The sequence below is a fragment of the Helicoverpa zea genome, chromosome 7 (assembly GCF_022581195.2).
Source record: "Helicoverpa zea isolate HzStark_Cry1AcR chromosome 7, ilHelZeax1.1, whole genome shotgun sequence".
In the NCBI taxonomy this organism is placed as follows: domain Eukaryota; kingdom Metazoa; phylum Arthropoda; class Insecta; order Lepidoptera; family Noctuidae; genus Helicoverpa; species Helicoverpa zea.
Window position 1 is genome coordinate 2,397,034 of NC_061458.1, and position 72,089 is coordinate 2,469,122.

A 72,089-nucleotide genomic window follows, 5' to 3' on the forward strand; every position below is an offset into this window, starting at 1 on the left:
CGATATGTATGTACTAATATATTTTCATAGGTAGTGCGCAATCTAATGCAGATTAGGATGCATTTAAGGGTGCATTCAAACGAGCAAATGATTCCCTATTTATCGGATTCTTTTGGAGAGAACAACAAGAGAACGTCTAACGTCTGTTTACATTAAAACGATTTGATAAGGAAATAAAGCTTAAATGTCGTAACTCTGGTTCTTTGGTTGTTTGGCCTAAATGTGTACATAAGAAAGCCTCTTCTTCTCTTCTTCATAAAACAAAAAAAAAAAACAATTGAATTCACACAGTACTGTACATTCGATCAAGCATCTAATTTTGCTCAAAAGCCACAATTTCAACCACTACACCAGCAAGCTAATAATTATGATGTTATTACTATATCTACATATATACATATTATATACTAGTTACACATATATGGTTCTGGTTTCAGTAAATCGGTGACAGATGTCGCCATAGTTATTAGTGAGTCACTTAATATCCGCTGGCCGACGTCTGTGACCTACATAATATTGTCATATGCACTGGCTTCGCATTTGTGGCTTTGCAATAGCGAGATGCATAAGAAACTGAGAACTCTTTATTTTTCATTCGTAAATACTGATAGGTACTTTTCAATTGTCCTTTCACAATTTGGATAGGCTAATAAAATACCTTTTAACAATTGAATTGTATAATCAATTCAAAAATTGAAGATTATAGCTGCTTGGAAAGTAACTGAAAGGTTTATCATAGGGACGCTAAAATACTTTAGTTAACAAAATCGATATTGACTTGGATAAGTGAGCATCAAATAGAGGCAATCTTCAAATAGGGTCGTACTAAACATCTAAACATCCAAAAATACGGACACGAATAGGAACATTATTTCCCTCAATATCAGATAAGTACTTACTGGAAAAACAAATCCCATTCGTATGACAACTGGCTATTTCGCGCACAATCTAAACAGGCGATTGTATTAAAACAAATCGATTTATTATAAAAAGCTCGTTTGTGTAGTCGCTCTCTTTGATTAATTTATTTGTAACATGTTGCATTATTCATTTGGACATGTTCGTTAGAATATAAATTGTTTTGTCCAAACACTGTTTGGATATAAAGATGGATATCCATTGCTAGCTATACCACGCTATACTAAAGTTGTTGTTGCGAAAAATTGTTTAAGTTCTAAGCCACATAGTCTTGAAACTGTTATTTCTTAAAAACGTGAAACCAGCTGTGAATCGCGGTTCCAACTATGTCCAGAGAAAACTAGTTCTCGCATCCGGGTAAAAAGTAGCTTATGACCTTTTTCAGGCTCAGACTACCTGTGTATCAATTTCGGGTGTTGGTATGGAAGCACGACAGAGTTTGTTTCGCATTTACAATATTAGTAAGGATAAAGATGTAAGGTTCTGATACTAAAATTATAACCAATATTCGTAATGGTATGAATGGGTCTGTGGGCGGTGAGTTCGGGTGGCTCATCGTCCCTCTGTCTTTCTAGACGACAGACCCGTGTCGGCGGCGCGCGTTGTTCCACGCGCTCCTCAAAGAGATGTCAGCAACCCCAGCGGGGCCCAGCAGGGCCAAGGCCTGCCGGGGCTGCGGGTTGTTCGAAAGAGATACCGCGGCCCTGGTACATAAAAGGCCTATGACGGAACACGACGATTTTAGTCAGTAAGAGTCTGACACTCCTCACCGCTGCTAACCCACAGCGGGAGGGGTCATTTGATGATTTTACGTCGCTAAAAAAAAAAAAAAAAAAAAAAAAAAAAAAAAAAAAAAAAAAAAAAAAAAAAAAAAAAAAAAAAAAAAAAAAAAAATGGTATGAACGATTACTTATTTATATTATTTATCTACACGAATTGCAAGAAGTTATAATTTAAAAAAGGAGACTTACCTACTATCTTGTTATAGTTGAGCTTACACTGGCACACAAGACGAATATTGAAACTGAATTAAAATGTTATCCACGTCGCAACTAAGTAATTGTAAATGAGCTAATCATGATTTTGTAAAACGAAAGCTAAATTAATATGATTTACACGTGTTTATTAACTGGCCTTTGAAAATTTGTGACGCTTTAGAATATAGAGCCAATTAGGCTTTATTGCTTTTATGTAAATACTAAGTTTGATTTAGCAAAATATTAAGTTTTGAATGAAGTTTAATTTGCTCGTAGTCCTACTATTCAGTTTTTTTTGTATCGTAACTTGAATATAAATATTTTTCATACTTATTAATGCTTATTTTTCTTAGCTCAAGATAAATTGACAATTATGTATGTCATCCAACTCGGAATACCTTAGAATCTGATTATCAGTCTAATTTGAATAAACGATTTTGAGTTTTAAAGTCATATTGCCTAAAAAATCGTTGCTCCGGTTAAAAAGGAAAAATATAAAAAGGGCCGAGAAAATTCGTTCAAAAATGTGTTTAATTCAAAGTCATAATAAATTATTTTAAGGAAACCCGTAACGGTATGTCGCTTCAAGATTATCATTACAAGCATCCGCTTCCGTGTTCCTTACCCGACTTCAAAAAAGAGGGTTATTCAATGCTTTTTATGAGTAAATTGTTCAAGCTTCGTGGAGACCTTAAAACCGTAAATTAATAAATAAAAAAGAAAGAACACTTTTAATGGATTGTTTTTACTTGCAACCCATTGGTATTGTAGATGTCAGTTGGTAAACGGAACGCAGAAGGACCAGTTTACATCCTACTAATATCCTACTAAAATACATATAAATGTGAAAGTTTGTGAGAATGTATGGTATGTTTGTTATTCTTTCACGCAAAAACGACTGTACCGATTTGGTTGAAATTTGTTATGTAAATAGGTGATACCGTGGATTAACACATAGGCTACTTTTTATCAACACACCACGAGGGCGAAGCCGCGAGCGGAAGCTAGTAAATAATATTATCATAGACGAACTCTTTTAATAAGGGCCCATGATTCACTTGTCTTAATTTTAATTTGTAATCTTATCACTCAGGTTCTTGCAAATAGAATTGAAATACCGGTTTAAAAGACTAATTTTCTTATTCATAGTTTTTTGTTGCTTGTGCGTTTAATTTTATTTATTTTAGTATGTTACATAGTTTTCAGCGTGCTTATTCAAATAGTATGCAGTGTTCGTATAAATACCTACATTTTCTCAATCGATTTTTGTTAAGAACTAACCATATTAGAATAGTAAAAAATACTATTACCTAGCTGTTTCCTACCTAAAAGTAAATTGGTTTTTGTATGATTCGCGTTTGAGAGCTGAGTCATTCGCTTACCCTAAAAAACAATGAAATGAAATGAAATCGTTTATTTTGCAAGTTGGACATAAAATCACTTTTACACGTCATTTTAAGAACGTTGGGGTCGGTCAATTGCGCCTTAAACTTCTGATCTCATCTGTACAGTGATGTTCACCAACTCCGTCATTATTTCACAAAACATAATTGCTTTCACAATTCGGGTAAGAAAAACATGAAACATATCACTCAAGCCTTGTAACAACGAATATAATTAATGTATTAATGCTCAAAGGATGTTACGAAAAACAATTGTTGTTATTTCAACGGTGTAATGGAGGAATTGTGAAGTAATTTACGAACTGTTTTGTATTTTTACTTTATTGTTAATTAAACATTATGTGCTTAATCTTTTTCTGCTTATATGCATAGAAGCCTTATCAAATTTTCCCTGTCTTTCTCAATTTCTATATCCAAGAAAGGAACTAAGAAGACGTAGAACGACGTAGATTAGGATTCAGGTAAAGTTGGCTTTTTAGACCAAGTGATTAAGAACTAGAGTGAAACTAAAAGCACCGCTTCATAGCATTTAACATTCATTCCTATAATTTTCCCGATAATTTTTACATTATTCTCTCAAAAAGTATTTGACAAGGTGAAGATAGAATTAAGTTATCTAATAAACGAATAATCCTTTACCTATCGAATTCAGTCAAAATTGTATGTGGAAAGTTTTATCACCTATCCAAAGAGTTCCTTCAATAAATGGTGCTTAACCTTCTCAGTCGATCTGTAGCTACATAATATGCTCATGTGTTCTGTAGCTACATAATATGCTCATGTGTTCTGTAGCTACATAATATGCTCATGTGTTCTGTAGCTACATAATATGCTCATGTGTTCTGTAGCTACATAATATGCTCATGTGTTCTGTAGCTACATAATATGCTCATGTGTTCTGACCATTTCAAGAAAGGCCTTCCCTACTTCATAAAAGAACATAATAGTTGTCCCAACCTTCGATATACTCGTATATTTTCTCAACCCGTATCATCCATACATATTCTTATTTACATTTCTACTTTAGTTCGGTCTTACAGAGAGTAAGACCTATATAAAGGTCCCTAAAATAAAATATCAGTTCGGACTTGCTTGCGGTTCGACTAAGCTTCACACTGGACGAATGTTATTGAGTATGATTGGTTTATAGAGCGCGTACAGGTAGCTCTATTGTGATAAAAAAATATGTTAATAAATTTTAGAAATCTGTACCAATAACACTAGTTTTGGTATCTTTCATCTCATTAGCTAAATGCACTTAAAACTTTGAAAAAGAAAACATAAATGCTACCTATATAGGGATAGTTACAATATAGTACCTAAAGCTTTTCTTGTTGAAAGTATTTTTAACAAAATAATATACGTAAGTCGGTAAGCTACTGATGACGAATCGGAACATTGTAAAATACAATGTTTTATGCGATGGCAAATTGGAAAAGGTTTTTATTCCTTTAGATGACAAATGGGTACAGTGACAAACTGGGAATGACATTAAATTCTTATATTATCGTATATTTTTATGTTATAAACGCCAGTAATTAATATCACCGGTTGTTGCTAACCAGATTTTAACGCTTGCCTCTTCAATACTCCAACATGTAACTCGAAATAGATCTGCGAAGTTATTGCGTCCATATTTTCTTAGGATATGGTAATGTGTATGGATAAATGAAATTTTCATTTTGAATAACATATTGGAGTCCTTTCAGTATTATTGTCTGGTAGATAAGCTGGTACTCAGAGCACCTAGTTAATATATGTAGGAGTGTCTGGAGATATTATATTTTTGGGTGTTATATATTTTAATGTAGCAATGTCCTCCAGACGGAATTTTGGTCTTAGGAGCCAACGTAGTGTCGTTTTGAGATATAGAAAATTGTGACTACGTAAAACATCGAACATACGTACAAAGGAAATATTAAATAAAGTGTAAAATAGGGTTTTTATCTTAAATTGAAGGTGGAATTATACAATTATTTTGAAAAGCAATAATGATTTCTTGTGGCAAGAAGGTTCTCAGTAAAAAGCTTAGGTATCTTTTTTTTAACTTCAATAAGAAGACAAAGTTAGACCTCGGGGTTCTATCTAACTTTTTCTAAGCAATAAAGAAACGGACTGACGAACATAAATAACAAAAGTTGTATAATGTATAAGTTTGACATATCAATGTAAAAGTCATAAGGTAAACTTGACCCTAAAGTGGTGTAATCTATACTAATATAAAAAATAGGAAACATTTTTTGTTTGTGTGTTTGTACCCTAATGGCTCAAAAACAACTGAAGCGATTTGAAAAATTCTTTCACTGTTGGAAACACTCTTCCCGAGTAATGTAGGCTATATTTTATCCCGGTACGGATAGTAGTTCCCACAGGACGAGGGTGAAACCATGGGAAGATGGCTAGTACCTAATACCTACATAAACCTTCTTCTTTAATGCAATCAGAGTGGTCGAAACGATGGGGTTTCGCGAAGGTAAGATAGCTTATTAACATAAATGTAGCTAGAAGTGAATTTACTTATTTTAGCTGAAGTGTTTTTTTGTTTAAAGAAGGCATGCAAGGTGAGAATTGAAAATTTATATTTCAGCAATACTTAATACGTTAGCTACAAAACTACAGACTAACTTTAAACAAATATTGAATTTTACGTTCCTCTTGAATAAGGCTTTTAAAAGATTTTTATTCAGTTTTTCTGCAATTGTCTTTGCAATTTGAAAAAAGAAACAGATAAAACAGTAAAATATTAGTTTTAAGTAAAAAACTATCCCAGGTCGCTAGTTTTCATTATTGTTTCAAATCTTGCTCATAGTTTCAAAACGAATCCAATGGAATCTATGGAATCTCAAAAATCCGCCAGAACACCAATAACAGGCAAACCTAAAGCTTACAAAACGAAGGAATTTTAATAAACCCGACGTCGACAGTCGTCGCTCAGTCACCTAGTCTGACAGTGAATGGGCCGCTTTAATTCATTCCTCTAAAAAGGTGCGTACCATGGAGAACAAAATTACTTGCGGAGATGTTGTAATGGAAAATCTTCTAAGCGTCGTCAATATGCGGGAGTTCGGAGGACGAAGAACGTCAGTGGCTACTGTCTCCTCCCTTATGCGCCTTCTTAAAAACCCACCCATAAAGAAAACCAAATGACTAATCAAACAAGAATAATCTTCGAAAGATGTACCAAGATACGCAGATGCCTCGTTAGTTTACGTTATTTGATCTACAAGAAGGCTACCTGACCTACCTGCTTATGGTATCTTCGCTATGTTTCCTTCCTCTTTAGTGCGTAGGTACAAATTAAATATCGCACTTAGACTCATGTAAAATAGTACATTTGTGAGTTCGTAATGTAAACGAAGTTAGCTAAGTTATAGCTTTGGCCTTTCAAGTTACTTTTTTGGCTTCGTGCCTAAGTTACGTAAAGAGATTTCTGGAATATTCCTAAAGCAATAATGGAAATGGAATACCTGGTTTATTAAGACGATTTAAGATGTTTTCTTATAGAACACGTCGCCGCCGTACTCTGATTTTATTTGAATGTACTATCTGCCTGGCGTGCTTTCACGCAAAAACTCCTGAACCGATTTAAATGAAACTAATATACTGATAGTGTAGTGCCTAAGAAGGGACAAAGGCTACTTTTTATCAGTTTATAAGAAGTTGTACCTACCCACTGAAAGTAGTTGGAACCGAGCGCGGGGAACAGCTAATCCATCGAAAAAAAAATCTATCGAATTTTGGGTAACACAGGAGAACGGAAAGATCTCTCCACCCTCCGTGATTCAATTATACTTCCAACAAAACAACTGCCTATATTTTTAAGCCTAAACGTATTCCAGAACGCCAAAAAAAATAAACCAATCGAACAATCAAAATGAATATTCCTGTAACCTAACGAATCTATTCTGAATTTCAAATACGTTATTTCGCGATACAAAAACCAATATTTTAGAACACACATGTTATTTGTTGAATACCAAACGTTTGTACTGATTGATACATTAATTAAAATTCATTACACGAACAGGATCGTTTACAAACGTACGGACGAATGAATTGTGGGTACAATTTCATATTAGTCCCACATTATGTGGTCGACCGAGGATATTCAATAAAGGGATATGTTTATTTTGTTGTTGTGATGGATACGGGATTTAAAATAAACTAGCTTTGTGATGCGTTTGTTGCTATGCCGATTTAATCGCGAAAATGGACAAATTGATCAATGTTCTGTGAAATATTCCGTCACATGTTGGTGATGAAGGTGCTACTATTTTGGATGTAATTTCGATGGACTATTTAAGAGATAATATCTTAGATGCCTCTCACTAATGGGTATGAATGAAGAATGAAGAAACGTGACCTCAAAAAAATGTTAAATGTCTTTAGTAAATGTGATCAATGACCAAAATGACCATGTCTTCAGACCTTTTAACCACAGTATTTTTGTAATTTAGCTGATGTAACAGTACAGATGAATATCATTGCACATCGTCATCATCTTATCAGCCTAATTTTGTTCATTGCCGAAGGGACCTCCCGAAAAATCGTCAAACATCATAATTCATCCACGGCAGCCGCTTTCTTCAAAGCATCGGATGACCGTACAACAGTAATTACTACATTACGTCACTTAACAGCAGGCAACTATCCATGAAATCACATTCAGTGCCAAACATAGACGAAAATCCCAACAACTAATTACATAATCACAGATACCACACTACAAGAAATGAAAAGACAAAAAACAAAACAGCATCGTCCCGCCCGTCCCAAGGTAACAGTAAGAAAAATTAAATGATTCTTTAAACAGCCGCCGCGGTGAACGTCTGGGAACGTAATTAAATGGCTGTCCTATGGGAAATCGTCGGCGGTCACCGACGTCTAGCTCGCATCCTACCTTATGCTACCTGGGATTGGGGTTGTAAGATTGCGCTTGCTTTTTGTAAGGGTTAGAAATTGTGATTTTTTGGATTTAATAAATTCGTTTTGGTTTTTTAAGTTATTATGCCAATAAGTAACAGAAAGTATTTAAAAAGACACAAATGACTTTCATTACGAAAAAGGTATAGCTATACATTAAATCTTATTCTTCTCACAAGTAACATTGTTTCCAGCCATATCACTTTTCACACAACCCATCATTTCTTCTGGTTATTTAAGTATCATTCAGTTCCATTGTTAAGTATGTACATATGTAAATCAGATGAAATAATTATCTCTACCTGAAAACGTCTATCAATGTCTATAAAACAACAACAAGGCGAAATTATGTTAATCCATTGCTCAGCATTCTCTCATTTTAATTAAGTAAAATCGATTTTGACGAAGTAAAATTAAATTAATGATACGATATTTGTTCTGTACCTACAGAAATGTTGATTTAATTTATGATTAATTCCTTTCTTATTTCTTAATTAGAAATTCGGATATTTCCTTCTCGGTTTGTGTCAACAGTTTTTATTTATGCTTCAGTTTGTTTGCTGAGGAGATTAGTAATAATCCGAATTGTCGCTAAGAGAGTTATTTTTAGTTCAAGGAAAAATAAAGAACATAACTCGTAGCAGTTACTATTGAAAACATTCATTATAAACAGTACATCCAGCAGATAAAAAAATATATTACCGCATCTTATAAGTTCGTATTGCCCAGTTTCTAACGTTGAAACAAAAATAATATGATGACTTATAAATAAAATTTATTTATTATTTCTTTTCCTGTGTGATATATAAACAGGACGAGGGTATAAATAATGACTTTGTTGACACTATAACAAAAAGGCAACATTTTATAAAGCCTTACTTCCCAAAAGCCAACGCCCACTGGAGCTAAATTTCAGCACACTCCATAACCCAGTGTATAGAGCGCGAAGATTTGTGATGTGATCAAACAATAAATCAGTGTCGCCCACTGTCCCCAAGGAATGCTCATAAAGGCTTCATCTGTCACCCGCTGAGATATTAACGTTGATATACTTGCTAGTCTTAGGAAATTATACGCGAGTTGTGTAGAAAAAATATCGTCAAAAAGTACTTAAGAATGTAAGTCATTATTTATTATATACTAGCTTCCGCCAGCGGCTTCGCCCGCGTGGTGTGTTGATAAAAAGTAGCCTATGTGTTAATCCAGAGTATCACCTATCTACGTTCCGAATTTCAATCAAATCGGTCCAGCCGTTTTCGCGTGATTGAATAACAAACATACATCCATACATTCTCACAAACTTTCACATTTATAATATAAAAAAGTATGTAGGGGTCGGCTTTCAATCTAACCTCTGTACTAACTAAATGTTGGATCTAACTAAATGTTTTATATGGAACTAGCCGTTTTCCCGCGGTTTCACCCGCGTCCCGTGGTAACTACTGCCCGTACAATATAGCCTATGTTATGGTATGTGGAAGAATTTTTAAAAACTGTCCAGTAGTTTTTGAGTATATTCATTACAACCAATCAAACTAATAAAGTTTTCCTCTTTATAATATTAGTATAGATGACTATTTATCTGATCTTTTCTACCCAATGACTTTAGTAACAAGGTACCCTTCATATGATTGGTGGTCATTTGTTGTTTTCTTATTTACCGTAACGACATCAAAAGAGACAGAGGTACAGTTGAGAGCGGGTCATGAAGTTGGTGATTCATCCGCAGGCTGACTGCAGTGCGCATAGCTTTATTTTAGATCGATGCCTCGTATGTGCCATGACCTCTTAATTAATCATCACTTTTAATTAACTCACAAGAACCTCAACCACCCAGAACAGATATCAAGCATCAATCTCCAAAGGTTCAGAAACCTTTGACCTACCATTTACGACTCGTTAATCGTCTCGTTGTCTAATATCTTTAGTCTGGCCCATCAACTTCTAAAAACCGGCCAAGTGCGAGTCGGACTCGCGCACGTAGGGTTCCGTACCATCCAAATATATTTATGTATATCGAGAAAAAATAGCAAAAAATCACGTTTTTTGTATGGGAGCCCCCTGAAATATTTATTTTATTCTAGTTTTCAGTATTTGTTGTTATAGCGGCAACAGAAATACATCATCTGTGAAAATTTCAACTCTCTAATTATCACGGACGGACGGACAGACAGAGGAGCGAAAACAATAGAGTCCCGTTTTACCCTTTGGGTACGGAACCCTAAAAACGGTCGATCTTGCCACTTTTACGCAAACTTAGACCTTTTTACACTAGATTGAGTGCGGTTAAGATCCGAACTCTATAAATCAGATAGATTATAAAGTTCACAAATTACTTAGAATTTTTGATCTGGATTGAGATATTGGAATTTCATTATGTTGTTAGTTACGCCTTGTTTAAATGTCTGAGTTTTCCAATAGTTATAAGCTTTTATTCTTCAAGTTGTTAGAGGTTAGCTTCATTTTACAGACATTTTGTTGCTGGGGAGTTTGTGACGACATTTTTTTATGCAGAAAAAAAAACACATGAAAAGTGGTGAAGCTTTTGGAAAGATACATACGAAGAGGTGCAGGGCAAACGTTTTGGAACTTCCGTGAGTTGTGATACCTAAAATATGTTGAATCTTAAGTATATTCTTGTTTTAATTGATAAATTTATAGAGCAATCAAAGGGTTTACACACCTACAATTTGTACCAAAAACTATGTTTAAATAGTCGTCTAGGATTATAAATAGGCAACACTTTAAAAGCCCTTCACACAAAAATAAACACTAACTCTTAAAACTAAAATCGCCACTTAAAACACTATTAATAAAACAATCAAAATATAAACACCTTTAAACGCTAAACAACTATCAACTCTATTCAAAGCACTCGAAACAAAATATTCGACACTCAAGCATAAATTTAATCTGTTGTACTTAGATAATTTAACTAAGTGAACTGGGAAAACATACCGCGGCGTAATATGTTTTCCGTTTCCATTCCTCTCTGTCACTCATCATACTGATATTCCCTCCCTTTTTGTTTAAGTCGTGGACTAAGGTGTATTCAGTTAGTTAAATTATCTAAGTACAACATTTTGACATACGCCGAAACAAAATAAAAAGCGAAACAGCGCAGGAAGAAAAAGAAGACGTCATAGTTGTATCTTTCACTCTGCTAAAGTTATGAGAGCACTGCTCACACTCGTATATGACATTTGAACGTCAATTTGATGTGATCAAAAATGCAAGAGTAAGTCACGTGCTTTGTTGCATTACGTCTTTCACCACGAATATTTTTTGCACAGAGGTGCCCATAGCGGTTCCCGTTGGTTAAATGTTCCAAGGTTATACTCACTAAAGATTTAAAGGGGAATATTTTACTCGCTTAATGTTGGTATAGAATAAGCCTTTATAGCCGGTTGGAGTGGCATCGAGGGCTCTTCGTTGTGCTAATAGAAGTTGCTAATAAACTGTCCTAGATTCTTGTCTGCAAGCCGATCTCTTTGCGCTGTTCCTACTTTTTAGTTTATTTGTTTTATTCGCATTGAGTGCTATTTTAATTAAGAAAAAAACTGGGTTCATAGTAATAAGAAACTCAATGCTATTTGTGTCAATTTTGTTGAGAGTCCCACGGTGGGCGCCAACAGTATTGTACTTACGAGAATACCAATCTTATCCTCATTTACTACTTTGTTGCTACTATTGTTGAGTAAAATAAATTACAAATGTCAACAACACACTAAAGCACCGACACACAATTAACAATAATTTACACATAAGTGCAAATTAATACACCACCTCCGTGAAATGAGGCACAAAAGCATGAATGAGAGGAAGTACTCGTAACGCACTACCGACTTCTAATTTATAAGCCTTTATTATAACCGTGGAGAATAAAATAACTAGCAAAGGTGCCATACCGGAAAATCTCCTAAGACAGTAGCGCGCCAAAATGTGCTCGTATGCGCCTTCTTTGGACCGAACCATTTTTTGTAATACCAAAAATAGTTAACAGATATTTCAAAGAATCCGAACGCCTTGTTAGTTCATTCGTAACTGATCGTTTCGGTCATAGCTAACCTAGAAGAAGCCATAGGTGCCTGACCTACCTTTATAGCATCTCCGATCTTTCCTTACTCCATGATTATTACCAACAGGCCTTTGCTCAACCGAAAGGTAGTAATAAGCTGTTACGCGTCTCACTGTGTTGATTATCGCGGTTCATATAATTGAAACGGGTTATTAATTTGGCCTGCAGTGTATGGGCTGCGATTACGGCTGGCCCGCTGTATTGTGCTTCTGATGTAATACCTATTGACTTGATTTAAGTTGGTTTTCGAATGTACTCCAGTGGAGGACGTTTGAGTGATTTTGTGACCTCAGTATGAGTGTTGTCAACTTCTTTCAAACAAATTGGGCGTTCAATTGATTTTGAGAGATTATAAACAAATGTTAAGGTAGGAACAGAATGTTATATATTTATAGAGTAGTCTTAAACATGAGTCCAGATTAAAGATTAAATAATTGAAAAACTCGTTCAATTTTACCTCGTGAGAAAACTAGTTAAAAACTTAAAAACACACAAAGCACACAAATAAAATATGAGTGGAAACTACAGCAATAACAGAAAATAGTTCCGGAAAACATTTTCGAAACGCGAAAACGTAATTAAGCAACTTGTTTGAAGTTTAACGTCTTTCGTTTAAATGCGTTTTAATTGTTGGCCACCATCTTGTCTTCGTAAAATAGAACAATTCATATTTTTGTTGGGTTTTGTGTAAACTGGGCGTTGAAGGATATCTCTATTTAGAAGCATGGAATATTTTGAGACATGCAGTTGTAACCAGGTAATGGTTCAAGAGAAATAGGACAGAGACCAAGTAAGGGTTAAGCAAGGTAGGTGTGTCACAGTTATAGTTTAAAATCTATTTTTAATGTCCTAGATGTATAAAATTAAACGGGTAATTTTTATCTCGTCTTCATTCTGACATTTATTGTTATTGCTCTTATAAAAGGTCTGTAGGTCTTACATACAAAAGATGTAAGGATAATTTGTCTCTCTTTCTACACGATGTTTTCATTCACCGAATATTTATTACTGTGGTGATACGATAGCATGAATAGCGCAAAATTGTCACCACAATTAGACGAAATAACATTTCCAGCGTTAAAAAAACTAAGCAAAGCCGAGAGATGTGATGTTACAATTCCTTGAAATTAAGGTTACCTTATCGAATTTCTTAGAAAAAAGATTAACCTTTCAATATACGATTACTTCTTGGAATACACTTCCCAAATACATTTGATTTTCCAAGATTTATCTATGTTTTATTTAGCAGTACCACGGAGAAAAGAAAGATAGCAGAAATGCCATAGGGAAGGTGGGTCAAGCGCCTTCTTGTAGGTCAAGCAACAAACGGTTGGCGTGATCAGTTACTAAAACTAACTCGACTTACGAGTGGCTTGTCAAATCAAAACCAATCTGTCAAAGATTGGTCTTGACAAATCGGTGATTATATTTTGAAAATAATGGGCTAGTTTTATAGAAGGCGTGAAAGGGCGGGGCTAGTAATGTTCCTCGTTCCCCGAACACCCACATTTGAGGCGTTACTTTCTTAGGAGATTTTGCGTTATGACATCTCCGCTAGTCATTTTATTCTCTATTAACTGTAGCCATTACCAGGCGGACGATGAAACAAAATAATATCAAAACACATTACCGGGAGTCAAATGAAAGAATGAACGAATGCATGAGTGAATGGGGGCACATGTCATCCTTTGTGTACACATTGGACGCCAATCACCGCGACTATGATGGACATTCGATTAACTGGGAACTGGGGACAATGATGTTTTAGTTCTAATGTTGAGGGTATTATTTGTCTTGTTAGAAAGAGAAAAATCGAGCTTTTATTATCGTCGTGTTGTTTTAGCAGCTACAAGAATAAATACAGGAACGGTAAAAAATAACTGTCTAACTATCACGGTTACTCAAAACTTGCTTGATATGCCTAGCTTGATATTCCTATTTCCTACCAACAGAACAATGACGAAACCATTGATATTTTTTTGTCGCCGATTGTCGAAAATGTGCAATATAAACTTTGTTCATTAACAGCTCTTTCGAGCGTATACGCGCGACGAATCCGACCGGTAAAGATCTGTCGCTGACAAAAAACCACTAATGTGAAAGCGTTGTAAAAAAGTTGCAAAATTTAACTTTGTTGCATTCGGCAACTAAAGTCTTTTCGGTAAACAAGCACCTTCAAAAATATATAATCCGTAATTTGTATATGAAAAATTCGTGCGTTTTAAGCGCTTCTGTAATTTTGTATTAAATATTTAAGAGTATAATGTTAAATGCATTTTGTACAGCGGTTTATCTCGCTCATGAGGGTGTTGTAAGTAATTAAAAACAAATATTTCTGAAGTGTGATAGTAATTTAACATTATATAATACGAAAAATGCCTTAATGTGCTGTTTATTGAATTAAATAATTTTGCTCTTAAGAGTCATTGGGTACTAGCCTACCATTACCCATCATTTACAGAGTTTATTCAATCTCTTTCATGATGTTTTGTCTGTGTCAGTTTATCTTTTCCTGTATTTTTATTTATAACAGAAATTTAAATTAACTTCACCTTTTTTATACAGTCTAAATCTACAAAAGTCGTGTCTGTTACCCTAAAACTCGCTTTAATAATACTAATCATACTAATATTATTAATGTGAAAGTTTGTGAGAATATATGGATGTATGAATGTTATTCTTTCACGCAAAAACGGCTGAACCGTTTTGTTTGAAATTTAGCTTGTAGATACGTGATACCCTGGATTAACACATAGGCTACTTTTTACCAACAAACCACCGGGCGAAGCCGCGAACGGAAGCTGCTAGTATATTATAAAACAAAAAAAAATCACCAGCAAATTATTTACTAGTGAATTAGTGCAAGATTTTCAGTGCAATGATATCTAATCATTAGTGCTATATAAATAATTCTGCAGTTTTTAATTACGTATTTTATCATCATAATCATTCACGTGCTTTGTCACAATAATTAGCACTTTAATTCATCAACTATACACGTCAACGTAATTATATGTCAGTCACTATGAATCATCATAAGCTTGGCGTCTGTTAATTATAGGATTATACTGTAAACATTAATTATACATAGAAGCATGTTATTATCTGTTAGAAATGAATTCTCTAAATAACTTCATGCAAGAAGAAAGCTGCCACGTTACATCTTTTTCACACAAACTGCAAAAGCAGAAAATACAAAATATTGTGTATCTTAACATGCTGTTTTATTCCACATCAAACAGCAATTCCACACAACACAACAGCACATATTTCTTCCCGTATTTATTCGTCCAACTCTGTTGTACGTCGTTTCGCCAACTCGTCCGTCCGAGCGTCAAGACGCCGAGTTCGGCCGACCGTGCCAGCGTGGACGCGCGGACGTCCAACTCTAGCGCCGAGCACGAGGCGTAAAAACAACAATATGAATTATTTTCATCTGTAGTTGTGTCCATGAGAATAAATTCTCGGGACAGTCGTACCAGATAAAGGAAAGTGCGTCCTCGCTCTGTTTCAACACGGTCGAGCAGAAAAATCCGCAGTTCCATTTTGAATAGGGTGACTATGACTTTTGGAATTTTGAATATTTTTTTTTACAAAATTAGATTTACCTATATTTAGGTACATAGATATTTACAATACATATAAAAAACTATTCTAGTAAAAAAAAAAAAAACACTACAACTAAAACGCGTCAAAAAATTCACCCCATCGCTGTCAACTGGGAGCGTACCCAAGAGGCTGGCAACATTACCTCGTTTGATGGCCATGCTGATCCTTTGTCCTTTTTTTAAGCTTAACTTTATACCAGCTGATATGTTATTAAGATGATATTATATTATGTCTATTTGTTTCGAAGTTCACACCGATTCCATAACAAATTTGATTGTTAGATGAATGGCCAAGGGTTACAGTTAAAGCAGAGTTCTTTAAAAAAATCGAAATGACTGATTTTAGTGCCTGAAAATTTAATCAATTGATGGTTAATTCAATGCAAAAGAGTTTGGAAAAAGTGCGTCGAAAAATCCATGTTTCTTTTCATGCACGCCAGTGCTATGGAGTAGCATAATTTACTTTTGACTACAATACCTTTATAGGTAAGTCTCGTAGCAAAATGCACTATTAGCAATATGTTGTTTATGATGGTAAATTGTAAGTGAATTGAAAAATATACTAAGTAGAATGTTTTAATAAAGTTATTGTAAATTTAGTTTACTGTGCTAAGTGCAACAAAAGGAACGCTTTCACAAAGGAACGTTTTTAGACTCGAAGATATTTTACAAGCTGTTTAAAGTATGCTAACTAAATCCTAGACCTAACTAAAACCATGGTGACAATCGTCTCAGCAGATTTATTGCAGTCCAACAGAATTTGTAGGTCCCATCGAAATGATAAAGCGCTTCCCTACCGTTCGGGACTAAACAAAAGTTAATAGTTTAGCAAGTTTCTACCCTTTCCCTACCAATAGCGAATTGTTTTTGTCAGAGCTCCGAATATAAGGGCCGAATGCAAATTACTGGTTTGTTTTTGGTGACCATTTTGGAACGGCTCTTTTGAGCAATGCCATAAAGCAATGTTTAAAAAAGAACATTAATTGACACAACACAATGGGAAAGCAAAAAAGTACAAAAAACAAAAGAAGGTTGTACAAAGTAGGTTTAGTTTTGCAACTGGGCTTATGCCGCTGAACCTATGGTAAAAAAGAATTGCCTAATGTAACATACTCATTTCTTGCCTAATTGCTTGGCAAAATACTCTCATTTAAAAAGCTTATGTGCATTGAACAATCGACAATTATGACGAACTTACCGGATAAGATAGGATAATTGGAAGGATAATATAGAACTAATTAAAGAAAAAATCAAATTCATTTGTTTCTGCCAATATTAGTAGATCTTATATTATTCAACTACCATAAGACTTGCAAAATTAAAAAAAAAACCCTTATTAAAAACCCAACAGTTAATCTTCTGATTATGTAAGACAGTCAAAGAACGCCAACACCTTTTCAACTATTTCATAAAAATGCTTTAAAACCGAATCTACTAATTAAAAAATCAATCTAAGGCTTATGATGGGCTATGAAATAAAAATGAAAAGTCAAACGGAATGAATGGTTGGCCCGACAGCAGCAACTTTAATGAGTCTAGAAGGCTGACTTTATCTGGGAGCTTGTGCTACTGTTCTAGTCTTAAAGGTAGGAAGAATTGGATGTGGTATGGGAAATTTATGAGGGTTAATATTTTTGGACATAAAATTATAAAACGTAGCAAATTGACTGTTTGATATTGCTTAATTAATTTATTTATTTTAAACAACATGGTGGACTTACAGCTATATAAAAAACTTAACAAAATAAGAAAGTCATAGACGACGAGAAAATTGTTGAACGGATTTGCAAGTGGTTTACAACATTTGAAATTACTTATAAATCGTAAGGATTTTCAATACTTGGTCATTACCTATTTAAATTCTAGGCACCCAATGTTTGTATACGTAGGTTTATTTAGCATGCCACACACACACACACACACACACACGACATTTAGAGACACTTAGACACTTAGAGATTTTTTTCGCAGATAATTACAGTGCTTGCTTAAAAAAGGATTAGTGAGTACAGACAGTTTTACCACAAGCCGGAAAGGTCACAGGTATAACAAATTAAAATTTAGAATACCACAAATAACATAACACAAAAATACCACATCCTAAATCTGACATCAATGTACTCGCCCCCAATAGATTCCTTTGGGATTTGTCGGCTTGAAGTTTAATTAAAGATGCAACCTCCCAGAAAGAACTGGTTTAATTCAGTAATAGTTTCCACGACTGCCAGCCACTGATAACACTGGATTGAACTCAAATCTTGATTGGTATTGGTATTGTATTTATCTATAACCACTTAAAGGTAAAAAGGGATGAAGTAGTGTGTTATATAAAAATCACGATTAAAAATTATAAAACGTATTTTTATGCAACGCTAATTTTTCGAAACTGGTTTTCAATAGAGATGTCATTATTGATCATCTGAATGAGATAGGCAAATTCATGACGTATTTATTTTGAGGTGTGAGAGCTGCTAAACTGTAGATACTAGATAGTCTTGAATTGTATTCTTGCCTCAGAATAATTTCTGCTTTGATCTAGCCATGTGTTCTGAATACTTCAGTACACAAGCATTCGTGGAGACCCATGTGTACTATCTCTATTCCTTCATAATAATAGTTCGTTGGGACGGGATTCAAATCCAAAGTAGTCGCTTTTAAATCAAGTATCTACGAGTCAAGTCAAGGTTTTCTTCATAAATATTTCAATGGAACCGAAACGTCTGGATTCAGAAGAAGTCGTCTATCTCTATTTAGCCGGATTGTCGTTTGACGCATTTTTCTTTATAAAACTTCGTCTGAGTACAGTTTGAGTGATTTTTCATGTCGTCCACCGATTTCTTGATAAGTTCACTGCCTTGTCAAAGTGAAACAATATTGTTTTGTTTTTAGCCATTATTTGTTTGTTTATACTTACTTGTTTTTGTTTTATTCTGGCCAGTGATCACTTTTGGGATTTGCTGAGTGTTTCTTCGAGTGGGGCAAAAGTTGTCTCACCGTCCATTTAGAGTGTTTATAATCAAAACAAGTCCTGATAAAGGAGCGATTCCACCATGCAAGTATCTTCCGTGCAAAATTATATATTGAGGTAAGTAGATAAAAGAATACTCATTGTATTAAATCACTTTATTGTTTGCTTTTACAATCAGTTAACCACAATACATCAGTTCTTAGTAGGGGAGACCGGGTCAAAATCGTATAGCTAAGCGTTTAGGGTTGTAGGTCTTTCAATTTAAAACACTAAAATTAATAATCCACAATTATAATTAGTCAGTCTCTTAAGGAACATAATCACTTGCACATATTTGGAAAAATCTAAATATTAAACAAAAAAAAATGAAAATTACGAACCTCCTTCTAATTACGGTTTTGCCCCGACACATGGACAAAACCGTATACCATATACGATACTGCCCCAGATTTATCTGGAAGCAACGCATCCCATACATACAAAATTATCTAAATTCGCTGAGTCATAACCTGTACAGCCTTCATGAGCCCAACCTTCACACTCCCTACAGCGGACCCAACCTTCATCCAAGCGGCTTGAACCGTATTCTTCGAGGCAATACAAGCAAATGTTATCATTTATAATATTTGGTTTTGGTTTTTTGGTCTTAGGCGGTTGATTCAAATTAAGCTTAGGAGTTTTTGTTTGTGAGATGGTCATCAGCTCATTTTTATAGGGGGAGGAAGTAATAATAGCAGTTTTTCCTCTTCGGTGATCGGTTGCTCTTTTTCGGACCGCGCTTATTTTAGGAACTGGCATTATATCCGCTGGAGACATCGTTACACGGTTCTGATTCTTCAACGTAGTAGGAACTGGCGGTGTGTTGTTACTTAATGGCGGCGGATCAATGAGTAGTGGAGATGTTGATGGTATCGATGAGTGAACGATTGGCGCAAAAGAAGTTGATGGTGTCGGGTTGACATATGGATCAGCGGAAGTTGATGGTGTTGTGGAAGGTATTTCCGTTGTCTCAGCCGCAGCAAAATCTGCTTCACCAAATACTGTCCTGTTCGTCGGGAATATACCTGTTTTACTAAAGCCAGACACGGCGTTCTGTATAGTAGCTGCTTTACAGTACGCTGCTCCAAAAAGTCTTGCCAGCTGGAATTGTGTCACTACTCTACCCGGATTATTCCGTAGCCACGAGTTTACTTCTTGGGTGTAATATGCGCTCAATGGACCCATTATACTCACATCTAGTGGTTGAAGTCTGTGGGTACAATGAGGGGGGAAGCTTAAAATTACAACTCCATTGTCCCTAGCTTTTTCAATGAGTGGGAGATTTTTTGTGTGGGTCGAGTGTCCATCGAGTAAAAGCAGGACAGGATCTTCTTTTTTGGGCTTTACTGATGATATGAAGTGATTCAACCATTCAACAAAAATATCACTTTGTATCCAGCCACTTGGATGGCAAACCGAAACTGTCCCAGGTGGCGCACCATCTAGAAGTTCAGCTTTCATCCGAACTCGTGGAAATATTAGCAGCGGAGGAACATAATTTCCAGAAGCCGACACACAAAGGACAGCAGTAGTCAGCTGTCCTCTTTCTGCGGAACTAGCCAGACCAACCTGTTTTCTTCCTTTTAAAGCAATTATTCTGCTTTGTCTTTTCGGTACCGTTGTCAGGCCCGTTTCATCCACATTATAAATGTTGGTAGGCAAAAATTTATGTTGATCTATAACTTCCTCTAGCAAATCAAAAAATCTGTTGACACTGACCATGTTAAACCCCATCGCTCTTGCTACGGACGTCGGCTCGGCAGCACGCAGTGATAATTCTGGGTGTCGCTTCATGAATCCAGCTAACCAATCTTCTCCCGCTAGTTTATAATCTTTATTGAAACAATGGTCAATACTGTTTGATTCTGCGAATTGATACGCTAAGCGTCGAAGATCTTTGTACGTGAGACCAAATAATCGTCTTTCCATGATCAAGACATGCTCAACTAGACTTTGTTCTTGTGAGATCGAAAAAATCGGTTTAAATCGTCCCAAGCCTTTGCGTGTGGAACAGTCCAAATCATTGTTCTGTCTAAATCGGTTAACTCGATCTTGTAATGTTGATTTCGGTACCTCAAAAGTTTTGGAAGCTTTCAAGTAACCCATGGTGCCATCAAATACGGCTTGAACGGCTTTTTTCATGCTATCCGGATCCCATTCTTGTCTATCAGTAGTCCTTTTATAATTACGCGGCATCTTATCTGGACCTAAAATAAAAAATAATACGTTAGTTTATACCCACTTAAGCGGGTCAAAATCGTATAGTGGCCGGTATTACCCCGTACGGTTTTGACCCACAGCTCAATGTATAAATATGACACTCACAACTACATACGCAAACCAATTTTACCTACTCAACTATTTGTTAAGTACGAGTAAATTCACAGACTTTATGATAGTTGATTGGACACTTACCTGTTATATACGTTACTTTCACTAATATTGACTGAATTTTCACAAAAATAAGATCAAATACACCGAAAAACAATAAATTTTAATATTTTGATAACGCGCGTGCATGCAGCGACAAGTGTTCGTTGACAAATAGCTCTGATTGGTCGGGGCCACTGAGTAGTTTGCGCGCGGGAAGTTTGAATTATTGACAAGAATAGACATGCTGTACTGTTTTACCCCGGTATACGATTTTGTACAGGTCTCCCCTACATATTTGTATAAATAAATAATTTTCAATTTAAATATCTTTTCTGTTGATACAATTTTATTCTGGTTGAAAAAAAATACAACAAACTATTTTCTTTAATCCATTATGTACCTACTTATTACTTTACACCATTAAAAAGATCGAGTAATACACCTATTATTTATATAAATTATCATAAAACAGTTACATAAGTATCAAGAACTAATTTCTATTCATAGTTCACAGTTAAATATGGTTTGCTTATCCACTAAACTACTGATAAGTTAATATAATTAGAACTATTATAAAATCCGACATACTCCATATTTTATTAAGTTGCCACCACACCAAAAGCTAGGCGTTTTTTTAACGAAAGCTGTTTTTATTATTTATTTCCATTAGTCATGTCATTGGCTCTCTATTAACAAATGCCTGTCAATCAGTTTAATTTTGCCATTTCATTTTTTTTCTATACTTTATTTTTTAACACGTTTTAAGAAACAAAAAAACTGCGACAGCGTATTTTTTATTTTTAGAGTAAATTCCTTGAATCAATATTTTGGTCGCTTGAAAGAGTCTTCTCGTATCATATGTAGTAACTAATCCCTTAGCACAATGATTAAACAATACGAATCCTTTCAGATCGATTACAAACAACACATTTTCACAACAACCTCGCTCAAAGCTTCATATATCTATTTTGTTCAAAACACACGCCAGCAAAACTGTCGATCACTTTCAAGTGATCTGTAACATGGCCATGCGTGCTACACATGTCATGCATTGCAGCTTATTTTAAAGCTGTTTATGTTTAAAGAATTATTTTAAAACATTTTTATTTTTATCTACATTCTGTGCAAATAGATCCATAATTGATGATGTTTTATTGAAAACCCTTATTTGGCTACTAACGTTCTTTTCTTATTTTTTCCGATATTTACAGAACCTGACAAAAAAATGTATGCTATAAACTATATTTCCAGAATCTCTTCCACTGTGTGCTTTGAACCTTATGATAGCTTTTTGAGTTCGGTCGTGTACAACCAAATTCACTTGACTAGATACTCGTAATAGTTTTGAATTATTACGATATTTGATTTTTGATGATCACATGATGTAGCCGACGTTGTCGTAAGGTCCCTGGTGTAAGGAGTCCATGGTCATTATGGAGTCAGACCTTGGGGCTATTAAGGCCTTGTTCGCTGGCTGCCAAGCGTCTGTTGGTGTGAATAGCTCTTTGCCACGCTGGGAAAAGAAAAAATAATATTTATAAAGCGAGTTATAAGTTATAATAAGAAATTAAAGCTGCTAATTGAAGCTTTTGTCAGCATAAAACACATTGTGATATTTATGTAAAGTATTACATAATATTGATATGGGCTTTGATGCCTAAATTAAATGAATGAATAATAAAAAAAAAAATACAATAAAATAAAATAAAACGATCAAGTTCATTAAAGTCATATAAATTTTTTTTTTTTTTCATATAGCTACTAATAAAGACAGTTTTGGTATCAAATAACACAAAAGTTGAAAATACTTACGTATCCATGGTACCAGGCCCATCCAACGCCAACAGGGAATAACACTAGAGTTGATAAGCCAACAGCCCAGCCCAATAGGTCAGCGAACAGAGGGAACTGATAGCCTTCATATGAAGGAGGGGTCCAGTCGTAGAAGATGAATACTAGGATAGCCTGCACAGAAGAAAAAAGTAGGTATTTATACAAATAATTTATTGACGTAAGCCACTCCTAACTAAAATAAATTATCTATTTTTAACACTGGGTGGCCAATGGTTGAGATGATTATGATAGTCATGAAGTAAAATATAGTTTCTTTTTAAATAAAGGTACACATTACACATTGTTTGTTAAGACCAAGAGAAAAAGTATGCGCTGCAAAGAAAAAATATTGCTGTCATAACATTCAAATTTTTTTTTTTATCCATTATTGGTTTGGAAATTATTTCAACTTGCAATCTCCTTAGACAAACAATTATACCCTCAAGTACTTTCACTTGATTAGGCTTCCACAGCTACCCTTGTAAACGAAATTACTTAATAGAATATTACAACATATTCTGAAGCACGCACACTATTAATCAATTAGATTAATTAGAGATAATTGTCGCCATTATGTTATCAAACGATTAACTTGTGCGTGTACAAGTACGTGACAAGCGGATTCCTCATTACTAAGTTGATCTAATAACTATTGAAAGGCTAATCAGATATAAATGCTTCTATAATATTGTATATCGTAGATAGATAAGTAAACGTGGGACATGTTTTTCCCATTGAAATCTGGTATTAGTCATTCATGATGTTAAGCTCAATAAAGAATAAATTGTGACAATAAAAACCAGGCATGATGTTTTGTTCTGAAATGAAATGAAATACGTTTATACACGCGTGTAACACTGCCTTACAAAAAAAAAAAGTTTGGAAAAAAAGACGAATTACAATTAAAATACAGTAATGCGAAATATGTGTCACACCCGCGTGAAACGGCCCCCGCTCAGCATAATGCTGAGACCCTATACGGGACAAAAGCCTCAGCGCTGATTTTCGTTTTGGATTGTGATTTTTAAGATGTTTTTTTAAGGACGAAGAAAATAAATATCGGCTTAAAATCAGAATGAGATCAAAAATAATCGAAAGATGAGGTCTCTATTAATAAAAATAAGAACCTTAAGATAAATTCCACCAACTATAAAAATGATTTCAAAAATCCATCCATCCTCCGAGCCTTTTTCCTAACAGTGTTGGGGTCGGCTTCCAGTCCGAACCGGATTCAGCTGAGTACCAGTGCTTTACAAGAAGCGACTGCCTATCTGACCTCCTCAACCCAGTTACCCGGGCAACCCGATACCCCTTGGTTAGACTGGTGTCAGACTTACTGGCTTCTGACTACCCGTAACGACTGCCAAGGATGTTCAATGACAGCCGGGACCTACAGTTTAACGTGCCATCCGAAACACAGTCATTGGTGTCTGAGATATACTTAGAAAGTACATACTAACTTGGAAAAGTTGCATTGGTACTTGCAAAAATGATTTCAAAAATGTTTGTAAAAAATTAGACCCATGTAAAATATGTACTTACAATACTAGCAACAGGAACAGTGACAGTCCATACGGCTTTCCAGTAGAATCTGAGGACTTTGTTCAGAGGCATTCCCATAGAAGCCAGATCCTTCATGGCGCGGTCGATGCCGTAACTCCAAGAGACCGCCACACACTGGAAGATAAAGAAGTTGTTAAACAGTATTCTAATGTGGATGAAAGAAGAGATTTGACGTAACATACGTCGCGTATTATCGGTTGCGCAAAGCTGGACCAGACAAATACATTATGGAACATTCAATCATTCACATCTAAAATACTTGACGCATTTTCCGTTAGATATAAACTTTCCTTAAGTAGCGGCAAAGGAATGGAAGCCTCGTTTTCATGGTAAACATTTGTTTAAACACAGTTGATCAACATTTTTGACGAGCAACGAGAATCGTCGGGCTCAGAACTTGTAATTTGCATGTGAAGTTTCACAGTACACTTTCGGTAAACTGATTTTAGGGCGCACAAAATGAACTTTTTTGTAATTGATACTAACATTATATTATTAGATTTAAAAATCTGCCATTTTGTTGAGCTTAGATAATATACTTAACTCGGAATAATTATTTTGATTCAGATTTACATAAGCACGTTAAAATAGGATTATTTTGATAAAAAGTTACGAGTACATATATGTATGTATACATACATCGTTTATCTATAAAGGAATTTCATTATTAGTAGGTACAATATGCCTACGAAGTGAATCACTAAATATTGTGCGATTATCTCCATCGGTATTTTAATATTAGTTTTAATAATAGTACCTACGATGTAATTTTCTAAACAAGGAATTAATAAAATGTATGAAAAATTATAGTACTTATTTGGACGATAATATTACTATCGGAGTTCAACTTCTTTTGAATTTATAATTCCAGATAATATCTTTATTTTTGATTTTTGGGTTAAGTAGAACGTATAAGCCACTATATACATTTTTTTCAATAATATACCAACGAAAAAATATCTATCGATATTTTCTGTTCTTAAAATCCATTGCAAAATGGACCTTACCATCTAAACAATAAGGTCGAAACTCACCTCAGCCATACCAATCAGCAGGATGGCCCAAGAGGCTGTGTTCCAATCTAGGAGTGTAAACAAGTACACGCCACCGCTGAAACACATCGGAATCCCCAAGATGAAACATGTGAAACATGTGAACGCAGTCACCTGCAACAAACAAAATAAGAAATGTGACAATATCATACTACGTTTTTGTAGAAGGGTCCAGTGTCAGGGTAACACCTTGTTACCTAAATAGAAGTAGGTAATATTTGAGTTTAAGGACTCTTACTGGGAATTGCGGGAGAGCAAAAAAGATCTGAGAAAGATCAGGTTCCAAATCTTGATTTTTAATTGAACTTTGAACAAAAACTCTAAATTATTTAACGTCAGGGTTCTGGATGCTTAATTTTGTGTCTTCGTACTATCCTAACAATTACTATTACGTCTATCTCCGTCCCAAATTCTATCTTAACCATTTCAGCAGTTTTTAGATGAAAGCATAAGAAACAAACTCACTTTCGCATTTATAACATTCGACTAGTAATTATAATCCCATCTACGATCACTTACCCTCCAATAATTCTTCCTAAGTTGAGGCCACCTGTCCACAATGGCGGTATTTATGGCTTCAATTCCAGCGAACTGACTTCCCAATCCTAAGATGAAGAGCATCAAGAAGAACAGGATAGACCACATCCTGGCGATAGGCATCTGCAGTAAAGCTTCTGGGTACGCCACGAAAGCTAACCCTGGACCTTGTTCAGCCACCACTGAAAATAAAAATGGTGTTAAATATGCTGGAGTACAATGAGCTACAAAATTATTGTAGACTTAAGTGAGGAAGGAAGAGTTACATTAATTTATATTGATTTATTAAATACAGAGGTAAAATATTACTTCACGAAAGATGATATGATGTGTGCCAGATATTGCACTACACGTGTTAAGAAATCGAGGCTAACGTTTTAGGAGTTATTTAAAATTTTGCGTATTTCGTGGAGAGCACTGAAAAAAACGTGACTGTAGATTTGTATGAATGGGTATATTTTTTGGGGAAATACACTTTTTATCTCATCATCATCCTCCGAGCCTTTTTCCCAATCATGTTGGGGTCGGCTTCCAGTCTAACCGGATTCGGCTGAGTACCAGTGCTTTACAAGAAGCGACTGCCTATCTGACCTCCTCAACCCAGTTACCCGGGCAACCCGATACCCCTTGGTTAGACTGGTGTCAGACTTACTGGCTTCTGACTACCCGTAACGACTGCCAAGGATGTTCAATGACAGCCGGGACCTACAGTTTAACGTGCCATCCGAAACACAGCCAATGGTGTCTAAGATATACTTAGAAAGTACATACAGACTTAGAAAAGTTGCATTGGTACTTGCCTGACCTGGGATCGAACCCGCGCCCTCATACTTGAGAGATTGGTCCTTTACCCACTAGGCCACCACGACTTTTTATCTGTATTCATTATATTATTATTATTCTTTATTGTACACAAAAACATATAAAAATACACACAACACAGAGAAGACATGTACAAAGGCGAGCTTAACCCAGAACTGGGTTCTCTAACAGCAAACCTTAGAGCGATAGAGAGATGCGATAGGGAAGAGAAAATTAAAAGTGCACAACATTAAACAAAACAAAGATAAAACTACATAACATAAAATATATACCTACCTATAAATAAAACATAAAATATAATAAATAAATAAATACATACATACAAATAAGGTCATGTTGACAGGAAATGTTCTTTAATTCGTCTCTTGAAGACATCCAACGATATGCTGTCACGTATATTGTGAGGCAGAGCGTTCCAAAGCCTCACAGCGCGAACAGTGAAGGATCCATCATAACGACTCGAAGTATGAGGAGGGAAACGGAGTAGAAGAGATGAAGAGGAGCGACAGGGTTTGCCTCTAGGAACAAGGAACTCTAAGCGTTCCTTAAGATAATTTGGAGCGTTGGGGCGTTGGAGGATTATACCTTAATGATAATCAATGTTTGTTTATCCTATAGAGTGTTGTAAAACTTTATCAGAATTTTCACATGACCTATGATATGGTCTTATTTTTGGAACAGAATATCTGCTTAGCAAGGCACGTTGCTATGTTGTTAGGTATTGGAAATGGTGGGCAGGGATGCGGGTGAGTATTTGGAGAACTTTGATTTTTTTTTGTAGAATACGATAGGTCTTTTCTAGACTTATTTTTGCTTGAAAAAAAATTTACAAAATAATTACTTCAAGCGCAGATTAAAAACTTCGCATGCCAAATGACGGATAGTTTTGCGAAAAAAACACGTGTGAAACTCGTGTCGATAAAAAAGCATATTAATAGCAAAATCAATAATAAAACATGACCCTGAAAGGGCTAATATACTCCTGAGAGCATTGTCAATATTACTGCTTATCACGATAATGTCCAACTAATAGTGTCATGTGAAGCAATATACCTTTATCGACAGACAAAAAGTAATTAATAGATACAAGAGTGATTTATAACAACAACATTTGCGAACTCCATAGCTGTGAGCATTGTTTATGGTAACCCGCGTTTGTTTTTCAACAAAATGGCTGCGTTTTTGGCGGGACAAACAAAGGATTATGCATGGAATAAAGCTATAACACAGTAAAAGGAATACATTTGCAGTTGTTTATGTTTTTTGGGCATTTTTGTGGACATGGTTTTAATGGTATCGCAAATATGAGTTCAACATTTTGGACCATAATTATATACCCACCACTCAGTCACCAGTGTCTATCATGAAAGCCTGTCTTTATGAGAAATTGATAACACTAGTCGACAAAATTTTCCTTTTTTATTGTATCCAAGGTGAAACAAAGCGTTAAAAAAGCGTTTTTAGGCATTTTCAGATTAGTTTTTCTCCAAAACTAGACGTGCTAGAGCAGTCCGGTGTTCTAGACTTCGATTCTGTGATAGATAATCTGCAAAAATTTATATGTTTCACCTTTGATACGAAAATGCTGTTGACTAGTGTAATTCAAAGCGGCAAAGTGATTTGCCGGAAACCGTTCAGTAACTCCATAAAGGCTTCAGATTCACTTTAAGCAACACCCAAATACCCACATATCAATAGCAAATCATTCAAAGGTCAAAGCATCTTCTGTCGAAATAATCCTTTGTTCCGAATTTCCGATACAAAGCATTTCATTGGAACCGCACAAAGAAACTCGGTGAACCAATAATGCTAGCACGCTAGTACCGAATGAATGAAATATTTACAGTTTAATCAATCCATTATCTTGGAGTTGAATACAAACAATGCTAGCATTTGTAGCCTTAGAGAGTTTAACTAACTGGAGACGCAAATACCGTGCCTTCTAACTGCTACATAATATACAAAAGGGCCGCTTTTACTCGTTGACTTGACATGTGTGCGCGTCAGGTATATAAATAAAATAAATAAATAAATGCTTTTATAAAATAAATAAATATTATTATTGATGCAAATCCTTACAAAATGCTTAATATTTAGCAGGTTTACAATTAATTTAATTGAAGGCACACAAATTTTGAGACCCTGGCCCCTAAACTAGGAATGCCTGTGACTTAGGAGCCAGCTATTTTTTTGGTTATCAATTTTGTCGTGTGCATAACGATGGGATCGAAAATACATCAGAGAGTTATAATTGGTGATGCGTTGCTTCTTTTTCGCGGATAAATTTGTGCTTACGGCGGCTCCGGTTGGTTGAATGCTCTAAGCTTGTAGCAGTGGAATCAACATGAACCTGTATTGCCAGGTAGATACAATAGGTGTAGTAGGTACACTGGTTTCGAGTTTGATCAACAGAGATTTTTTCGCATGCTGCAAAATTTTGTTGTTTTTAGACGGAAAAGGGTATGTTTGTACTTGAATTTGAAATACAAACTAGTAACGTTTGTGAATACGTGGATAGCCATAATTCGATCTCAGAAATATTTTGTTAAAATAGTGAGAGATGCATTAAAATCAACTCGATCTCGATCGAAGGATTCTTGAATTAAATTTTTTTAAGAATTTTCATTCATGAATCACGTTTGTTACCAAATACTTCTTTATTCATTTTATCATTAATTTATAAATTAAGATTATGAATTGGCCTCTTGTATCGTACTAGTCTAGTCGGTTCCTGTGATTAAATTAAATAGTTTTCGCTGAATCATACAAACACGTTGTTGTTGATATGATTTAGCAATCTAATAGTTTTGTCATCGACATTATTATCTTGTGTTTCATTTTCAAGTACTAACAATTTAATATCATCATAGTCATCAATAGTTTTTTTCTACTGCCAGACTAATATTATATCTCTTGAGAACAGGATCATATCAATCCCTATGTTTGCTCAAGTCCAATTGACATCCCATGCTTAATGAATACTTTCTGCTTTTCAAATCCCTGTAATTTTACCAATATTGAGTTGGAAAGGTTTCCACATCCCCAGAACCACTGATCCAATATTTGCGATACAAAAAAACAATGCAATAAATTAATCTAATACCCATTGTGCACTACAGTTGAATATTTAAGCGGGCTTCAGTGTATGGCAGTGTTTGTTCAGCTCGTGTATGTTTGCGCCCGCGGCGTTGCTGCCGGATTAATCAACTTGAGTTAATCGCTAACATGGAGATTGTAGCATTTTTCCCAGAATTTCGACTTGTATTTAATGCTTGTTTCGTTTGGTTCGGATTTTGTTGTTGTATGAGCTTGTTAGTTTATGTTCGTTTAGTTATTTGGTTTTTGAGTAGCTCCTGTGGTTATATTTAATTTGAGCCTGGTAGTCGGACTCAAAGTTAAATAATAAATATTTAACCATGACGTGAGCTTTTATATGTATAAAGTAGTAGACTCCTATGGATAACTAAAGTTTGACTATCAAAGCAATAAAATAAGGTTAATTTGCATTAAGTGAATGTTGCCTTTGACCTAGATGAAAAAAGAAAAAAAAAACAAGCAAAAGAAATAATACTTACTATCAATGCTCACACCCATTTTCTGAGCCTGGAAGCCCAACACGGAGAAGATAGCGAACCCAGCGTAGATAGAAGTGAGGAAGTTAGCGAAACTGACGAAGACTGCGTCAAAATGACAGTTGTTAGTAAACTTGTTGTAGGAAGCCAAGGTCACGAGAGATCCGCAAGCCACACCGAAGGAATAGAAGATCTAGAAGATAGAAGAAAAGAAGCTGATAAGTATAGAGCAAATAATAAAGTGATAAAGATAATAAATAGAGATCTTAATGTGAGAACAAAACAGTTGGGTGATATAGTAAAAGCTAGTGAGGAAGAAGAACAAAAATTGTAAAAGTTTAAAGGGCGGATGACGACGTAGTAAACATTACTCAATCTAAGATCTAATAATCTAAGATGACTGTGAGCACTTGATTCATTACTGGTTACAATATTTGAGCTTTGTTTTGTTATTTACGATATTAATTTTATACTTGACTAAAAACAAAAATGCTAGGTAACGGAAACAATGCGACAAGTTTTTCAAAGAACTAAAATATCAAAACAAACGCAGCAGATTTTTTGTTTGCGTGCTTTTGTGTTTTCAGAGAGTGCTAAATTGAATTTACGTGTTCTAATTTTAACACTATGTATTGTTACCTTTTACTTTTCCTGGTAACCAACAGCATTCCCTTTTATAAGAATTAACATATAATTATTCAAATGCACTTTGCGTTCATTATCATTTTGTATTTTTACGTCTCATGCTAATTTATATGACAGTCACTGCACCATATTTCAATTAAAATACCTAAATAAAAACTGCGTAAAATATAACATTTGTGAAAATATGATGGTAAAATAATTGTTTGAGTTATCAAACAACCAAGTTTCGCAGCGTGTTATAAAAATAATTATGGAAACACCAAAAAATGTTTGGAACGGTCTGAAAACTTTTTAATTAAGAAATTCGAAAGTCTGTGGCCTGGAATAAAATATAAATTACCGTTCCTTTAACTTTTCCAGATAATTAGGCGCCGCATTTATTTATTCATGAAATAATGGCCGCCATTACTGAAAAAAATGTTTCCGATGAACCGGTTCCTTTTATAGATTGATGTTTGTTGCCAAAGTCTTTGGAATTTAATGGCAATACCAATAGCTTTTATTCAGGGATCGCTTTGAACTATTTTTAGTAAAAGCCGATAAATTTTTCAGTTAACATTTTTGCGTAAATTTTTACGGTAACTAAATTATGTGAGGCCTTTTTGATGTTAATCTTTTTGATTAACTGAAAGGTTTTTAATAGGTATAAACTGTTTGATAATTTGTTTGCAGACAGTATTTTAAGCTTTAGTATCTAAATGGGACCTACTTTCCTCCGTATGTCCTATTTGCCAACTATCGTAAATAATAATATTTGATGTGGTGCGGTAATCAAAGGAACATAGAACATGCTCAATTTGACTTTCTATGTATACAAAAAATGATAAAAAAATTGAAAATCAAACTCCTATTGCCTGCTAAATTTACTTTAAAACTTTAAAACTAAACTAGTACCTGTGAAGCAGCATCTCCCCAAACGCGAGCATCGAGCAAAGTTTCCCAATCAGGTGACAGATAGAACAGGATTCCATCAGCTGCTCCCTCGAGTGTAACTCCTCGGACCAGAAGAGCAGTCAACATCACGTAAGGGAATAATGCAGTGAAGTAGACTACCTTGCCGGCAGATTGGACTCCCTGAGGACAAGAGGAATTTTAAGAACGTGTTTAGGGACTTCAAATTATGAATGAGTTTGGTAGGTTATTATTAGATAGAAATATCATGACAAATTGAGGAGGTCAGACTGGCATTTAATCCTTGTAAAACACTGGTACTCAGCTGCGTCCGGGTAGACTGGAAGCCGACCCCAACATAGTAGGGAAACGGCTCGGGAGATGAGAGATATGAGGTAGAAAAAGGACAAGATATATGAACCTATTGATATGTGATAGGATGCCGATTTATATATGGGACCCTGGAAGCGGTATGAGTCACTTTTTATCAAAATGCGCAAAATAATTGTTCCAGGACGTAAAGCAGAAAATGTCTCGTAGAAACATTACCTATTATAGGATCCTAACGAAATTAGTAAGTTTACTTTTGAACAAACTTTACTGAACCAATAATATAAAGGGGTTCGTGACTCGATAACAGCTGAATGGGTTGATCGATCAAGTTTGAAGGATCAAGGTTGTTGGGGTCAATAACCTTAATGATACTAAAGTTCCTCATTGCTTTAGAGAGCTTGTTGACGAAGTCAGTCCGTATATAATTTTTGATCCTATTACAATATTTGGTATTCAAAAGCCTAGAGGCCGCACAAACAGTCCTATACCAGCCATCTGGTAATCTTATAGAGAGTATTTTTGATTTAATTACACTAAGACAAAAACAGGAAATAGGCATATGCTATGTCTGTTATTTAAAAATATAGTTGAATCTGATAGTCTTCAGAAAAAAATACACGCTTAAGCTTATTTATTTGTAGTTTCTCTTACCTTAATAACAACTAAGAAAGCGACGAACCAAGACAATGCTAGACAACCAACTAAATGCCACTGGATGGAGCCCCAGTTCTCCCAGGTAGCATCTCCTCGGCCCAGCACACGTTCACTGAAAAGGTAAGAAAGAATAAGACATACTGAAGGTCTTGAAGCCAAGTTTGACGTATTTTTTCTTTAAGACAATATAGAGTAATTTCGGTGGTCCTTGGTGGTAGACCTTTCCAAAAATCTCTCCTGGCTCACTTAAGTCGTACTGGCTTAAGTGAGCCAGTTAATAAAAAATGAAATTATTATGTGAAAAATTACATAAAAACTAAGTATGTATGTATTTTTTTGCTTGTGGACATGATATAATTTGTAATGGGGATAATTGGAAAGTCTCTGCCTATTACATGGGTCGACACACTCGCAGTTTGAGTATAATTAGCTTATATATTACTTATACAAGCTGTTGATTTGCATCCGTGCCATAGTCAAGGACGTAATTATGCTAATGATTCTCGACCCAAATCAACAAAAAAATTGGTACGTAACTTTTTTTTAATTTTTTTTTTCGGAATTCCGTTAATGTCATCTAGCCGTATTTAAACTTGGCGCGTGTGTTACTGGTCTTAAAACCGTGCTGTGTCCTCACACAAACGCAAACACAAAGCATACACAACGATTATTCATAAATTTCATTCATAAAATTGGATTACTTCTGAAATACTACGACATTGCAATGACAAAAAAAGCAGTGCATATTAGCTATTTCCCGTCTACTGTAATTCCAATCGATTATTTACCTATTTTATGTCCTCCTCCTGAAGTATGGCACAAATGCAAATCAACACCTTGTATTTGTGTGTGATAAGAATATTTTCTTAAAAAAATACGACGTAATAATATGTTTAAATGACAAAAATGAAGACATATTGCCATAATGCATATAAGCCGGGATGTAGCTGGTAAGTCTATACGTTGTTTATTTTAATAACTTATTCTGCGTTAGTAAATAATATATTATTCACAAAATTTTACGTAGGCAAACGTTTGTTATCAAAATACACTAACAACTGTTATTTTCCACGCCCACACACTTTTCACATTATCAATTTCCCAGTCTATAAAATATTGTTTGATGTTTTGTTTATTAAGTACACGGCTTAGTGAGTTAATTTCAGTATGATAGAATATTTTTTGAATCAATTGATACTTGACTTATCCACTGTTTACATGCCGTATACCTTTTCAAGACCAATTTTGGGCAGATTGATTTTGTTTTGACAAAGAAACCGAACGCCTCGAAAGTTCTAGTAACTTATCACTCCCACCGTGACCTACAAGAAGGCGCCTGGCCTACCTTCCTTATGGCATCTCCGCTATCTTTCCTTCTTCCGTGATTAGGAATCAAAATTATATCTCTAGTAAGTAAATCAAAAGATAGATTAGTTATTGAATTCCGCAGTAAGTCGACGAAACAGCTGATTTATTATCTCTGGTATTTTAATATCGGGGCAGCGGATTAAGGCAGGTTAAACGTAAGCTACGATTTATCGACATACTATCAAGAAACGCAACGAATTTTGACCGTTTTTAGGTAATTTACTTTATTTAAATGATATCAAAAATAGTTATTCACGAAAGGATAAGAATACGGATATCGATTAAAAGATATTTCAAGTTTGTGAAATAAAATTATGAGGAAATAAGGAAAGCTGTTTATCAAAGGATTAATAAATCATCTTTTTATGCGTATCCGTAAAGATAATAAAAATATTTCATAAAATTATGTAGACCAGTTGTTATTGAGATTACAGAGCACAGTAGGAATGGTTCAATAGTAAAATATGCAGGTTTATTCTGAATTTATAAAGTGTCTATTTACACTAATATTAGTTTAAAAACCATTGACATATTTTCTTGTACTTTTTAGAGGCCAATATAATTGAGAAGTAAAAATCTTACGGAATGTATCTAACAATCCAAAATTGCATCATTTCGTAACATCAAGATCATATATTAATCCATTCACACAAGTGTGGATTATAGGTAAATTGGTTTCGTCATCGTTTATCGTTTTAATCAGATAAACTATAATAAGTATAATTATCTAGTGAACAGTGGCTATTGCCTGATTACGAAAGGTCATAACACTCGATACAGGCAATTTTTTTATTTAACGAACATAAAAATCAAGTTGGTTTAAAAAGTTTCTGCAATTTTTTATCATGAATGATATCTTTTTATGCATTTGTATATCTAAAGCTGTCTATGAAGATTAAGGTTAATAAATTTTAAATAAATTATATGTTTTATAATTTATTTATACTTCTTCACTGATTACCTCATCGGAATTAGGTACTATTTCCATAGATTTTCGAAGATTAGGCAAGTACGAGCATACCGAAGGAAGTTAAGATTTTGTACCTATTTTTTAGTATCAAATTTCAAAAAAAAATCATTAATATTTTGCTTGTAAAAAGTCAGTGATAACGTAGATTATTTTTAAACCTAGACATAGTATCGATTCCGCCGAAAATCAATTATAATCATAAAGCAATAATATCACAGTGTGAAGTACCGTGACGAGCCTTGTAAACCCATAATACTTAATTTCTTTTGATAACATAATGATAACACTAAAAATCGAATTCCTAAGTTGGTACAGGTGTACTTTGAATTTTTAAATAAGCAAATTAGGCATTCACTTTTGAACGAATGAATTAATTATTTCGGAGTATTTAAGCACATAAAAAACTATTTTTTGTATTAATTATTTAAATCATTTGGATAAAAACCAAACGAATCTAAAATTAAAAGGTATATATCATGATGAATTTGAATTTCAAAAAAATGAACAAGCACTAACCAGTCGTTTCTTGTTTTTTTTTATTGCGTATAGATATAGAATGAAAAGCTTAGCAACAAAATTAGGACTACTATACATAATTCTACCTTATCCTTGCCTTATAATATTATTAATGGATAAGCAACATTTCTGTATATTTGTCCCTCTTCCACGCCCAAATTACTGAACCTATTTAAATAAAATTAAGTTCACTGATAAATCTAGAGCTTGTAAAGACATAGGCAAAGAACAATGTCAGACGTCCATAGTAACTTAGGCTCAATAAAAATATTTCATGTACAGTGAAAATTCTTACAGTTTTTTGTGTAGTTTAATGTCAGAAGCTTTTCTATGTTTTCCACTTTTGCATTGAACTTCTCAAAACCAAATTATTCCAAATTATTAAAACGAAAAACCTGAACTCGATAAACAAAATAATTACTTATTAAAATGATATTTTTTTTTTGAAAATTCTAGATAACAATTAAATATTTTATAAGAAGTTAGTATTTTATATTTAAATTGTTGTAGTAAAGAACATTGTGTCCGTGAGAATTTAGTTTTAAAAGTTGATTGGGTGGGCCGAAACCTGACTTCCATTTCTCTATATACGATAAGTGGCTTATACCATTGGCACTATAAAAAAAAAAAAACAACTTACTTGTAATACTCTTCAGCAGCCAAAGTCCTGGTAACATTGCTATACCAGGGTACAGTCTCAGTTCCATTCAAGCAGTAAAGTCCATCATATGGCTGGAAGCCAGTGTCGATGCAAATCTGTCCAATACTCATACACTCCCGCATGTAGTAAGTAAGATCAGTCGCAAGGCCAACATTGTTCACTCGACAGTTACTGTCATACTCCCCACTGTAGCAAGCTGATAAAAAAAAAACATTATCTTGTATAAATAATCAGATTTATAACATGAATTTCAACAGCAATTGTGTAATAAATTGTTGTGAAATCTATTTGTGTTTTGTTTTTGTTTTCGAGATTTCTGCTTTGGTTTTTATGGAATGACGTAATTATTATATTATTTTGTTTGTCTGTGATAGGTTTATCCTTTCAAATATGGTTTGGGACAAGTTTACTGCAGAATCATTGGATACTGCACTGCGCTTATAATAAACAACAGTGTTGTAAAATAATGTATACCTTAATAAGCAGTATTCCAGTAAATATTATTTTATGATAACATTTATATTTGATTGAAGTTTTCATCAGCATCATGAATGATAGGTACCTACTACAATTAAAGAGTCTCAAGTATATGACCATCAACTTTAAATATACCAAGTGTCAAACTGAAACTTACATCTGCTTTCAGAAGCCACAAATTACAATACAAAATCTAGTCATACTCACCGTCAGTATTATAATCATTCTCGCAGGACCCCCAATCCAGGTTGCCCGCGATAGACACAATCGTATAGAACAGAGTCCAGGCTACTATAATCATATAGTATATGGATATAATGGAAATGACGACTAAAGTACAGTAGCCCAAACCACTGAAGAACGGGGATATGGCACTGAACGCTTGTAATGGTCCGATGCCGGTGAACTGACCAATGTATAACTCGAGATAGAAGATCGGAAGACCAATTAATATTAACATTAGGAAGAATGGGATTAAGAATGCACCTGGAACAAAAGATAATTGATTTAGTTTGTCGGAGAATTATCAGCTTTGTGCATAATTTTACTATGAAAAAGCTATTAGTTACATGGTCTGTTTTTTTTTAAACAATAAATTAATGGGGATAAGACATTGCTCAAAAATTGTTCATATCACCTTTAACAGCCAGTTTCTTCATCAAAAGTAAAAGTCAAAGTAATGACTAAAGTAAAAGTAACGATCAAATTAGTTTTTTCAAGGCTTAAGTAACAGCAAAACTAATAGAAAAAACGAATTTGACCGTTTTGTTTGTATGTTTTGAAGAGTAAATATAATCATTTCATTAGATAAAATAAAAATACAAATTCTAAACAACTGATTACATTCTACTGAATTTAAAATTGATTAAAATGATGACAATGCTTGTTAGTCCATCCATCCATCCTCCGAGCCTTTTCCCAAACTATGTTGGGGTCGGCTTGTTAGTCCAAAGTTCACAAATAAAAAGTTTCATAAATAAAATATTTTCACACTAAAAAGCAATATTTATGTTCAAATTCCTGTAACAAATGGTTGTTGGGCTGACGGGCCCTTAGTGACCGATAGGGTTTCAATAAATAATTCATACTGATTCACAGAGATATGTATTTTCATTTTGATCCTGACTGTTTTTATCATCCCTTTCTTGGTTTGTCGTGATATACATGAATTTATTGTTTTTAAAATTAAATCACGGCTAATATATCACAGGGAGAGTATTTTAAAAACCGGCCAAGTGCGAGTCGGACTCGTGCACGAAGGGTTCCGTAAATTACAGTTAAATCAACCTATCTCAAAAACTATAAGAGATACTTTGATCAAACCAAAAATCGTTGAAAGAGTTAATTAGCATGCATCACCTCTATTTTTTTTAGAATTTTATACCCCGTAGTTATAAAAATAGAGGGGGGGGACATACTTTTTACGACTTTGAGAGCTGATATCTCAAAAACCGTTCACTTTAAGAAAAATGTTTTTTAGAAAACTTTATATCATTTTAAAAGACCTTTCCATTGATACCCCACACGGGTATGTACATCGAAAAAAAAAATTTCATCCCTCAGTTACATGTATGGGGGGCCCCACCCCCAATTCTTTTTTTTACTATTTAGTGTCATATTTTTGTAGCGGTTCATACAACACATATTCCCATCAAATTTCATCACTGTAGTACTTATAGTTTCCGAGTAAATCGGCTGTGACAGACGGACAGACGGACAGACGGACAGACGGACATGACGAAACTATAAGGGTTCCGTTTTTGCCATTTTGGCTACGGAACCCTAAAAAATACGTATTACAAAATGTAGCTTTATAGATATTTCAATGGCATGCTTATTAATTTTAAACTTTATACATGTAGTATTTTAAATATTCTAAGCGATCAACTGACAAGCCTTTTTCGATTCTGCTTCCTACGCCTTAAAAGGTCTTTTCCGATATATACTATCTCTACTTCCTACAGATATGATTTTGATGAAACTTGTCAATTTATCCCGGTGCGGGTAGTTGTATCTATCATAATAAAGTGGCAACTAGAAGACTTACCACCACCATTTCTGTAGCAGAGGTAGGGGAATCTCCAAACATTGCCCAAACCCACTGCGTAACCAAGACAAGCTAAAATGAACTCTAATGGTCTTCCCCAAGATGCTCTTTCGGGTGTCGCATCGTTCACGGCTTGACCATTTGCTGGCTTCCCGTTGGCCTCGGTCTGAAACAAAAAATATATTGTTAAATGGTAAATGGTAAATGTTAGAGAATAATAGTTATACGGAAAACTCTTAAAAAAGAGTAAATAATGAAGAAACTGTGAAGGAACCAAAGATTTATTTTTTGTGTTGGTTAAACCTTCCAAAATAAGCTGCGAAAGTATTATTTTAGGCTAATGAAGATTAACAAGTACTGTATGTTTTTTAGACTAGAACACTTCAAAATAATCAAAATCTATTCTTCTAAAAATACTTTGAAAGATTAATTTACTTCTAAGTTTTAGTAACCTAAATTTCCACAAAGTTTCAAGGCCAAAACTCGAAGAAACCATAATCAAAAATCAATGAACAAGAAACAGCTTTCGAACAAATTCGATTAGACGTCAATAGGTTCCCATTTATAAGCGAACAACTTCCAACCTGTTCTATAGGTAATCCAATAATGGCAGCTGAACTGCTTTTCTTGTAAACTCCCAGTTAATGTATTCCAAAACTGGTGTCTTAGTTTTCTAATCACCAATAAAGTAATTACGCAAAGTTTGTGCGGACGCGAAAATCGGGAAGTGTTCCAAAACTTAATCCCTTCAAACAACGGAATAATCGTTCTCATTTAAATGTAAATTCGTTGAATTGTGACGAGAACTGAATGGAGTCGCCTGAGTTTTCCTTCGATACGCTTTTCTCTATTCAAATAATATTATGCAGGAGTCGGTGTTATTCAAGAACTACCGGCTAACTTCTTGTCCACATACTTTATGTTTATTACGTGGAACAGCAAAGGGTTGGAGTTGAGACATCGAGTTTTGATTTGGCACGATCAAAGAGGACCAGTTCCAGCAACCATCTTTAACTTCACTGTTAAAATGAAACTTCGATTGTAACTGCTTTCTTTCTTCATAATAATAATGAACAAACATTGGGTATACTTAGAAAAAAATACACTGACGATCAATTTTATAAAAAAAAAAAAAACATAATACTTATCGCTTAAAATATTACTTTTTCACTACGTGAAACACTTGTCATAACCTGTAGTTAAAAATGCGCATCGGAGCTTTCCAGTACAACCAAAAACTGGTATAGTTTTCCATCTTTTTTAGGTACTCGTATATTTCAAAACATACGCTACACTTGTTCACTCACAGCTTTTCCCCGAACTAAAAATTGCCCTCTACAAAAACAGTTCGTAGACAATTCCGATTTTCGCTTCCACTGTAGATATTCCTATTAGTTAGTATAACTAGGGACTGTTTCCTAGTTGATGTGGTACCTACATGGAGAACAAAATGACTAGCGGAGATACCATATCGGAAAAACGAGTAAGAAAGTAACGCGCCAAAATGCGAGGGTCAGGGGACGAGCAATGTTTTTCCTTCTTTGGACCCCATTTTTTTTCTATTGTATTCTATTTTTATTTATGGCAATCCATGTCGATGCAAACGTCGACGATTCTGCCAATGATAAGTGGGATGAGAAGCAAGTAGTGCTTGTGATTGACAAAAAGGATTAAATTAAATTGATCTTGTAGTCAAACTGTAATACCAAAAATTGTTGACAGATGTCTCAAAGCACTCGGAAGCCTCGTTAGTTCACTCCAGGTCATGTCCAACGAACAAATTTGACCTAGAAGAAGGTGCCTGACCTACCTACATTGCTTCATCTCCGCTCATTTTCCTTACTCTGTGTTGAGGTATCATTGCTTAGTTCGGCACAACTTTGGTAGTTATGAATTTGACGGCATGCAGTTCTATTGTTGAGGGTGTCACAGGATGGTGAATGTGTATCTACCTGCAGAGTTGGAATTGATATTGTGTTGCTTTTGAATTATGAGCAGTCGTTAGTCTGTGGTAGTTTAGATTTGGAACATATTTAGTATTTAGTTTGGAGATCGGTTAACTAACTGTTCTCCGTGACAAGATGGCACTGTGTCCCGCAACGGGATTTAAAGCAAGTAAAGCAAAGTAGCTTGTGTCCTTTCTTACATTCTAAGCTATCTGTGTACCTATTAAAATCGATTCCGAAGTTTTGGTGTAAAAGAGTAACAGACAGAGTTTCCCATTATAACTTTCTCTTTTATTATATGAGTTAAGAAGTTGTGTGTGCATTTTGGCATTATCATGGTCAAAAGTCTATTTTTATTAGTATTGTGCTTATTAGGTTCTAAAGTTGTTGTGTAAAAATAGTAAGTAGCCTTATCTTTTCATCAAATTAATATTAACATGAAAAATATATTCTTTTACGATAAGTGCAACAAAATTAATGTGTTCAAAGATAATTTATAATAAATCAATGCATGTCAGTGTAATTTAATGTAATTTGTCTTGATAAATTGGACCATATGATACATTGAATAGATTATTATAATATTACAAAATCATTTTGCTTTTCCTTGTGAATTTGGACTTTTAAAAGTACTTGTAATATTCTCTACTACCACATAGTACATTAAGCATATAACTATGATATAATATGATAGTAAATTAAACATTTAAGTATGTGTAGTATGATGTAATATTAAATGCATATAGCATAACAACACATGGCATAATATCTGTTAAACCAAGACGGTTTTATTTGCATATTTTTTTGTATCAATATCGACTTGCCACGGTCCGCTACGCTCATATTACTTTCAATAATACTATGTAAGTATTCTGTTAAAAGACCGTAAATATATACAATTAAGGCCGGTAATACACGGACCGCTTGGAGCAGTTAGGGGGCGACAGCTTCAAGCTACGACTGCATAGTGAACTGCAGAGTTCTATGGACGCACATACACGAACCGCTCGAGCAGTCGCAACTGTTTCGGGCGCTTGTATTACCGGCCTTACTCCCACAGAGTTTGACAAGCGATAAGACGTTATGACGCGTGACTCTCGTGGCAGACATAATCGAACAATTATCTTGATATTACATATAATAATGATGATCGATTGAAAACTAATCGAGAAACAAAATCAGTTACTATTTACCTATCTAGATAAAGACTGATAATTTTGCTTTAAGGCTTCAATTCAGTAGATTTTCGTAACATATTCACTAATTCTTACGTCAATTCTTTTTCATTTTGATGCCCGTGTTGCGGTATGTATTAATATCTTCTGTATCAAGAATTTATGTATAGTTTTTATTTTCCAGCGGAACAAATTAAGACCACCCTAAGACTGCCGACTAAACTATTGCCCAACATAGTCTGATAAATAGTTAATCCTATTGATTTTGTTGGTCGATACCCAATAATGTGCGCACTATCATTATAATAAGTATCCATAGTAGATTAATGGCCATTCCCAATATTCTATCTATCTATTTTGCATACTAGAGATAAGCTTTTATTTATTTACTAGCTGTTGCCCGCAACTTCGTCTGCGTGGGCAATATAGAATAGTCAAAATACTACTTATCTCGTAGGTGCATTCTTTCACGTGACAGTATAATTAGGATTAGCACTTAGCAGTCGCATAGATTCATTGATCAAGGTTGTGTTGTGGATGTGACCATTTATCTAAACAAAAGAAGTAAAGTTTGTGACGTTGTGAATATCTCTGGATCTAGTCAGCCAATTTGGAAAATTATTACGTATGGTGCGTAAGTAATTTTCACAGGAAACAGCTATAATATATGTCTATATGCTTTGAGTCTGACAAAGCTGTCATTTGTACATTTTCTGCAGCTGCTGCGACTAATCAGAAGCCAGAAAGTCTGTCAGTCTTACCATGGATATCGTCTTGTGTAGTTGACTGGATTGAAGATAGGTAGTCGCTCCAAGCAAAATATTGGTACTCAAACAGATTCGGTGACTGGAAGCCAACACCAACATAGTTGGGGAATAGCTGGATGGATGATAAAATGAGTCATCATCATCAGCAGGCGCATAGGGTAGGATAGTTTCACTACTGTGGAGAAACACTTGTATGACGGGGATTTTCTGTGCACTTACTCACTATGGTAAGGCTGACCCCACATTAGGCGTGCGTGATCCTCGGGCGTGTGAGTAGCGCGGGCGTCGTGAGCGCGCTGCGTGAACGTCGCGTTTTGCTGCCCTGCGGCATGTGTGAAGAGTGCAAGCGACGCGCTCGCGGCGAGCACGCGGCGCCCCAGTTGCGTTCTTACCCCTTCGCCCGCTATCCCCGCCGCCCGCTAAACGCCTTAGCAGTTAAACGTCAAGGAGAGCGGCGCGTGCGCGCTGCAAATGCCGCAGGGCAGCAAAACGCGACGCTCACGCAACGCGCTCGCGACGCACGCGCGGCACCCGCGCTACTTACACGCCCGAGGATCGCGCACGCCTAATGTGGTGGCCTAAGCCGGGACTCCACCGAAATGTTTGCATTAGTTCACGAATAGGCAAAATGTACGTATCTGTGCGAGTCCACTTCATGTGTTCGTACTTGAAACCTGCAGTTTTGCCAAGATTTTCAAAATGTACGCTCGCAATTTGCCATTTCTTGGTGGAGCCAGCAAATCAAAAGAAACATAAGTGTTGTATACTGTGCGTACTACCGCACACCGGGAAAATTTCGCTCTTGCGGAGGACGTTTATGTACCATATTTTGTGTCACACTTAAACAGGACGACAGTAAGTATCCATCGAAACACTTTCAAAGATCTGATGAACGAATAAATCAGACCTGACTTGGTCACCTGGGGCCAATCAGAGCTCTATGAAGCGATCATACGCTTTGGCTCCTACTGTTATTGTGGTTTCTGAAAATTTATTCACCTCATTCAACGATGAATGTAATTCTGATGGTACTATTAAGAACACTTGCTTAGCGCAGAAGCTGACGTTAGCAGGTCAAGTCTTTTGACTTCTCGAATAGGATACCATTGGTTTTTGTGCAATGCACACCTGCAATGCATTCTGGATTAGGATAGGATATAGGTGGATAGGATTTGCAACAGAGAACAATTCTGTCTTTGTGATTAAATGACATCAAACGTAGTTTTATATAAAAGGTGTTTTTTTAGACTTGGCTCGGGTCTTACTGAGACTGTTCGTAATCGTGAACAGTGTATTTGCGATCAGAAGTTGAAAGTAAACATGTCTCTGGTATGCGGCGCGTAATTTGTACGTTTTCAGACGCATAAAACATTTTACGTGTGTATGGTATTAAATCGAGAAAGCTCCCATTTCTTATCTGCACTTTGTATCTGGGCTTGTTTTTAAAGCTACAGAATCCTACATTACCTACCTCACGCTTAGCAGCGCTTGCAACGGATAGATCCTCATTTCTTCTAGGATTAAGTTTACATATTTTGCATCAGAAAAAAATAATTAAGGTCTACTTAATACTACTCACTCAAAGTAATTTGTTTTAAGGCCACCACATTAGTGGAAGATAAGCTAAACTATGTTTATGAAAAAATCCTGATATGAACTCCATCTGTAACTTTAAATGATAATTAATTGTTCCACTAAAGTCATCATTTTTGACATAATGTTCAAAAAATAATTTAGATGGCACCGTTTTAAATTTGGCCGAGAACTATTAATTTTCCTTTCATCAAGGTAATAATTATAGTTGGATTTTGATGTGGCACGGCAAACTGACAAACACCTATTGAAATGTCTATCGAAAAATTACACTTCGTGTTAAAATATGGTGAATTACGGAAAATACACAACTCCATCTGTTGAAATAATAATCCTCTATAAAGAATGTATGGTAATATTGTCATTTACCACCTCGCTCCTTTGACAAATTGATGATGTATTTTATTTACCACAGATGGAGCTACTTTAACCTTGGCTAAACAAAATTTTCATATTTTTTTTTCTTCCGAAGTTACTTATAAAGTTGTGATTTTCTGTGTAAAGATTAATAAAAGGCCGATCAACTAATATAAGTACAACATTCAAATGTACAGTTTTGACAAATAGATTGCGTGTCGTAATATTTTACATCTTGAATTCACAAAATTAATCATATCTTTTGATAGAGTGAATCGATTTCGATGAAACAAAAACTAAGTAATACCCCAAGTTACGTAGAGTTTTTGTATATAAGCATTGTCTGCATTTAATTCGTAGATTTTACGTGAATCGCGAACAAACAAACAGATAAACAGACAAACAGACAAACAGACAAACAGACAAACAGACAAACAGACAAAAATGACAAAAATGATGGAAATGGGTTCTGTTAGTTATCCTTTAACATGCTGGCTATTTTTTTTGTCAATTTCTTCAATGTACAAAAATTACTTTTCTACAGATTTATTATATGTATAGATTTATACACATTCTGTACAAGGGCGGACTTAACGCCTTAGGCGTTTTCTCCCAATCTACCGTTGGGTGGTGGAGAAATATCAGTGGTAGGTGCAAAGTTTATATGATATTTAGAGTACAAAAAAAACATATTTGAGATTACTTGTATGGGGCCGATTTCAAAATTCTATCTCCAGTAAGGAATTCAACAGATAGAATGTTTGGCAACAGCCGTAAAAGCCGATTTATTAATGGTTTGCGGAGTCGTACTTATAAGTCAAAATTCTACTCCTTTTTATAGTGAAGAGGAAGTCAAGTCGTATAATTTTATGCATATTTTCTTAGGTAATTAGGTTATTCATAAGGAAAAACTGCCTACATTATTGTAGTGATAAAATATCGATTATCCTTTTAAAGTACTCGTATATCGCGCGATCTTTAAAGTGCTTATAGCACGTGTTAGTTAGCATGTGTTCAAATAAAATAAAATTATTTTGTATATCTATTGTTATCTCAAAATCTGGTAAACTATGAGTTATCAACAAATGAGTTTTAACTTTACCTTTCTTACGGCCTTTGATATTGAAATGCCAGGCAATTGAATTGAACATTATATATGGTTCAAAATTCTGTGACAGAAATACTTTTAATTGGAAACTAAAGTTGAATAACGTTTGAGTATTTCGAGGTTAGATATTCTGCCTAGACTCAGTTTATATCTAAGGCAGCTTTTATAGAGTAACTTTATAACTATCTTATTATTCTGGTTTGAGTTAACGTTTAAGACAACAAAGTAAGATTAAGTTGAAAATCACTTAATACTTCTTGACTGATATTGGAAAGAGAAAAGATTAATTAAACACTTTGATTTGATGGTTACGAGTCAAATGCCAGTGGACTGAATACTAAGCGTTGGATTATTTCACTATTCCTGAGACTGAGCATATCAAGTCAAGTAAGTTTCTATATGGATGCGCGAAGCTTTCTCGCGACTCGGGTGAAATCGCGAAAAACATATAGTTTGTACTAAACAATGATTAGGTACATTTCAATTGTTTGATTTAGCACATAATTAGAAACAGGTCATTGGCTTATTATTTCAATTGACACATTACAGTGACTGGTGACAGATGGTATTTACAATTTAGGCGAAATAGCAGCGATGCATAGTATTTGGTTAGTTTTGATGAGCACACAATATTTGCGTTTTGTGGTTTATTTTGGTTCACTAGCTTTTACGAGTGGATCTGTTCGTGTCCCAATGAAACTTTTTTGTGAATCTGGATAAAAAGTAGCCTGTTTTCAGACTTTAGACTGTTTGTATTTCAAGTTTCATTTAAATCAGTTCAGTAGTTTTAGCATGAATGCGTAACGGACAATCAGACAGAGTCATTTAAAGCATGTTTAAGACTTTACATAATGATGATATTATGATAGTACCTAGTATCTATGAAAACTGATGATCGATGATGAATAGCTGATGATAATAATATATTAGTAGGTATGCACGCCATTTTTTTTTTTAGTTTTTAGTTAGTTTATTAAACACTTAGATAAAAAGTAGCTTGTACCCTTTCTAAGGACGTGCGTAGTCTATCTACGTACCAAATTGCATATAGGTAAATTAAATCAATTTGAGGTGTGACATACAGACAAAGATTAACTTTCGCATTTAGAAGGTTAGTAATTGAGTTATTAGAGTAAGTCAAACTATATAAGTATATTTTGATTCAGATTTATTTTGAAGATAAATAAAGTAGCCACTTTGAAAATTCAAATTATTTTCCTGTTCTTTTTATCTTCAAAAAAATCTTACATTGTTTTAAATTTACGCAGTACAACAAAAGAACGATAAGAATCATACCAAAAATATACCTGAGAACTTTTTAAAAAAGGAGCAAAAAACCTAAACTTGCCTTATTAATATTGTAGTCACTGCCAGCCATATTGAATTTAACGCATAAATATAAGCTTTATATAAAATTTAGCACTAAACTCTCGCTCATCACACCACACTTCACGACTTGTTCTACTATTGTGTCACACCGTACAACACACGCCGACTGAAAACCCAACCAAACCGAGGTATTTATCAAAAGATTGATATCAGAACAAACGGTGATAAAATCGATACTAAAAAAAAAATCGATAGAAAAATCAGTAGGCGCAGTTCTTTATTGATTGTTCTTTATAATCGATTTTTATTGTTTTCGTGTTGTTTTGCATTAGTGGTTATTTTTATTATAGGTGTTTACAGCATTTTGTGCAACATGTATTTAACCAAACAGTTTATGTACACTGTAAATACATGCCAGAAGAAATAATTAATACCAGAAATAATACAAAGGTACTGCTTATTTTAATAAAATCTCTTTCAGCAGACCCGTAGGAAATAGATTTAGAACATAGAGATTTAATTAAAGTGCAATACATGAAGTTCGTTTTCACTTTCACGTTTTCGCTTTCGATTTGTTTCACGCGTAAACAAACGACCGAATCTACGTGAAACAAAAAAACAAAAATATGTGGTTTGCTTTTGAACGTCGTCTATGGTAGCGGCAGTAGCCAATTGTTTAGTGTCGCGCGTGTAAGTGCAACACTGCAGTCCGTTAGTGTAAACGCGCTGTAAGCTATATTAAAATATATATATGCCATATTAAAATATATAGATACATATGGTTTGATTGTTGCAACAAAGTTCAGAAGTAATTTTGTTTCTCCTGTGGTGCTTGTAGTTTCAATCATTAAGGAGACACTCTTATATGGTTTGGAACACCAAAACTGATTATAAAACTAACAAAAAATAGTGGGTCACATCTTATGGGACTTCTGCACATTTTACTACATAACGTTGTCCAATATCGAATATAAGAGTAATTATCGCAGATAAAAAACAATAATACATTCAATGAATCAATATTATAATATTATCTTATCTTCAGACATAAATCCTGAGCAGATATCTCGATTCTTGTCCACGTTACATCTAAAAGTAGGCATATTCATTGTTTAATTAATCATTTATATTGTCTCACGTATTCAGTTATTCATCATTTTTAAATCGATTTATAAAATGTCTTATATAGAGCTAAAATACATTGAAAAATATCGTAGACATCATATTGTATAAAAAAATCAAGCTTTTTGTATATCTTCGTAACCAAATAAGAAGAAAAATAATCTCTCTTCCGTAATCAATTGTATCCTGTTAAGCTTAATGCTGACTCAAAAAGTGTAAAAGGTATACCGCGGAAAACATTTTACCATTCGAATTTAAGTACATGTAACACTCTGACAAAAAGGCCGTACACTCATAAAACTGCCAGTAATTTCACCATTCGTAACAAATGAAAAAGTCAAGACGATGCATTCATAAAAGTCTATCACCAGCTGCGAATCGCAATAAAAGAAAATTATAAGCCAAGCTTACAAGCGTTCCGCCCCATCACCCGACGTTTTTGCTTTAAACTTACTAAATTACCCGCCATTTCTCAAGCGACCTAAGAAACAACGGACGAACGTAATGCGAAAATATATCCAGCCATTAGTATGGAAAAAACAGCAGTAGTGGGACTTGAGACAAATTGGAAAATATCCTGTTTGCAAATTACAAATAATTCCCGACACTAATGGCCTATAGATAAAAGATGTTTTAATTTACATAATGAGAGGCACTTTTGTCGTCTCTCATATTTTTTTTCTTAAGGAGATTGTGCGCTTGAGTGTTGATTGTTTTGATTCCGGTATTCAATGGGCTTTTAGATAATATTAAAAATGCTAGCTTGGGCCTCTTGATGTTTATTAATGCGTGTTTTTTTTGTAGGTATATTTTTGTCAGAACATGTTTTGTAAAATAAATAACGAAACGTTTTCTAAATGGAAACACATTGTTTTTTAATTATAATGAACGTGCCCGTTAATGTTTCTTTGCACCTTATAATGGGCTGAATCAATCAATTCTTAACTATTGTAGAGGTGTAAGTGAAAGTCTGATAATTTCATTAAAGTCGTACACACATGAACGTTTACTAAATGTATATACTTAGTAAATTCAGATATAATAAGACATAACATTTCAGCTTTTTATCTACGATAGCAACGCTATTATAGACAGTGCATTTGTCCTTGGAAATATCGAAGGTGAAGGTTTTCACGCACCTCAAATGAGTATTAGTGAGGCAGAATGTTTTTACTTATTTTTAAGGTGATTTCGGATGTCCTTGGATAACGTCTTCATCTAAAAGATAATTGAATAGCTTCAGTGCGAACGTAGGCTTAAGGTGAGACCTTCATGAACCTATGTCACGAACCATGTTTTCACCTGAAAAAATACAGCTTTTTATCCAACCATTATTCTACAATTGTATTACTACCTATGCTCCAACGCAAGCGCTGACTCTCATAAGTAGCTGCCACTACGTCACATCGCAATCTCGCGCACCTTCCATTGTTTTTGATTGGGATTTACTGTCACGCCCACCGCACGGATTAATATTAGGCTCCACGTGACGGTTCGGGTATAACAACGGTTAAAGCCTTAATCCGGGGACAAAATTGTCTGTGGTTCTGTTTCTGGAAGTTTATAAGGTCACTTCAGATGTTAGGAGGAATAAAATGTTCATGTTTGTGTAGGTCAGGTATTATTTGGTTGGGAGAGACTGTTCGCAAGAGTTACCGCGGCCCTGGTGTGAAAAGGACTTAAGAAGTAACGTGGTGGGTTTTGACGGTAAAAGTCTGATAGCCTTTTCCCAACTATGTTGGGGTCGGATACCAGTCTAACCGGATACAGCTGAGTACCAGCGCTTTACAAGGAGCGACTGAGGGAGGTTCATTTGTTGATGTCCCAAAAAAAAGTCTTGAAAAGATTTTCTTGATTCTTATATTTGTGACGTCGTATTTCAGCATAGTAACAGAAAATATATATGATACTTAAGACAGTCATACCACAATAAAGTGTTTTATGGTAGGTCAATGTCCAATCAGCGATCTGGAAATAAACCCGATAAAAGACTTCCTAATCTTAGACACTAACCCTCTTATTATAAAAACTGCCGCAAGTAGTGGTTTAAACCCGACTGAAGACGTCTTGGTTTGTTACGGTACTTACGATAGTCTTCACATCCTTATTACAAAACGTAGACTAAGAGAAGACTGTTTAGTACTTCGATTTGTCTATGGTTCAAATAATATCCACAGATTATAAGCAACAAATATTTAAATTATTCGTTCAATCGTTCCGAATTCTATGCGCAGTTCCTTTTTACATTATTTTGTTAAGTCTATTTTGATGAAAAATAAATAACTATGATAATAAAAAAAATATCTCTGCAGTTGAAAATATTACTTTTTATTATTTAAAGGTAATTTTATATTTCTAGTATCTTTTAACGATATACATATGATCCAATTATTCTCTTTTAAACAACTATCGAGTTTGCGCGTATAACGGAACGTCAGCGCGCGTTTCTGAGTTATGTTTTGTTTTTAGGTTAGAAATAATTTGGATTATTTTCATCCCGATTTAAATGATTAAATAAGACGTTGTGCATCTAATTAGAACCTCTTCAAAATTAAGTGCACAATAACTTACACACAGAATATCGTGTGCATTAAATTACCAAAAGAAAATGAAACATTTGAAACAACATAAAAGTAGAAAATTATATTTTATTCCGATGTCTATTTATACAGTCAAATGCACTGATACATGTTGGACACTGTTCTTCATCACACAATCTTGTTCCCTTTCTCATCTAGGCATTTTTCTACATTTTAGCAAGCTTCCAGTCTTTTACAAACATTGCATATTACTGGCAGAGATACGGCGTGCAAAACGCCAAAATAGTCTTGAATCTGTAAATAAACAATAGACTGTATGATAATCTGATATATTTTCGGAGTTTCATCAAAATCTATGTGGTAGTTTATGCGTGGAACATAAACAAACATCCATAATAAAAACTTTGAGTCTTATACAATTAATTAGGATGTTTTGGCAACCTACTTGCACTGTAAAGGCTACTTACTTTATGGCGAGCCCAGTTGAGCATCATAGGATCATCCTGGATTATCATCATGCATTCAATTGACTATTATTTCGAAAAACGTAAATCGATATTTATATCGAAAATTGTCGTCAGGTAATTTGAAGAGATTTTGACGATGACGCATTCTGTTGGGTCCCCGGACACTCTCAATAGTATTCTAACACATCCAAGTATTCCAAATCACACATATTTATATCCACTTTCGTTTTTTTCATCACAAAACAAATAACCTCAAAAGTAAATAATGTCGGAATTTGACGTTTGTCGACTAAGTACTGCAGTTAAACTAGGGGGCTCGATGGTTTATCTTTTGTACTACAGATAGTAATAGGACTTGCGATAAACTGCGTTTTGTAATAACGTTTTTTCAAGGTCGTACTTAAAGGTGGATTAAAGGTAGTACAAAAGCCGATACTTATTTGATACCGCGTTTTATAATAAGAGGGTATTAGATAGGTATAGTATCAACCCAATTAATAGTGAACAATTCTAGAGGTATATTTTCGATAATGACATGGTATCTAAAATCTTATAGAAACAAACAAAAACACAATGCACTTTTAGGGTTCTGCACCCAAAGGGTAAAATGTGACCATATGGGATTTGATATTGGTGTCAAATCTCTGATATTTGACAGCGACTGCACGTACTGAGCCGCTTTAATCCAAAATGGTTTGATTTAAATCAGCTGTAGCTGGTGATTGGTTTGTATGTATTTACAGCGTCTTGCTTGTGACCAGGCTGACCAGAACTGTGATGGCTAGAGAGTTGATATTTTAATAGATGATGTATCATTGTTGCCGCTATGACACAAAAAATAAAATAAATATTTTTTGAGTCTTCTTTACAAAAAAAAAAAACGTGTTTTTTATAGGTAATTGTAAACGGAACGGAAAGAACGGAACCCTTAGTGCGCATGTCCCATTCGATTTTGGGCCGGTTTTTAGTATCAGTTTTGATATCACGCAACACGGGGGTTTCATTTACAAAGCATGCAGATGATAACAAAAATAAATCAAAATCAGAGAATGTAAATGCACTATTACATACATTTTCTAATCAGATTAAGATAATATTTTTCAAATCATCTGTAAAACAAATTTAATCTTTGTAATTTTCCATTCCAACGTGGACACTGACGGTACGGCTGGTCCACAAGTTTAAAGTCGCTCAGCGGGCTATGGAAAGAGCTATGCTTGGCATTTCTCTGAGGGATCGCATCAGAAATGAGGTAATCCGTCAGAGAACCAAAGTCATCGACATAGCCCACCGAATCAGCAAGCTGAAGTGGCAGTGGGCTGGCCATATTAGCCGAAGAACCGATAACCGTTGGAGTAAACGAGTTCTAGAGTGGAGACCACGCCTCGGCAAACGTAGTGTAGGACGTCCTCAGGCACGGTGGAGTGATGACTTGCGCAAGAGAGGCAGGAGCTGGATGCGAGCAGCCGAAAATCGATCTCAGTGGCGTGCACTTGGAGAGGCCTATGTCCAGCAGTGGACTGCTATAGGCTGATGATGATGATGATGATGATGAATTTTCCATTTCTGATTTAGGACATATTTTTGGTTACATAATTTATTTATCTGGATGCCATTTTTACTAAGGAAGAATTTTTTTTAGGGTTCCGTATTCAAAACGAATAACGATATCCTATTACCTACTAAGTCTTCGCTATCCGACTGTACGTCCTTCCGACTGTCTGTCACCAGGCAGTATTTTAAACACATGATGTATTTCTGTTGTCGAAAACTAAAATAAAATAAGTATTGAACCAAACGTGATACCTAGCAATGTAAGTTGCAATTTCTGGTAGATTCAGTTGTCCTCTAAAAGTAGGTAAATATACCTACTTACTTGTATCTAAGTTATCTCAAGTCTCCAAATGGTAATATTGTAATATTTCAGGGTCATTTAATTAATCGCTTTACATCTTGTACGTCACTTAGTTAAATATTTGTTTAATTCATTTAGTCTGATTTAATCTAACTAATTATATTACATCCGTCTAGACATTGTGTCATCGTCTAAATATGTATTGAATTACCTACGACACGCTTATCTAGATATTAAAACAAATAGATGGTAACTTTAGCAATGCAGATTAAGCATTTAGAGCATCAAGCACTATGCAATAAAAAGAAAATGATTATATAATTCTGACCGACCTGCTCGGACCTTTATGTATTTTTTTTTCAATTATTTTAGGTTTAATACCTATTATAGCGTTTTATACTATACTGTTTCTTAGAGTTATTCCAGTTTTCTCGTCTTCACTTAGCCAGATATTGCAAAATAATTTCACATCTCTTCTCAGTTACTTACTAACCGCTTTTACTTAGCATACTCATTAAAAGATCTTCAAGGACGAAATATTCCTAGAGTCCTTTCAACAGAAAATGCAATACTATGCATTATATATTGCAAATATATAATGCAATGCCAGCCACTTCAATACTAGAGTCTACTAAAGTCCTGGCATCCAGGGGACTGACGGAGCCAAGTAATGTGTATTATTTAGTTGTGTGTCAACCTGAGACTGCAAACAGTACCCGTCAACTGTTTACTTGTAGGAAGCTACGTGTGTACTACGAAGGTATTAATTAATGAAACCAACTCCGCGTTCGTTGGTTTGGTCTGTGGTGTAAGTGGAAGGCATTCGATATAATTGCATCTTTTAACGTGTAAGCTCATTCATGTTAGGCAAGAAGAGAAATGGACCCAGTATGTAATGTCCTGAGTAGTGCCCTGAGATTCAACAATTTTAATTACTGTCCCCGACCACGTGACTTGGCTATTTCATGTACGTAGGTACTTTTTCTAGGTTTATTTCAAATGATACAGTGTGGGCCTTATTCATATACGCTTTATTTAAAATCCCGTCGGAGCTTATTATCCTAGTAAATCCCGACAGAAATGTAAATCATAACAGCAATTGATTCAAAGTTCTTTATACAGGTTTATAAATAGGTAACTAAAATCGTTTTCTTTTGCCATATATCTCTTCAAGGCACCTACAATGACATACTAAGACCGCTTTCGGTTCATAACTTACTTCCTCTCACTGGGAGGTAACACAACGCATAAATCTTTGCCGCAGCTCTTTCACAGCTTCCGGACTCCCGTGTTCGCGCCCTAGCACCTCCCTGAAAATTAACAATACTTTAACATTTAATTAAAATATTATGAACTTTCCTCAATCTGAGAATAGCTTGTGTTGTTTGACTGTTGAATAAGGAAGGGTTCGGGTATTTTTAGCTCATGTGGGTGGTCGTGTTTTGTTTCAGTTTTCGGTCATACAAATAAACGGTTTCACCCACGTCTGGGGGGGGACCTTACAGTTTTCTGAAGAAAGGTGAAAATGTCTATGTCCTTTTTCAGAGTCTAGATTATATGTGTGTGTCAAATCTGTTCAATAATTTGACGTGAATCCCTGACAGAGAGACAGACAGAATTACGTTTGTATACATAATGTCAGTAGTATTTTAGTGCATGATTTTATTATGAAACTGTACCTGGTTATTAAAATAAAGCTGAAAATTCCTTAGGCAAACATAATTAATTTACAAAATATAACATTTTCAAAACATACTTTCACAGTAAACACTAAAAATAAACACAAAATACACCATCCTATTTCCCCTAACCGTGGCAGATATTCGCTCGTGCAAAATTTTCGTAGTTTCAACTCCTAAGAGGTTTTAAACTAACTTTATCAGCTGAAACATATTATATTGATTAGCTAGTTACGTAACAAAGTTAATACTTGGTTAGATTATACTTAGGTGGGTTAAAATTTTCATAATGTTTTTGCAAAGTTCCGCCGTGAAAGTTTGTCGGGGAAACAAAAGGCTAGAATGTGATGTAGTAAACGCTTGGTAAATATAGATAGTCTGGTAGCAGGGACGGTTTTAGCGCATACAAAATATTATGTGCATATGCACATTTTTAACATCCAATGTATTCTAGTGAGACATTCCTAGAGTCTATTAAGAGGAATAATATATATGTAGAGGAACCTACATGATCGAAATTGGCTAAATAAAGCCGCTACAGGGAGATACTCTTTCCAGGATTACCTTGATGTTAGATTTTTAAAACTATGTCATTATTTTTAGTGTCCAAGTGCAGGACACAGGGCTTTTCTCATAAAAGGAAAGTATTTTTTATTTTAACTAAATATAAAAAAATACTAAGATGTGATGCGTTAAAGGTTGTGAGTGGAGTTGGTCGTTGTTTATTTGCGGGAGAAAAGAAATTTATAATTTAAGAGTTACCTGCAAGATAAAGAAAGATAAAGATAATTACTCGCTCTCATTTATAATACCTTTACAAATATTCTACAATAGTAACCGAACCTTTCTCATTCAAGCTACCAGCCATTGACTCTCAACAAGGTAGCCAGTGACTCTGTAATCCCACTCGAATAGTGTAGCACCCTTGACTAGATTACATACATTTGCTCAACCCATTGAGGTCTCTCTTGACAGTGGGAACTACATACCCATAATGGGTTTTAGTCGTTCCGTATAATGTTCTACTTAGAGTGGTCAAATAACTGAAGGACTGTTTCAGTGAAGGGTTTGAACTTTTAAATAGGGTAAGTCAGAATATAGTCTATTGGTAAGAAGATAAGCGTGTAAAATATAATTGTTCGTGTCAGCTAGGTAAACTGTACCTATTAGTGAAAGTCGTGTGAACGTTTTTACTAGCCTAGTAAGAAATGGTGGTTAGTGTATAGGTAAGAAGATACGTGCGAAAAATAACTGTTTTTGCTGGAGTGAAAATGCAGGTGTGCGTTATTTGGAGTGTTCTGTGAAATCCATACCTAGTTGGAAAAAAATCATGAAGATTTTTCGTGAAAGTTTGTATAAACGAAGAGGACCGGTTTTTCAACTTACTTCTAGATTCACCGGTTTTACGGTATATTTTTTATTTGTTACTTTTAAGTGTCATACTTGACTGTCGGCAATAAATTCGTGTATAGTCAGATCTGGGCTATTGGTAGCAAACAAGCAAATTTAAGTAAATGATGGACAAATAATTTACTTATGTTCTTTCTAGATAAACGAATATACTTTTTTAAAGTAAAGGACACTGCAAAACGAAATTAAACTAAATACCATCATCCTAATTTCATTATCTGAATAAAATCCATTAAATAAATTAATTAAAGGATTAACGGTCCTTTTAAAAGAAGCTATTGTCTCAAAACATTAGTCTCGTTCTAATGCGATTGAGCAATCATTGCAACAGCCATTATTTTCTCTTATCATTGTGCACGAATATCGACTAGAACTTCAATGGTCCGTTTCATTCGTAGTGAAGTTAGGTTGCCGATAAATGGTTTAGTTATCGATAGTAGGCGGTTAATGTTCACTGAATTTAATTGCACGTTCGTTGCGTAACAAACAGTTTGTCAGAAAAAATATTTAAGATACAACATACATATTTTTATTTAAATTATTTACAAATCATATAAAGTACCTATGTATTTTGAATTGATCACGATTAGGAACTAAGCAATTAATTACTATTGAAATAGCCATACCTACTTATATCAAAGATACCATGAATCAGAATATAATCTGGTATAGCAAAATAATTAAATCAGTCAACCGACTATAACAATTTCACTATTCAATGTTTCTACTTTAAATCAAAATTATAAAATCAGCAATTAATAATATCGATAGTGGCTTTCCCATCACTACAACTAGGTACAGCTGAAATAATTCAAGTGCACAACAATGGGGATCGGAACTATGTCGCGTTCGTAGATAAGTACCGGAATCAGGCTTGTTATTTCCCCTGTCATTGTTTCAACTATCATAACGATTGATCGTAAGACAACTTGTGAGACTAAGTTGAGAGGAAAAATATAAAATATCTTTGTATTATGAAGAAAAATTGCAAAAAACATGTTCTGAATCATCTGCCTATCCTTTTCCCATGTAAGTTGTGGTCGGTTTCTAGGCAAAATTTGTATTTTACATGGAGACGCTACGACTGCTTATCTGACATGCATAGCCCAGTCCAGCCCTGGGTATCCTCGTACCCCTTGGTGGGCTGTAATATGTAAGTGGTCATTATTATGTTATATAACTCTGGAAAAAATGCATCTATATGTTTTTGAAATACCTATACGTTTCACACTTATTTTAATAGCTGTTGATTTATGGCCCATAACACTCCATTATTTTGCTAGCCAACTGTACAGAATTATTTTATGTCAAAAGTTTTTTTAAACAAGCATTAAAACCAGTCAAACACAAAATGCAACAGTAACAACAACACCACAATTATACAATGTACACACAGCTTTATTAGAAGGACATACACACACAAGTCCAATGTTTTCCTTCTAATGTTATTTTAGGCCGTGAATACACCGGACCGTCATTTGATTTTCTCTAATTACTGACTCTGTCTGACCGCAAGGTACCGATCCTTGGTAGTGTTCGCCCGTAATTGAGTCCTGCCCTTATATATGGGTACCTAGTAGACTTTTTTCTTTTTGTTTTTCCTTAAGTATCTACGAGATTAGGTGGAATTCTGTGAAGATATTTCGCTTACATGGTTCGAATATTTAGTCTGATGGGCTGAGAAACGCAGATAAGTAATTTAGTCAAATTGTTTAATGTAAAAACAGTAAACCTTTTTTGTTTTTAAATTAGTATGTAGGTACAATAGTATATTTCAAAAGAATGTTACTATAAGTTTTGTTTATAAAACGTTATTCAAAGACAACAAAGTCATGCATTCTCAAAATTAGACCACAACCTTCCCGTAACAAAATAATTTATAATCTTTCCTTTGGCAAACGCAACAATATTCATGGTAAAAGTTCTAAAACTATTACATATAAACCCTGCATACCATGCTTTAGAAACGCCAGACCATTGCAACCACATCTTCATCTCTCCAAGACATTCTCGAACCACATCGTACCACGGCACCGAGTTATCAAGAACAAAATTATTAACAACAAGAAACCCCTGGGATTGCCACCGTTGTAGGTACATTTAAATAATTAATGTGGCAAATAGCCGGGTCGGTACCGTGGTCAACGGCTAATAGCCATTCAGAGACCAAGGACTTAGTTTATTGAGCCAATTTTGGTACATTTGTTACTGTGGCGGCTACAAATCGAGATGTGTAAGGATTGCCGATTTCTTTTGTTTTGTTTCAAGTTGTGTTTTATTTAAATGTTTTGAGGCTTTGTTGGACTGTGACCGTCGTACCACAAAAACTTTTAAACGTCTGTTGAACACTTGTCTAGAAAAATTTTCAAATTATGAAGTTGAATTAAGGTCCATTTTGCAGCCACACTTTTTTTAGACAAGTGTTTGACACGTGTTTAAGTTTTTGTAGTAAGACCATGAAAGTTTATCTTAGAGTAAATGCTGGTAAAATATTTGGCTTTCAATTTTTTAATAGGACCGTGTTTCTAATCTTCTTTAACATATAAAAAACATCTACATATTATCCTAAAACAATATACCTGATACCGATATTACCGCCTGATACCTACTTGGTTGGTATGAACATGTCTCCTATCATAGGACTGTCCTATGTGTATGTGTATGTGTGTATTACACACCTATTTCCAGACTTCGGGATGCTTTGTAAAAGTTTCATAAACCACAAAGCGATTTCGGCATAGCACGGGCATCGACCTTGAGACCAAAGAGTGAGAAGGAGGCAGTATTTGATATTGATAGTAGAAGTAAATAAGTGTAATAAATACTCAATTATTAAGTTCTTATTTATTACTACCAAAGTCAACTTTCAAGATTGTTCTTCAAGACGAAAACTAACGATAATTAATAACGTCATTAATCGTCGTACGATTTATTAATTTCTTTAACAAATTAGGCTGTTCATGGCAACACCTGTTCTTAATAGCGTTATAAACTGATATTATAATATCTGAAGATTCCGTCCTGTAGTCACCGGCAGACAAAGTCCTTTGGCGTGATTTAATGCGATTTTATGGGGACCAAGATTATAAGGTGACGAAATTGCAACGTGACAGTTTGGACCCCTTTTTAATACATGGGTTTTGGGGGAGGAAGTGATGATTATTATTTGAATAAACGCTGAAGATGAGAATCTTCCGGGTTTCGTAAGAAAATCAGATTATGGGTCCCAGTGGACACAGAGGTAGCTACTGCAAGCACCTAGATAATAAGTATATAGCTATATAGCCTATCCGACAAATGGGCTATCAAATAATGCAAGATTTTTTCAAATCGATCTTGTTGTTCCAAAAAAAAAAAAACAAACTAATTCAAATTAAATGCTCGATAATGCTCAGAAGCCACCATACAACAAATACTACCAAAAACTTAAAAATAATTATACAATAAATGCCATATGATTACTACCCATTCTATGATTTCCCCATCTTCAATTCAACTTACAAATCTCTTTATAAACCGCAGCCCTACTTACAAACGACAAAAATCGCCTCGTTCCGCATACATTGCACGTTCCTATTGCTTAACCATGGTGAATTTATGTAACAATCCGCGTAATGTATATAAAATATTAGAGATCAGTATCACGTAGTTACTTTATTAAGCCTATAACGTACTGAGAGAATTTTATTGTATTAACATGTAAAATAGGTTTGACTGTAATGGTTCTTATGCTGAATGAACTGATTCTGAGATCTTAGGGTTGGAGGGTATTATTTGAGGGTTAAATTGTGCGGGTTTTTCTTAAGTAAGGGTTTGGTTAGGAAGGAAAGTATATGAACCTGAACAACAAATAAAAATCTTAACGAATGTTATAAATGTGAGAGTAACTCGGTCTGTCTGTCGCGTTTTCATGCCACAACTATTATACTGGTCCGAATGGTAGTAAAATTTCGATGCAAAGACCGACAGTATATGTAGTCTGAGAAAAGATATAAGATACTTTTAATCCAGGTATTTCAAGTATTACCTTCGTTTAGAACCGTGTAACGGTAACTTGTTATATTTTTATTAAAAAGTGATATCACTGAAAGTGGTCAAGATTGTGTTACTTATATACTCATGCTCTCTATACTCTATACTCTTGAAGTGATTTCAAAAAATATTTTTTATTTTCACTATTTCTAATTTTCCATTTGCCAGCGATTAAAGAATAAATTATGTTATGAAGCGTTTGCATAGCTAGCGTCTTCTAATGAAAGTCTTACTTGAGTATAGTTACTAGAAGTCGTATACACGGAGAAACAAGGGAAACACTAATTGTTTCTTACCTTTGATTAAGAAACGTCGTATTTTTATTTATTTTAATTAATAAATTTCTAGATCAAAATTATAAAAAATACAATGGTCTTGCAAACTTAGTTATTTTAAGGGATATTATATTTAAATAATGTTTTATTTTCAATGTTATGTCAGAGTCAGTGGTTTATATTTTGTCATTTGTGAAAAATGTAACATGTAACAGTAAATTATTATAATCTTTACCGAAATTGGATTCGAAATATACTTTTTTCATACTTTACAGGTGCATTGAAAATATTTTTTCGAACTAAAACGAAATAGTTTACTAATTAACATGACATTATAAACCTGAAAATACTTTATAATGTAACTAACTTCTGCCAGCGGTTTCACCCGCATCCCGTGGGAACTACTTCCCGTATCGGGATAAAAAGTAGCCTATAGCCTTCCTCGATAAATGGGCTATGTAACACTGAAAGAAATTTTCAAATCGGACCAGTAGTTCCTGAGATTAGCGCGTTCAAACAAACAAACAAACTCTTCAGCCTTATAATATTAGTATAGATAATGTACTTACTTAAACAATATAATCATAATTTATTGCAACAAATAAATCAACTGTAATTTCATTATATCTCTATGATTTATTACAGTTTGAAAGTCAAAGGTATATTTTTGTTAGTGAAGACTTATTGCCGACACTAAGTTACGTACAAAACTATTTCGTTATGAATTATAACGAGTTTTGCACCTGTGTTGTATAATAAATAACTTTCTGTAAAAATATTTCATTTTAGTTTTAGGAGAATTTTAATCCAACTCATATTATTTACGCGAAGTTTGTATGTACCTATATTTCTAACTCTAAAAGTCAGGCAAGTACCAATGCAACTTTTCTAAGTTTGTATGTACTTTCTAAGTACAGCTTAGACACCAAATGACTGTGTTTCGGATGGCACGTTAAACTGTAGGTCCCGGCTGTCATTGAACATCCTTGGCAGTCGTTACGGGTAGTCAGAAGCCAGTAAGTCTGACACCAGTCTAATCAAGGGGTATCGGGTTGCTTGGGTAACTGGGTTGAGGAGGTCAGATAGGCAGTCGCTTCTTGTAAAGCACTGGTACTCAGCTGAATCCGGTTAGACTGGAAGCCGACCCCGACATAGTTGAGAAAAGGCTCGGAGGATGATGATATTTGTAACTCTTTCATACTTAAATACTATCATATTCATACTCATAAATGGATTTTGATAAAACTTTTAAGTATCTATCATCACTTGCCGAGCCTTTTCCCAACTATGTTGGGGTCGGCTTCCAGTGTAACCGGATTCAGCTGAGTACCAGTGCTTTACAAGAAGTGACTGCAAATCTGTATTGCAGTAATGTAGCTTATAATTCGATCAGACAAATACTACTTTTATCCAGTTGCATAAAGTAATTCCCGCAGAAATACTAGTGGAACCGTGGGGAACAGCTGGTACCTATTCTATTTTTGAGACAACTTCGAATTAAATATATGACACAAACTCCTACAGAAAAACAATTGATAAACGCACTTTGACACACTGAAGCGATCTTAAAATGTTTCTTTTTTGTCGCCAATAAGTCCCATGTGTAAGGGAATTTCTCGCAATTTCCCCTCAGACGGGGGAACAGCGTTTTAATACGGAATAGGGTCGGCTTTCATGGTTATAGTATAAAATACGGGGCTCCGTAAACGTTTAGAAGGATAGTTGAACACAGCTGAACTGTTGACGGATAAATGTAGTAAATTAGTGTAGGGGCGAGTATTCACTATAATGTGATGGGGAAACAGAACGGGCAGAAAAGCAGACATACCTTTCGATGATGTCCTCCCAGACGTGTCCGTCGACGGCGACACCCTGTCAATTCCCGGCAATCTGTCTTCGCTCATGGGCCCGGTAGTGACTTGCGAACCCGAATTTGTTTTTAAAAACTCGGTCACATGATGCACAGTAGAGCTCTCCGTTTGCATTAAAGGTATAATTATACGTCGGTTTAGGATGAGTTTTACGGGCCAGGCGTTTACCGTCAAGGTCTTCAAGACGATGGGACTCGAAGTTTTCTAGTCCTTGATGACAATTTACTGAAGTACCTATTCATTTTCGTTTCTATTGTGTATATAGATTGACATACAATTCGAAAACAAGATATGCATACGTTCGTATCTTTAAATAGTAACAAACAAGTAATCCATACCATATCAAACAAGTGCATTGAATTCAACCCACAACCAATTTTATAATTAATTAAATTACCCCACCAAACACCACCTGACCATTTCTGGAACGCACCCAAACCCGTTATCAGTCACCTGATACTCCCCAGGGTCCATTTATGACATTCCTCGTATAAAATAAACATTCATACCTTATCTACGGAGTTGAATCTCGGCGAAACAAATGACGGTGTCAACATGAAGTTTGCTGTACATTTTGTGTTGTGCACCTTTTATTTTTCATTGCATCCAGCCAACGAGTGTTGGACACGGAGTAAGGAAAGAGCGGATATGCCATAATGTAGGTAAGTCAGGCGCTTTTTTACACGCTTATATTAGCTTCACTTGTATGTAAGAAAATCTTGGAATATTACTTTGACCTACTTCCCGGTCTTCGATTAAGATGAAATTTTGCACACGCTCTGAGTTCTGGTGACAATACATGACAGGCGTGTTATTTAGTTTTTAAACTATTATTTTAGGTTTAAAATTCGTAGGTACGGTGGACGTGAAGTTGAAGTGACAAGTGAACAAATGAGGCGTTTTGGTTCTGTCAACGGTTTTAGGTATTACAAAAAAGATCTGGTCCAAAGAAAGCGTTTAAGGGCCAAAACAGTAACGTTCCTCGTCCCCAGCTCAACCACACTTTGGCACGCTACTTTCTTAGGCGATTTTCTGTTATAGCTCCTCCGCTAGTCATTTTGTTCTTCATGTTTGTGGATGAGGCCACGAAAATAGCGGTTTGCAGCTGAAATAAATAACGTGTCAGATCTGTGGCTTGGTCTATGGCTATTATTGTAGATGCAATTTGGTCTTAGTGATATCGACCTGTTTTGTTAGATGGTTTAGTAGGATGCTAAATGTGGATATGAGCTATTTGAAGCTGATTTAATGTTTCGGCTAAAGGGCGTTTTCTCTATACCAATTTCGTTACGTTTTCTCTATACATATGAATTTTGCGACCGGTTTTTTAGCGTCAAAAGAGCCTGTGTTAGCTAGAGAGCTAGTGGTCGATGGTCAATTGTTTTTGTAGTTATATACGTACGACAATGTTCTGACGTTGCTGCGCGTAAAACAATTGACCATTTTATCTTCAGTGTCATCATGAGAAAACTTCGTAATAACCATACTTGTGTCTTAAATAAGTCAGTTGCTAATATGTAGTGTGATACATACATTATATTGTTGCTAAATTTCATCAAAATTCATTGTATAGATATTACGTGAATTGTTACGAAAATACATACCTACACACAAACAAAAATCCTTAAGAACTTCACATTTATTATATAAGAAGGATAATAACTATAAATATTTACGATATATTTTGGTAAGAGTTATGAAGACTTCAAAGATTCCTATGTCATTTTATTTATAGTCTTGTTTGGGAACGCTAGAACTATTATTTCTCTAAATATATGACAACTATTTCGATAACTTAATAATATAATACAGTTAAAGGGTAACTGATGTAGACGATAAATTAGACTTTTACCTGCAAAGGTTGTGTAAGACAGTTTTTATTTAAGGTAAAATAAATGTATGTAGTTTGAAATAGCTACGATTCCATTTTTAGTTTATTAAAGAAAACTAACGGTCATTTGAAACGCACGTAAAGTAAAATAGCTACATACGTCAGTTAAATATGTAGCTGCTAGTTGATATACCTAATAAATAATGTTAGGTACATTTAAAAGTGTCTTCAAGCTGGCCCGATAGTGTGAAATCTTTTTTTTTTAAAGAAAATCGTCAACTTAATCAAAGTTTCTAGTCTTCAATTCATATCCATACTGATTTATGAACAAAAAACAAACTATCGGCCGACTAAAAGTTTGTAGTCTGAGGTACGATTCGACGGACGGTCAGTTTTGTATGGGTCCAGAAGGTTTCACAGTAGGTACGGCAAAAGAATAGTACATTAAAAAAAATGTGCAGGAGCTCTTATTAAACAAATTTGAAAAACGAACGACATAATCTACAAAATGCGTTCCACAGCTGAACGAAAAACATTTGACAATCAAACAATTTCAACAAAACAAAAGCATAAATTCCCATCTCTCGTAGCCCCATCCAAAGAAATGGGCGTCGCGTTGACGATCCCCGTTCCCGGGGCAATGATAAGCGAAATAAATGAGATATCTCCGTGCCGGGACAACGTCGATACCGGCCAGAATGAATTCCTCGTCGCGCGTAATTGTACACTGGTGTTGTGATGGAGTGCAGAACAGTAATTTCAGTTCGATGTGATATTCATATTTTTACGGGATCTTGTAAGAGTTACCGCGTCCCTGGTACACAAAACGCTTAGGAAGAAACAATGGTGGGTTCCAGTCAGAAAAGGTCAGACTCTATCCCATTGCAAGGGCAGCGGCACATTTGATGATTTCCCATAGAAACGAGACCTTCGCTCATTTGAGTTGTAAATAGCGAACACAAAATCTCTATGGAAATAATAATAAAATTTGTGAAAACCTCCTTTCCTCTGAATTTCAATAAAATGTCATAAAAAATCAATTTCGTAATAAAAACAGGTACAGACACGTTCTTGTAATTTTATTTTTGGACATGATAAAATTCATGATGAATTTATTTATTATTGATGACGCAAATATTGTGCAATTGCAGTAAAATATGCCACAGCGTAAAATAACACTATTTCCAGGTAGATGAGAAATCTTCAGTTCTCCCTTTCGCTATTTATTGGTGAAGATGCCATCTGCTTCTTCTCAAACTTGAGCTGACTAAGCCCTACCTTCTAAAACCTATCGTGTTCCAGGATAGCGGTAACCCATTCGAGCAGTCCCGAACCCTACATTCTAAGACTACATCCTTCAAAGAAGAATCACTGTCATAGCTATGATGAATATAGGTTTTTAACCCATGTCCTTGAATGCGAAAATTCTTTACAACATACCGTCTGGTATTCAAAGCTGTGACGTCATTCTTTATCGCTTGCAGACAGCTAATCCGAAAGTACAATAATATTTACCAACTATCCTCTAATTATCTTCCTAGTGATTAGTTCTTTGCGTCATATGTATTGCAAATGAATTGTTATAGATATACAAAAACTTGGTTGGTTTGTGTTTAGAGAAGTTTTTCCTGATGGTCAGAAAATTGATAGCTTGACTGTGATAACACCTTGACCGGAAGCCAACTCAAACATAGTGGCGAAAAAGTTAGGCAGATGATTACTACTAGGAATTTTTACATTGGATATTTTTGCACCGTCAACAGTTTCGAAAAAATGCAGGACATGCACCTGTTTAAAACATCTTGCTAAAAATTAACTTTTATAATTTGTCTGCATGCTTGTTGCATCTCTTTTTATGATTCAAACTTTCAGGCCAAGTAAATCCTGGTCAAAATCACTACTTATCTGAACTTGATTTCAGTAACCTGATTAAAATACAGACCCAGATTATCAAAACAATTAAATAAAATTTTTAATGATCTCAAAATATATTGGCAATTAATTATTGTAATATTTGCTTGATCATACTATTAAGTGTCTGTACCTAAACAGTAAATAATAATCTATCTTATGGTGAATGATGACTCACACTACCATTTTATGTTCATTGATATCATCGACGATTTTTATCACTGGAATTTGTTCTCATGGTAATGACTAGCTTTCTACTGAATTACACAATTATTGGCCAATAAAGATAGTCTTAAGAATATTAAATGATAAGTCTCTAAAATGTGAAAATATCATCAATCTGTTAATGAATTAACTTGTGTAAATTTTAAGAAGTTCATGGCGTGGTTGATCCTTGGATGGCTGACCACATATCTATTATGATCATAATGAGTTCCTTCACGCTTTGGAAGATAATCTACATTTTGACTATGGCAGCTGCTAAGGTTAATCTGGAAACCTGTCTGAGACGAGCAGATTAGAGGGGCAGCCGCTTCAAATCTAAACTCTGGTACCTAGATGCAAGCAATTCGATTGGAAGCCAACACAAACACATTTGGAAAAACATATTCTTCCGTGCCTTTTCCGAACTATGCTGGGGTCGGCTTCAGTCTAACCGGATGCAGCTGAGTACCAGTGTTTTTTGAATTGATCAGTAATAGGAAAAATGCAGGTCAGATAATGCAGACGAATTAATTTAACATTTAATACTTTAGCTCCACATTCATTCACTATCTCATTTGGACTACCCAATAACTTCAAGTAGGTAGGAAAGTTTCGAGTTTCAAAGCGCTGGTAACAACTGTCTTTGATATTCATGGATCAATTTGGGCAACTACTTAGGAACACTGGATGTCTGAATATATTATTTGTGTTGCCAAATGGGCGAGGGTCAACAAAAATTAGGCCATTGAAAATTAACATTTCAACTGAGGTTCTTCATTGCCATAGAAATTACAGTGTCCTGGAACCTACCGGGGTTGCGGGATTGTTCGAAAGAGTTACCGGTACCCTGGTACACAAAGATCGGGTTCCCAATACGGATGTTCTTCGACGGACGGGCTTGGCGGGCATGGAGTGCCTTCTGATGAAAGGTCAGCTGCGCTGGTGCGGTCACCTGGTACGCATGGAGTCCTCCAGGTTGCCGAAAACTATTTTCTATTCGGAAATCAGTTTGGGTAAACGACAAGCTGGAGGACAATATTTACGTTACAGGGATGTATTAAAGCGCCACTTAAAATCGACCGGTTTATCCCCGAACTCATGGGAGGACCTAGCCACCCAAAGATCTGAGTGGCGTAAGGCAATTCATCAAGGACTAGAAAACTTCGAGTCCCATCGTCTTGAAGACCTTGACGGTAAACGCCTGGCCCGTAAAACTCGTCCTAAACCGACGTATAATTATACCTTTAATACAAACGGAGAGCTCTACTGTGCATCATGTGACCGAGTTTTTAAAAACAAATCCGGGTTCGCAAGTCACTACCGGGCCCATGAGCGAAGACAGATTGCCGGGAATTGACAGGGTGTCGCCGTCGACGGACACGTCTGGGAGGACATCATCATCACACAAAGAACTTCAGAAGGAACTAAGGTGGATTTTTGTCAGTAAGTGTCAGAGCTCGTGTGATACGGTTTGCTTTCAGACTAGTTTTTAGGGTTTATTTAATGAGGTTTATTTAAAAAACCATCTTACTCAAATTCCAACTTATCCTCTTCGCCTTGGCGGAGTTCTAGGACAAAAATAAGTTACAATTCAAAACACTTGATACAAAAATATGAAGCAACTATATAGTTTTCTGAACATTCTCTGTCGTTGTACAGAATTTTGTTTAAAACACAGATTTACGAGTACATTGTTTTGAAGACTGTCTGCATTACTTTATTCATGAAACGATGAGACTAACAGATAGCTGTTTTTATTATTATTATATGTAGAACAGTGTTAGTTTTATAGCTTCAATTATTCGCTGGATGCATTCTCTTTATTGTGGAATAGCACTGTATGACGAAGGACAAATGTAAATAAATAAGTATTAACCATTAGATTTACTGCTTCTAGGGAATAGACTATCACAAAAATATTAAGTATTTTTTCAATGTTAATCTCGAGGTGCAAAAGACAGGGATAGATAGTACAGCGAATATTTTAAGATGGATACTGAGTTTTAAGAATATCTTAGACACGAATGACTGTGTTTCGGATGGCTCGTTAAACTGTAGGTCCCGGCTGTCATTCAATATCCTTGGTAGTCGTTACAGGTAGTCAGAAGCCAGTAAGTCTGACACCAGTCTAACCAAAGAGTATTTGGTTGCCCGGATAACTGGTTTGGGGAGGTCAGATAGGGCAGTCGCTCCTTGTAAAGCACAGGTACTCAGCTACATCCGGTTAGACTGGAAGCCGACCCCAACATAGTTGGGAAAAAGGCTTGGAGGATGATGAGGATGACTGAATTTGCCGTCAAATAGATGACGATTATTATAAATCTATACTTAATATTCTTCAGTAAAAGCTTATTGAATAAAATCATAATCTTCTAACTGTATTAGCTTAATCGATTACAATATGATTGATTTATTCAAAAAATATAAAGTTACACGTGTACCTGTATTAATTTAAATAATATAATTTGTCTTCGATACGACCTTGATAATATATTTTCGCGCGTCAAAGAAAAAACCAGACAGATGTGAATCATAATATAATTTATTCAGTTACCTAAGTTATTCATACATACATAGGTATTAGATAAGATACCCCTTTCATATCATTTGCATAAATATTTAAAAAATCTAAATAAGTTAATTAGCATTACCTTTTTATTATTTCACTATAATACAGATACCTCTTTTGGTACCACCTTTTTATAAATGCGTAAATGTACGCTTAGACAAGATTTGATAAAGTATGAAAAAGGTACGTACTCCATCAAGAAAACTGAAAAGATAGAAATAAAAAATAATTATTTAAAAAACCAACTTCTGCTTGCATGAAAGATCTAGTTTTATAAATGATTTTTTAAAATTAAATAGATTAAAAAAAGTCGTGGTGGCCTAGTGGGTAAAGAACCAACCTCTCGAGTATGAGGGTGTGGGTTCGATTCCAGGTCAGGCAAGTACCAATGCAACTTTTCTAAGTTTGTATGTACTTTCTAAGTAATCTTAGACACCAATGGCTGACAAAAAAAAAAAAAAAAAAAGGTGAAGGAAAACATCTTGAGGAAACCTGGACTATAAAGTCTGAAATCACCAACCCGCATTGAGCAAGCGTGGTGATTAATGCTCAATCCTTCTCCGTGTGAGAGGAGGCCTGTGCCCAGCAGTGGGACGATAAAAAGGCTGTAACAGTAACAGTAACAGATTAAAAAAAAATAATTTAATGAGTCTTAGGAACTGTGTTGCCAAAATTTGTAAATAAAATACTATACCGAAAATCTTTCTCAAAAAGATTTTTTGCTATTTTTACTAACCTATATCTAATTTGGTGCTACTTCCTACGGATACATAATTACTCGGGAATTTACCTGAAACGAGTATATACCAGTACTTAGTTCCAATCAATCACGATGTCTGATGCAGATAAAAATCTAATATTATCTCGTATCTTTACCTATAGGAATTGAATAATTCATAGCGGGTTATCGTCTGCAAGTAAAGATAATATACTTAAGTGGTATGATGATAGGCGTTGCTAGCTAATTGTTAATGAGGCGTGATTTGCTCACATCACTATGCACTTGCAGGATTAGCTGTTGTCTGCAGTTTTAGAAGATTTTTTTTTTTTAATTTTTTGAATATCAATTTTTTTGAGATTTGACAATTACATTTTGGCAGTCGTAATATTTCATTTAATGTTTGTAATACAGAGTACCTTATCCTGGTTTGGCAGTTGTCTCATAATCATTTACCTGAAACAAATATCCGCTGGTTAAATATATGTCACCGTAAGATTACAAACATCGTTAGATTACAATCTATCTCGAGAGATTGTAAACTGTCGAATTATTGTAAACCGTAACACCTGATTGCAATTTAACGCATTATTTTTCGCTATATTATAATCTATCGATGAGAAATTGTCAAATTGTCAACTGTCCGAAAGCTCTCCCTGATTGGTCAGTCTTTTTGTAAGATCGAGAGCGATGTAGAGCGGTCAAATTGTCAACTGGCGTAGAACGGAATGCATCTTGCGCGCTGATTGGTAGAACGTCAAAAAAGACAATGTTCTTTGCAACTCCCGGTGTCACAGCTCTTTGACGTGCAAAAATAAGTGACGGTTTAATTTTTTATAAAATCAAAAATTGTACTTAATTTTTAAGACTCAAATTACACACAATTAAAAATTGTATTAAAAATTGAAGTTAGTGACGAAAACGAATCGCTGCAAAACCGACTCCACGTAGTCTTGTCTGCCCTACCCCTAGAGTGCAATTCAAAACCGCGTAGGCGCGGAGGGGCGAGGCGGCCTGCGAGCTGAGGCGCAGGTAGTTTCAGCGCTCGCCGCCGCGGCTGAGGCTGGCCGGCTCCGCCGGCCAGCAAGCCGAAGCTGCGGTGGTGAGCGTGAAAACCATCTGCGACGATAAGCTCGCATGGGACCGCCGGAGTCCCGCAGCGCCGGAGCCGTGACAGAAGTTATGCTTGCTGCATGTTGCATGCTTACTTCCATGCTGGGTCAATTAATATGGGATGTGTTATATTTTAAACAAAAAACTCAGTAGGTACGAGTTAAAAAATTAGAAGGTAAATAAATATTTTTATGATGTCATTTAATAGTATTGAAGAAGTTTACTGTTAGAATGCATGCTACAAATTTAGATGCAAAAAAATAACCATCATGCTGAGTTGTATTTAGAGTGGAAGATAACTCGTGGCTAAGATAGTATTATTTAGATGCTCGACGCTTTATTAATTGTGGCTGACTTAGTAATTTAGAAGGCAACATACATTTTTGGGGGCGAATAATGATATTAAAAAGAAGCCTGTTTAATTAGCACCCCTTTTATTTTATTTTTAAATATTAGTTTGTATTTGAAGACAAAATACCTAACTGTATTTTTATAAGAGTTATTTTTATATAAATTTAATACTTGAAGAATTTTTGAAGAGCATTTATTTTATTTAACTGACACCTCTATTTCATTCCTAACTCTACGGGAACTCCATGGGAACAGAACGGCTGGTCGTGATTGGTCGATCTTACAAAAAGACTGACCAATCAGAGAGAGCTTTCGGACAGTTGACAATTTGACAATTTCTCATCGATAGATTATAATATAGCGAAAAATAATGCGTTAAATTGCAATCAGATGTTACGGTTCACAATAATTCGACAGTTTACAATCTCTCGAGATAGATTGTAATCTAACGATGTTTGTAATCTTACGGTAACATATATACTTTTATGTGTCATATCATTTATATCAAACAATACCATCACTAAAATCTAATCAAATCAAACAAAATTAATCAAAGCACATCGAATAAACCAGGTGGGTAATCACGTAGGTAATAAACACAGTACCCCTCTTTGTGTCGCGCAGTCGGTTAACATATC

General features: G+C 35.0%; 2 protein-coding genes across 2 annotated transcripts; both read right to left on the bottom strand.

Moving 5' to 3' along the window:
• Positions 1-19,150: 19,150 nt before the first annotated feature.
• On the bottom strand, positions 19,151-21,580 carry LOC124632104 (MFS-type transporter clz9-like). Its single transcript, XM_047166772.1, has 2 exons — positions 21,330-21,580; positions 19,151-21,121 (listed from the first exon to the last, which is right to left on the bottom strand). The coding sequence occupies exon 2, from the start codon at positions 21,108-21,110 to the stop codon at positions 19,326-19,328; it is 1,785 nt and encodes a 594-aa protein (XP_047022728.1). The 5' UTR covers positions 21,111-21,121; positions 21,330-21,580; the 3' UTR covers positions 19,151-19,325.
• A 344-nt stretch (positions 21,581-21,924) lies between these two features.
• LOC124631787 (sodium- and chloride-dependent glycine transporter 1-like) lies at positions 21,925-47,671 on the bottom strand. Its single transcript, XM_047166390.1, has 12 exons — positions 47,523-47,671; positions 39,229-39,394; positions 37,389-37,667; positions 36,684-36,900; positions 33,187-33,301; positions 32,206-32,385; positions 30,670-30,859; positions 26,255-26,454; positions 25,718-25,849; positions 24,663-24,797; positions 23,100-23,252; positions 21,925-22,800 (listed from the first exon to the last, which is right to left on the bottom strand). Exons 1-12 carry the CDS (start codon positions 47,550-47,552, stop codon positions 22,663-22,665), a joined length of 1,935 nt encoding a protein of 644 aa, XP_047022346.1. The 5' UTR covers positions 47,553-47,671; the 3' UTR covers positions 21,925-22,662.
• Between the last annotated feature and the right edge of the window lie 24,418 nt (positions 47,672-72,089).

Excerpts from the sequence above, each read along its gene's own strand:
- LOC124631787 (XM_047166390.1), bottom strand. The coding sequence starts at position 47,552 with ATGGCTGGCAGTGACTACAATATTAATAAG. Across the intron at positions 33,302-36,683 it reads GCTGCTGAAGAGTATTACAA|TGAACGTGTGCTGGGCCGAG; the intron begins GTAAGTTGTTTT and ends TTACCTTTTCAG. Across the intron at positions 30,860-32,205 it reads GGGGAGATGCTGCTTCACAG|ATCTTCTATTCCTTCGGTGT; the intron begins GTACTAGTTTAG and ends TCTATCTTCTAG.
- LOC124632104 (XM_047166772.1), bottom strand. The coding sequence starts at position 21,110 with ATGCCGCGTAATTATAAAAGGACTACTGATAGACAAGAATGGGATCCG.